We start from the raw sequence: 72,089 nt of genomic DNA, 5'->3' as shown, positions 1-72,089 counted from the left end.
CCGAGCCATCAGCCCAGAGCCTGACGCGGGGCTCGAACTACGGACCGCGAGATCGTGACCTGGCTGAAGTCGGACGCTTAACCGACTGCGCCACCCAGGCGCCCCCAAGGATTCCTTTTTCTCCACATCCTCACCAACACTTGCTGCTTCTTGTCTTTTTGATTTTAGTTGTTCACAGGTGTGAGGTGATATCTCCTTGTGGTTTTTGATTTGCATTGTCCTACTGATGAGTGATGTTGAGCATGTTTTCGTGTGTCTGTTGGGCATTTGTGTGTCCTCTTTGGAAAAATGTCTATTTGGGTCTTCTGCCCGTTTTTAATTGGATTATTATTTGTGTGTGTGTGTGTGTGTGTGTGTTGAGTTGTATAAGTTCTTAATATATTTTGGATATTAACCCAATTTGAAAAGATGTATGCACATCTATGTTTACTGCAGCCTTATTTACATTAGCCAAGATATGGAAGCAACCCAAGTGTCCATCAATAGATGAATGGAGAAAAAAGACGTGATATATGTATACACAATGGAATGGTACTCAGTTGTAAAGAGGAATGAGATCTTGGCATTTGCAACTACGTGAATGGACCTAAAGAGTATTATGCTAAGTGAAATAAGTCAGAGAAAGACAAGTACCATACAATTTCACTGATATGTGCAATTAAAGAAACCAAACAAATGAACAAACAAAGAAAAAGACACACAAAATCGTCTCTTTGATACAGAGAACAAATTGTGGTTGCCAGAGGGGAGTTGGGGAGAAGTGGGTGAAATAGATAGAAAAAGGGGGGACTAAGAGGTACAAACTTCCAGTTACAGAATAAATAATTCATGGAGACGAACAGTACAGCATAGGTAATAGAGTCAGTAAGATTGTAATAACGTTGTTTGGTGACGGATGGTGACTTCACTTACCATGGTGAGCACTGGGTAATGTAGAGAATTGTTGAATCATTATATTGTATACCTGAGACTAACATAACACTGTATGTTAGTTATGCTTCAATAAAAAAGTAAAGACATACTCCTCATAAGAAACACAAATATTCCATTTAGAAAATGGGCAAATGAACAGGGATTTCACCAAGGAGGATGGCATCTAAGTACAAGAAAAGATGATCAACATCAGTAGCAATTAGGGAAATGCAAATTAACACCAGCAGGAGATACTACACATTATCCGTTAGAACAGATAGCATTTAAAACCATGGCAATACCAAATGCTGATGAGGAGAGACTGAATCTCTTATACGTTGTTGGCGAGAATGTTAAATGGTGCAGGCACTCTGAAAAATAGTTTGGCAATTTTTTTTTTTTTTAAAGCTAGCACTCACCCCCTAGGCATTTATCCAGAGAAATGAAAACTTTTGTCCACAGAAAAATCTGTACACAAATACTTATATCAGCTTTGTTTGTAATAACCAAAATCTGTAAACAGCCAAATGTTCTATAACTGTAGTACATCCGTACCATGGAATACTACACAGTGACAGAAGAAACAACTATTGATAGATGCAGTGATCTCACAAGGTTGTGTACTGTATGATTCCATGTATATAACATTCTGAAAATGACAAAATTAGAACAATGGAGAATATCTTGTTAGTTGCCGTCGGTTAGGGATGTTGGGGAAGTAGGGAGCTAGGTAGCACAAGGAAGATCTTTGTGGTGATTGAACAGTTCCGCATATTGATTGCTTACACTAAACAATGCCTGTGATAGAATGATGTAGAAATATACATAAACGTTGCACCAATGTCAGTTTCCTTGTTTTGACATTGTGCTGTAGTTATTCAAAACAACATTTGGGGAAACTATGTAAAGGCTACACAAGATTTCTTTACTGTCTTTGCAACTCCCTCTTAATCTATAATAATTTCAAGATAAGATTTACATTAAACTAAAAAACGAAGACAGAGCCAGAAGATGTATGTTTGGTGAGACATTTTCCCCTGGTTGCAAGGAGCAATGGATTTGGAGTCATTTGGGACTTCATGGCTTACTACCTGTGTGGCCTTAAGAAAGTCAATTGACCTTTCTGAGCTTGAGTTCTATTGCAGAGAATGGTCTTTATCAATTTCCTAGCCCAAACTTTAGTCATTTGTGTATCTTCTTACAAACTTAACAACCTGCCATATTATCTACAGGCTGTAGTGTTACGTATTTGTCGTCTCCCACCCCCATCAGAATGCAAGAATTTGCTTTCTTCTTCTCTCAGAACTCTGTCTAGTACAGAGATTCACACCAGCCAGTTCACCAGTCCTCCCTGCAGGACCTGAGAGAAGTGGTCAGGCAGACTCCATATGTAGCATTTGGACACCAGGGACCACCCCTTCTCCCAGACAGTCCGACCAGTTTCAGATGGTTCTAATCATCAGAGGTCTGTCCAATTAGTGAAAACCTGCCCCGCTGCTGTTTCCAGCCAAGACTTCTGGTTCTGCCCTCTAGGCCTGCATAGAACATGTCTTTCAGAAGATAGTGACCCTACCTCTCATCCACCCATCACTGCTTTTCACGTTAATAGATCCCTCCTTCCATCGCTATTCAGGCATAATCCCCCCAGGGTAATAGAAAGAACATGTGCTCTTGAAACAAGTAAGCCAGACCCGAATCCAGACCTCACTCCTAAGCACTGTGTAACCCTGGGCAAATGACATTTGCCTATCGGGATCCTGTGAGGATTCTAGGGGCTCATGTATGGAAAGTGCTTACGATGGCTACTGAAAGACAGTAAGGCTTCAGTGGATGGCTTCACGCTCACTGCTTTTCGTGGAGAAGGGACTACTTGGATATCAAGGGCAAAACAGGTCTCCTGATATCCACCAGGCTGTCCCTGATACCTGCAACTGTAAGAAGAAGAGAGTAGACTGGAAGAGCCCTGGGCCCATCAGAAGGTGTAAAATGACTATACCACAGACTAAGGACTCCAAAAAGAAAACCCAGTGGACTCACAGACACACTTACTGATGGAGCCCAGGCAGTCTCCCCTTTTTGTTGGAGAATCTGGCGAGGGGGGAGGGTAGGTATTTTTGCTGTACTCTTTGATGGCTGAAGTCTAAGAAAGTCGCAGAAGGAGCCAGTATTAAGGATGTGGAGTGGGAAATAAGGAGTAAAGGCATAGTTAAAGAGTTGGATGTTGGGCTGGGTTAGGAGGGTCTTAGTCTGATTTTTTCCTTGCCCGCAGTATGACCCGAGGCAAACATCTTCCACTCTCTGAGGCTGCATTTGAATAGCTGAGAAATGCCAGTTCTAAGATCTATCAGGGTATGAGTGAATACCAACATGCATTCATTAATTCATTGTTTTCAACAAACGTGCATTGGACCCTCTGGATATACAGAAATTATAGCCAGTCCCTACCTTCAGGGGCTCACTGTCAAAAGTTGCCTTTGACAATGTCAGTCTGATAGGGGAGATGAACTAGAAAAATCCTTAGTCCCGACTCAACATGAAAAACATTATGGCAGAAAGAAGGAAGCAGAAAGGCTGTGAGAACATAAGGGAGGAGGCTCCATTGCCCAAGGAGAGGAGCTTGAAAGGCTTCTTGGAAAGTGGGTCCATTCTCTCCACAGTGTCACAGACTCGTGACAGACTTCTAGGTCCTCTGCTAATTAATGCCTTCCGCCTTCCCAGAGGATGTCTCGAGAAGGGCTCTGAACATTGGATCGTCGATTTATGTTGCTAACCCACAAGCTGATGGGTGGTGGGGCGGTCTGCCCTTCTCTGATTTATTGTCCATGACTCAGCCTCACCCAAGACAATAAAATCCGAGTGAAGACCAACCTTTCCTGGCACATCAGTATGCTGCCGGATCGTCCCTCTTCCCTCTCAGGATACATTAAACTCTTGTTCCTGGCCTTACCTGTCCTTGTGCTCCTGGCTTAGGCTTCCCCAGGTAACCGGACCATGGAGAGGAGGGAAAAGGGAGTGAGAATGGGGTTCTACGCATAGAATTATTGAAAAACTGATCATGTGCGGCCGTGAAGACAATCTACAGAGATAACTGAGATGTAGTGAAAAGCCTTGGTATAGTGACTACGTCCCATAATAAGGGTGGTCTGTCACTTCCGACCATTATGGTGTTTTTCATGATGGCAAATATGGGCGGAGCCCAAGGTTTCTCATATGATGTCCCTTCCGTATGCAGAAGCAACTGCAGCATCCCTGGTGTCCTTAATATCCTTGTCCCAAATGTCAACGGGGTCTCATCCCAGGTGTCTCTCACTCCAACCTACTTTCAATTGCTACTGCCTCTGATAATAACAGGTCCCATTACTTTGCTTCTCCATTGTTATGTGGATTTGAACGTTCCTTTAAAGCAATCAGGAGAGGTATCTTGCTCTTGTCTTAGAATACGTGTAGTGAAAAATTTGTAGGTTGACGCCCGATATCTGGAGTTTTGTGAAAACAGGCTCAAGGCGTGGAGCTGGGGTTAAGGCAGGTGATTCTGGATTCCAGACTGAACATGGCCATAGCTCTAACAATACGATAGATTTTATGACTGAGCAGTGAAGAACTTTCTGACGGAAATATTTTCTGCTTAAGCTTCCTGGGGATTCTAAAGTTTATTGTTTTTTCATGTTTGTCCTTGAGAGGGGCACCTAGGTGGCTCAGTCGGTTAAGCATCCGACTTCGGCTAGGTCATGATCTCACGGCGCATGAGTTTGAGCCCCGTGAGGGGCTCTGTGCTGACAGCTTAGAGCCTGGAGCCTGCTTTGGATTCTGTGTATCTCTCTCTCTGCCCCTATCCACCTCCCCCCCCCCCCACCGCCGGCTCTCTCTGTCTCTCAAAAATAAGTAAACGTTAAAAAAAAATTAAAAACCACAAACTTTAATGATTATCCTTGGGCGGGGCGGGGGGGGGGGGTGGCAGAGAGAGGGAGACACAGAATCCGAAGCAGGCTCCAGTCTCTGAGCTGTCAGCATAGAGCTGGATGCGGAGCTCGAGCTCGAACTCACAAACCACAAGATCATGACCTAAGCCAAGTCGGACGCTTAACCGACTGAGCCACCCAGGCACCCCTAAAGGTATTTTTTAATGTTTATTTATTTTTGAGAGACAGAGAGAGAGCACGCAAGCAAGCAAACAAGAGCGAGAGGGGCAGAGAGAGAGGCAGACAGAAGATCTGAAGCGGGTATGCCCTGACAGCAGAGAGCTCTATGCAGGGCTTGAACTCACCAACCGTGAGATCATGACTTGAGCCCAAGTGGGATGCTTAGCTGACTGAGCCACCCAGACATCCCTAAAGTTTATGATTTTTATTTTCATGATTTCCTTTTGGATTATTGCTGCTAGAAGCTGCACCCTCTCTTGGATCAGCTTTTCAAACCGAAAATCTTTGTCAATCACTGAGTTGTTCTAGAAGCAAAAGAAGGTAATTCTGGGCTAATACTGAGTTGGTTTCAGCCTGCTTTAAACTCTAGTGAGGGCTAATTGGTCTTGGGGAGGGAATTAGAGCTGCAAAAGACATTTTGGGGAAAGAATTTGCACACTGATTCATGGAATCAGAGTCATCTTAATTCTGATTTTTCCATTCTGAACATCCAAGTGAGAAAGAGAGACTTGGGAATTATCTTCCAGGAGGGGAGTTTGGGGAAAAACACAAATAGAGGTAATCAAGATACTATGATCTCTCAAAGGAACCCAGGGTGTTGGGGAAGTTGGGTGTGTACTCTGTGTTTTATAGATCCAGATAAGGTCGAGCCACAATGTCACCTAAGTGCAGAGTTTTACACCATCCAGAATATCAGCCTGCAGGTCGGCAATATACACTGATCTTTCAATGTTCAAAGCCCTGTTCTAGGGCGTCATTTGGGTCACGCACCTGGAACAGTGCCTGGGACACGCTCTGGTGTTCAACAAAGCACTGTTGAGTGAATAATGAACAGAGTGGGGCAAAAAACAGGAAATTAAAGGTATAGGTCCATTCCTTGGCAGGCACCTAGATTTGGGGACAAGGAGGAACGAGTGTTGGTGAGACTGAAAAACGACAAGTGAAAACATCACAAGTACAGAAATAAAGTCCAGTTAGAGCTGGTTGAAGGAAGGGAGATAACTACTCTTATCTTGTACATGTCGCGACCAGTATTAAGCATTTCTACGTGGACAGACTTATTTAATTTTCCCAAGAATGCCATTACATTTCAGTAGTTCATTCTAACCATTGTTACTATAATACTAACATCCTTAGTCGAATAGTCTCTACTCTTTTTCATGTATTTTGTTTATTCATCTTTTTGTTTATTTTGATAGCTGGATGGGTCAAAAGGTGCAGTTATAGAATTGGCAGATGCAGGCAATCTTGCAAAGAAAATGAGAAGAAGAAAGAAAAATGTGGGCCAAAAAGAATTTGCTGCATCCCTGATGGAAAGTACATATCCTTAAACCCTTATGAGAAACAACAGATAAGATGTCAGTTTAAGGCAAGAACAACTCAACATGCACCAACTCCTGACGTAAGACTTTTAACAGCCAGAATAATGAGTCAGTAAAGGACCTACATGGTCCCTAGCTCCTTAGACACCTGCTGGGTCTTCACATAATCCATTAAAGAAAATATGCTCATTCCAGCTCTCTTTCCGTCCTGCCTCTCTAGTCCTCTGTAGCCTGATATCTCTAGGTTGTCCCAGGGTTTGACTGATATTACTGGTTCTCACTGTAAGACAGTCTTATAGGATCTAGATTCTGAATTCCTAAGCCTCTGACCAGGCGCTGCTACGTCCCTCAACATGGAAGTTTTCCAGGCTAACACAGCTTCCATCTGAGCCACACATTCTTATCTAACGCCTCATCCTAGACTCTTGAGGTAGGTCAGTGTGTTTGGTCCAGAGGTCTTCTTTTGCCTCTTTAGCTCAAGGTTTAGCCCAAGATTCTGCCTCATGGGCTCACTCTTGGAATTTATCCCTTACCCCAGTTCCCTAATCGCACTTGGCTTTCCAAAGATTGGCGTGCCCTCTGACTGGGAAACAACCATTGCCACCCTACCCAAATGAAAGGGGCAAATAGTAAAACAAAACAAAACACACACACACAAACAACCAGTACCCCCAAAACAAAAAAAACAACCCCCCGAATCCTCAACATTTACTGAGAACTTATGGGTGCAAGGCCTTGTCCTAAGCATGTTACATACATAGTCTCCTTTTGTCCTAACAGCTCCATGAGGTTAACAGCGTAGTTTTATGTCTCTTTGCCAGAAGAGGAAACCAAGTCACAGAGAGTTTAAGCGACTTGCCCCAGGTACCGTTGACCACTGAGCTAATAGTTCAGTAGCAGGATTTTGAACCCATGATGCCCGAGTTTAGACATTATGCTTCTTCCCAGTGGAAAATCATTACTGCAGCACCCAGAACCCAACCTCTTTAATGTGGAAGGTGTGGCGGAAGGCAAGGACTTGTGAGCCTCCTTGTGGTTAAAATGTGTAACAAATCCAGCCCTAACTTGCATATCCAGGCACAAATAGAAATGATCCCGAGTTGCAGTTAAGGAAGGAGTTGTTCCCACTTAGCAGTCTTAGTTCAGAGGCCAATGGATCTGGATCTCCGCTTACTTAGGCACAGAGATGCCAAATAATATTTAAACTTTAACCCAGACCACACCAACGGCTGCAGAAAAGCCTTAGAAGCCACCTGTTCTTGTACACGTTTTTCTGCATTTTTGGCTAGAGCAATTATGCCTACAAACGGACGCAGGTGTCAGAGGGTTGTATAAACATGCCTCCAGACCATAGTCCCAAAGAAGTGAAAAGGGTGCAGCGGAAATTCAGATGCACTAATAGGATGTGACTGTATCTATCCCCTTACTACTCTGAGCCTCCTTTTGCCCACTCCCAAAATGAAAGTGTTGGACTAGGTAATAAACTCCATAAGCCTTTCAACTCCCAAAGCCTTCTTTATTCTTCACATTATGGTAAAAATCCACTCTCTGGATCCATGACTTCAGATTCCACTTTAGAAAGCAAAGGCATGGAGGATGACAAGACGGAGAAACAGGAAATTGGCCTCAACCTAAGTATTCAAACCATAATCCTAAAATATATCTTAGTTATCTTCTCGTTCCTCACTGCCCCCTACACATCACGTCGGCTACAAAGACCTTCCAAGGCTGCCTCCATAGCACCTGTTTTCCATCCCGGCCTCTGCTATTCCCATTCAGCCATCATCTTTTCTTGCCCATTGTTACTGGCTGACTGTGTCCCCTCAAATTCATATGGTCAAGTCTTAATCCCCAGTATCTCAGAACATGACCACATTTGGAGATAGAGTCTAAATTTAAAGAAGCAATTAAATAAAGACGAAATCATTAGGCTGAACCCTAATCCAATATGACTGGCATTCTTATAAGAAGAGGAGGTGAGGACACAGAAGACAAACCACGTGAAGACACAGGGAGAAGATAGCCATCTACAGGTCAAGGAACAAGGCCTCAGAGGAAGTCAACTCTGCCGACACCTTGACCGTGGACTTTTTAGCTTCCAGAATTGTGAGAAAATAAATGTCTGTTGTTTAAGCCACTCAGCCTGTGATACTTTGTTGTATTAATACAACATACATACACATACACATACTTTGAAGTGTTAATACACATACTATAACGCTTATATCCCACTTGTCTTTTGGTCTCCCATCATCCCTTTGACTCCCTCCATTGTTTCCATATAGTTGCCAGTGGATCATTTCTAAAACCCAAATCTGAAATTTTTATTTTTCCTTTCAAACTCTTCAAAAGCTGTATGATGATTACACAGTTCTATACTTCCTTTGTGATAATCCCTGTTCACCTCAAACTCTCCCTTTCCATTCCCACCATGGACCTCACAAGCAACTTGTGTTCTTTGAAATTAATGTTTCTCACCCTTTTTTTTCTCCCTCTCTCTCCTTTTTTTAAATGTTTATTTATTCACGTTGAGAGAGAGAGGGAGAGAGAAAGAGAACTCAAGCAGGCTCCATGCTATCAGGGCAGGGCCCGATGCAGGGCTCAATCCCATGAACCCTTAGGTCATGACCTGAGCTGAAATCAAGACTCAGACACTCAGCCGAATGAGCCACCCAGGCACCCCCTCACCCTTTTTAAAAATAGGCTTCCCCTTTTGCTGAGAAGCTTCTTCTTGCCAGACAAACATGCTTCTCTGTAAGTACACCTAAACAATACTTCTACCTGCCCTAAGCCATGTATATTCTTTCTTTCCTCGCCACCAGAAGGGTCCTTTTATTTATTTACCTTAAATTTTTTTACAAATAAAATTTGCTTGTATTTAAGGCATATAATGTGGTGATTTGATATATGAACACACAATCTAGTTAATTTAACATGCTTATCACCTCAAATAGTTATCTTTTTTTCTAGATAAGAGCACTTAAGATCTGCAATCTTAGCAAATTTCAAGTATAAAATAAAGTATTAATAATAACAGTCACCATGTTGTATGTTACATCACCAGAATTTAATCATCTCATAACTGAAAGTTTGTACCCTTTGACCAACGTCTCTCCATTTCGTGCCTACCTTCTCCTCCTCCAAACCCTGGCAAACGCCTTTCTGCTCTTTTCTGTGAGTTCAGCTAATTTAGATTCACCATATAAATGAGATCGGAGAGGATTTGTTTTCTGTGTCTGGCTTGTTTCACTTAGCGTAACGTCCTCCAGGTTTATCCAAGTTTCCAAACTGGGAGGATTTCCTTCTTTCTAACACTGGATAATATTCCACTGTAAATGCGTGTACTTGTATATGTACATGTGATATTTAGGTACCAAATTTTCTTTATCCATTCATCCACTGGCAAACATTTAGGTAGTTTCCGTATCTTGGCTATTGCGAATAATGCTGCAGTGATCAAGGGACTTCAGATATCTCTTCAAGATAACTGTTTTCATTTCCTTCAGATATATACCCGGAAGTAGAATTGCTGGATCATAAGATAGCCTCATTTTTAACTTTTTGGGGAGTTTCTGTACTGTTCTTCATGATGGTTGTATTGATTCACACTCCACCAGCAGTGTACCAGCAACCCTCTTTCTTTACGTCCTTGTAAACACTTGTTCTCTGTCTTGTCTTTGGTGTAATAGCCATCCTAACAGATTGAATGAATATTTCATTGTGGTTTTGATTTACATTTCCCTGATGATTAGTGATGTTGTATACCTCTTCATATAACTATGGACCATTGCATGTCGTCTTTGGGAAAATGTCAGCTCAGGTCCTTTGCCCATTATTTAAAGGGATTATTTGGATTTTTGCTACCGAGCTGTATGAGTTCTTTACATATTTTGGATATTAACTTCTTATCAGATGTATAGTTTTCAAATATTTTCTCTCCTTCTGGAGGTTGCCTCTTCATTCTGTTGTGCAGAGACATTTTAGTTTGATGTGGTCTACTTACTTTTACTTTTGTTGCCTATGCTTTTGGAGTCAAATCCAAAAAATCAGGGTTGCCTGGGTGGCTCAGTCAGCTAAGTGTCTGACTTCAGCTCAGGTCATGATCTCACCGTTCATGAGGTCGAGCCCTGCATCAGGCTCTGTGCTGACAGCTCAGAATCTGGAGCCTGCTTGGGATTTTCTGTCTTCCTCTCTCAAAAATAAATAAGCATTAAAAAAAATTTTTTTTTTTAATTCACAAAATCATTTCCAATGTCATGAAGATTTTCCCTATGTTTTTTGATCGGAGCTTTATGGTTTTAGGTCTTCTGTTTAAGTCACTAATCAGTTTTGAGTTGATGTTTTTTGGTATGGTATAAGATAAGTGTCCAATTTTATTTTGATGCATGTAGATACCCAGTTTTCCAAGTAACATTATTGAAGAGACTAGCCTTTTCCCACTGTGTTTTCTTTGTGCCCTTTTTAAAGATTAGTTGGCCATACATAAGCGGGTTTATTTCTGGGCTATTCTATAGGTCTAATGTGTCTGTTTTTATGCCAGTGCCATACTGTTTTGATTACTATAGCCTTGTGGTATATTTGAAATCAGGAAATGTGATGCTTCCAGCTTTATTTCTCAGGATGGCTTGGGCTCATTGGAGATTTTTGTGGTTCCATATGAATTTTAGGATTATTTTCTCTATTTCTATGAAAAAAGCCATTGGAATTTTAATAAGGATTACATTTAATCTGTAGATTGCTTTGGGTAGTATGGGCACCTTAACAATATTAATTCTTCCAATCCATGAACACAAGATATTTATTTTCTATTTATTTGTGTCTTCTTCAGTTTCTTTCATCAGTGTTTTTTAAATTTTTTTTTTCTCAACATTTTTTAATTTATTTTTGGGACAGAGAGAGACAGAGCATGAACGGGGGAGGGGCAGAGAGAGAGGGAGACACAGAATCGGAAACAGGCTCCAGGCTCCGAGCCATCAGCCCAGAGCCTGACGCGGGGCTCGAACTCACGGACCGCGAGATCGTGACCTGGCTGAAGTCGGACGCTCAACCGACTGTGCCACCCAGGCGCCCCTCTTTCATCAGTGTTTTATAGTTTTCAGTGTACAGGTCTTTCACTTCTTTGGATAGATTTATTCTTAAGTATTTAATTATTTTTGATGATTTTGTAAATGAGATTTATTGATTAATTGCTTTTTTTTTTTTATAGTTATGCCCTCCAGGGGCGTGTATAGATGTCTCCTGCTGGGTTTCTTGTGTGGGCAGGACTGCTTCTGAACCATGGCTGAGAGGGATTGGAGCAAGGCCCATGGGCCTGTTACCTGAGGCAAAGGCAGGTGTGACTCATCCCAGGTCCTTTGACATGGTGCTGGTAACAAGATCACGGTCAGATGGGGCTGTAGCTGAGTCCACAGGAGGACAGGGTTATTTCTGGCTCTGTAGCCAGTACCATGGTTGGTTAGCCTGCCATCTGGTTGCTGGCCTGCCTTCTCAAAATGGCCTTCCTCAGACTTGGGCTCTGCAAATTCTTAAGATAAGGTGGTCAGGAGAGCTCTTTCCAAATGGGTAACATGTGTGCTGGGGACAGAAGGATCCAGCATGCATATAACTAGAAAAATAGTTATGAGCCAGGTAATCCCACCATGAGTCCTTCCTTGAGGTGGGAATAAGCTAAGGGATGTTTTGTTCTCCCCAGACATGAGAATAACTTGTGTAATAACTAGGCAGTATTCTCTGGATACAGATTGTCGATAGATACAGTAGTTGTTGGCTTAAGAGCAAGCTAAAGTTCAGAAACATCTGGCCATGTTTGATGACCCAGATGTTGATATGTGCATATATTATTTAATTGTTTTAGTGGAAGATGAAGAAAGAAGGGGTTTAATCCTTGGTTAAGGAATGATGAGTACAACAACAATTTTAATATTGATCCTTTTGGGGCGCCTGGGTGGCTCGGTCGGTTAAGCGGCCGGCTTCTGCTCAGGTCATGATCTCGCGGTCCGTGAGTTCGAGCCCCGCGTCGGGCTCTGTGCTGACTGCTCAGAGCCTGGAGCCTGTTTCAGATTCTGTGTCTCCCTCTCTCTCTGCCCCTCCCCTGTTCATGCTCTGTCTCTGTCTCAAAAATAAATAAACGTTAAAAAAAAAAAAATTAAAAAAAAAAAATATTGGTCCTTTTGACCAGCCTATAAGAACCCAAATGATAGCCCTCCACAGATAGAACCTGAGGTAGCAGCCTCATCTCAGGTGAGAAAGTATGACTCAAAGAGTAAGAAAAGAGTTTGTTCCCACATTTGAGTTCCCATCATGCTTTATCCCAAAAAGGTAACCGTGATCCTGACTTCTACCAATTTCTTTTGCTTTTAAAAAGTTTTTGAGAACTGAAATCATTCAGAAAACTCTCCTTTGTATCTGGCTTAAGCTCAGTGGAACACTTGTAGATTCTTCCATGTTGTTACATACCACAATAGTTTATTATTCTCATTGCTGTGCAGCATTCCCTTCTATGAACATTCCAGAAGTCATTTATTCATCCTAATTTTTAAAAAAAAAATTTTTTTTAACGTTTATTTATTTTTGAGACAGAGAGAGACACAACATGAATGGGGGAGGGGCAGAGAGAGAGGGAGACACAGAATTGGAAGCAGGCTCCAGGCTCCGAGCCATCAGCCCAGAGCCCGACGCGGGGCTCGAACTCGCGGACCGCGAGATCGTGACCTGAGCTGAAGTCGGACGCTTAACCGACTGAGCCACCCAGGCGCCCCTATTCATCCTAATTTTGATGGACATTTGGTTGTTTCCACTATTTGACTAGTAAAAATTGCAATACTATAAACATCCTTGGAACATGTCTTACAGTGAAATATGTCCATATTGTTTGTTGTTGAGTATATATCTAGGGATGGTGGACCACAAGGCATGTAATTGATCATCTTTAGTAGATACCGTCAGTTTTCCAATTTGGCTGAACCAATTATACTCCCACCACGACGGGAGTTCTAGTTGGTACACATCCCTGCCAACACTTGCTGTTGTATATCTTTTCAATTTAACCACCTGATAACTGTATTGGGGTATCACATTATGGCTATAATTTGCCTTTTCCTGATGCACAAATGAACTTGAACCCATTTTCATATTTATTTTCATGTTTGTTAACCACTTGGCTACTTTCTTTTGTGAAATACCTGCTCAAGCCTTTTCCTATTTTTCTCCTGGGTTGTCTTTCTTTTCCTATTGGTTTGTAGGGGTTCTTTTTATATTCCAGATATGAGTTCTTTGTCAGGTTGTAGGTATATGTATTATATACATTTGTATATGTATATATACATATGTATATATGTATATATGTATTTGTATATGTATATGTATATACAATTGTATATGTATATATACATATACAATTCGGTGGCTTGCCTTTTCTTTCTGCCAATGGCGTCAATTGGTGATTTTGTTTTTCCGTTTTGGTCAGCACCGAGAAAGAAAAAACACAGCCTACATCTGATAGCTGAACTAGTTGCTACCAGGTGGACCATGGTGTTTCCCTGCTGAACATAAACAAATTCACAGGACGGTAAAGTCAGAAAAGGGCTCTCTGCGACCAGTATGGAATAAAATGTCTTATATCCTTATAGTTAAGTATGGCTCTTATAGGCAGCATATGGTTGGACTTTGTTTCTTATCACGTTTGGAAATAATAGTCTTTTAATTGGAGCATTTAGCTGATTTGCATTTAAGTTAATGAATTTATTTCAGTTTTTTCAGTCATTTTATTTTATTAAAAAATTTTTAATGTTTATTTATATTTGAGAGAGAGAGAGAGAGAGAAAGTGGAAGAGGAGCAGAGAGACACACACAGAATTTGAAACAGGCTCCAGGCTCTGAGCTGTCAACATAGAGCCCAGCATGGGGCTTGAACCCATGAACCGTGAGATCATGACCCAAGCTGAAGTCAGATGCTCAACCGGCTGAACCACCCAGGGGCCCCATCAGTCATTTCAGAAATAGTGTTTTTTTTTTTAATTTCTCCTTCTTGTTTTACATTCTTTTTTTTTTTTACAGCATCATCAGTCTTTAATAACTTATAGGCAAAATCTAAAAAATAGTTAATAATAATACAGAGGACACACACAGCTTATAAAAACAGTTGTGGATCTACAAATGTGGAGGGGTTCTTGGCACTTTCGCACAGACACAAAAATAAAGACTATTGTGACTAGCATCCCTAGAAAAGCAGCCTGCAGAGACACCCCAGTTGGGGGGTGGGCCAGGGGAGGGGTAGCCCTCGTTCATCCCAGATGCATTCTCCAAACAACCTTCTTTGGCCCCAAAACATATCTAAAAATATGGAACGCTTCACGAATTTGCGTGTCATCCTTGCACGGGGGCCATGCTAATCTTCTCTGTACTGTTCCAATTTTAGTATATGTGCTGCCGCAGCAAGCCCTTGTTTTACATTCTTATACCCATCTTTTCTTGTATTCTTTTGGCCTAATAGAAATTTTATTATTTCTTTTTCCTTCTGTTAACTTGTCAGTTACATGGTTTTGTTTTTGGTTTACAGTTCTTTGAGTGGCTACCCTAGAAATTATAGCACGCATCCTTTACTTATTATAGTCTAATGTAAATTATTGCTTTTGCCAACATACTAGGACCTTAGAACACTTTCACGCCAATAACCTCCATTGTACATTTTATATTACTATGGTTACACATTTAACTCTGCAAATATTATAATGCTCCCCAAAACATTATTATAATTAGTGCTCATCCCGAAAGGTGCCCTCCTTATTGCCCATCACCCATTTAACCTACCCCACCCCCACCGCCTAGCAACCCTCAATTTGTTCTCTGTATTTAAGAGTCTCTTATGGTTTGCCTCCCTCTCTGTTTTTGTCCTATTTTTCCTTCCCTTCCCCTATGTTCATCTATTGAGTTTCTCAAATTCCACATGTCAGTGAAATCACAAGATATGTGTATTTCTCTGACTTATTTTGCTCAGCATAATACCCTCTAGTTCCATTCACATTGTTGCAAATGGCAAGATTCCATTCTTTTTCATCGCCGAGTAGTATTCCATGGTATATGTATACCACATCTTCTTTATCCATTCATCAGATGATGGACATTTGGGCTCTTTCCATAATTTGGCCCCTTCAAATCAGCACTTTTGTATCCTTTGGATAAAATCCTAGTAGTGCAATTGCTGGGTCGTAGGGTAGTTCTATTTTTAATTTTTTGAGAAACCTCCGTATTGTGTTCCAGAGCGGCTGCACCGGCTTGCCCTCCCACCAGCAGTGCAAAAGGGTTCCCCTTTCTCCGCATCCTCGCCAACATCTGTTGTTGCCTGAGTTGTTAACTTTGGCCATTCTGACAGGTGTGAGGTGGTATTTCACTGTGGTTTGGATTTGTGTTTCCCTGATGAGGAGTGATGTTGAGCATTTTTCTCAGGTGTCTGTTAGCCATCTGGATGTCTTCTTTGGAAAAGTATGAGTACACTATTTTTATTAATAACTCATTTGGGGCCTCAATTTCCTAGAGATATTGAGATCCTCATGGTTTGTTACCTTTGTGTAGCCTGGCTTAACTGAAAAGGTGCAGGACAAAGCCTCTCTCTCCTGGACAGAATGTGTGACTAATTTGCATACGGGGAAGTTTCAGGAAAAAAAAAACAAAACCACGCCCTTAAAGATTAGGGCCGTTCGAATTGGAAGTCAGCATGGTGTGAATACCCTTGCAGAGAATTCTGGGCATAACCTAAGTCTCTTAGGTCTCTTTTTAAAATAATCATTTTAATTGAATCATAACGTGTCTACAGAAAAGTGCAAAAATCCTAAGTACATAGTCTGATGAATTATCATAAAGTGAACAAGCCCATGTAACCATTACCTCGGTCAAAAAATAAAACTTTACTAGCATTATGGAAGTTCATCTTATTTTCTTTCGTAAAAGTTATCACTATCTTGATTTCTTTAAAAACCTTTTTTTTAATGTTTAATTTTGAGAGAGAGAGAGAGAGAGAGAGAGAGAGTGTGAGCAGGGGAGGGGCCGAGAGAGAGGGAGACACAGAATCAGAAGCAGGCTCCAGGCTCTGAGCTGTCAGCACAGGGCCCGATTTGGGGCTCGAACTCATGAACCGCGAGATCATGGCCTGAGCCAAAGTCAGACGCTTAACCGACTGAGCCACCCAGGTGCCCTCACTATCTTGATATCTAATGCCATATTAATTTTTTCTTATTTTTAAACTCTGTATAAAAGGGAATTATTTCTTCACTCACCATTGTACTTTTGAGTTTAATTAGTGTTATTTTGTGGAGAAATAGTCTATTTTCTTTGCAATATAGCATATTTATTCTCTTGTTGACATGCTTTAGAGTTAAGATAATGCTTCCATGAACATTCTTGTACATGCCTTTTGGTGAAAGTATGTTTCTGTTATGTATGTGCTTCAAGTGGCTATGGTAAAGCATATGGAATTCGTATGTTCAATTTTTCTTTTATCTACCTACCAGCAGTATATGAGAGTCCCAGTCCCTCCCTATTCTCACCAACATATGAAATTGTCATGTGTTCAGCCACTTCGGCATATGCTGAGTAACATTTCACTGAAGTTTTCGTTGGCTTTTCCTTGATAGCTAATGCGTATGGACACCCTGTCTTATGTCTAGTGACCATTTAGATACCCAATTTTGTGAAGTGCCTGCTTATTCTTTTTCACGCTACGTGGTAAGCAAGCAAGGTAAACTATAATCTCAGTTCCTCTGTACCCTCTACATCTACTGAGCACAATCCCAGAATTTTATTTGCTTTCTTGGCTGGAGCCTTTTTATCAAGGTCCACGGCTCCCACCTAACTTCCCTCCTCCGATCATGAATCTTCATAGAATGAAAGACAGACACGGGAGGCTGGAATGCAATTTTATCGTGAAAATATTTGACAGGAAGTTTTCCAGAAGGGGAAATCGTTGAGGGTCTTCAGTAAAAAGGCATACTTGTGGTGATTAATCTTGGCCACTCAATTTCCTTCGCTATAACATTAGTAAGGATGGTTGAATCTGAGTTAATGCAGCACCTTCTGTTGTTACGACAGAAGTGAACTTCCGTTTCATCTTTTCCGCATCGATCTCTGCATACTCCATAGCCTTGGTGACATTTAGAGGTTTCTTCTATCTTCGATCTTTTGAATGCTTTTTTCATGCTTCCTGGGAAAGATACGGCTATGGTCAGTCTCTATGCAGCCATGATGACAGAAGACATAGAATGTGAAGTGCACGGGAGCTGGGATCAAAGCCATCTAGATTCAAACCTGGGCTCTGTTATTTACGAGATCTTGGTCTTTGGACAAGTGACTTCGGCTCTCTGTCCCTTCATTCCCATCTGAACAATGGAAATAATAATAATAAAGACTACTTCTTGAGGTTGCTGTGGTCATTAAATGAGTTAAGGCATGTCAAGTCCCTAGAATAGAGTCTGGCACTTGCTAAGAGTTACCTAAACGTCAGCCTTTGTTATAGTTATTGTTGTTGTTGTTGCTACTATTGCTATTATTATTAAAGGTATTTCCCTGAGAGTTTAAGACTACAGGCTTTGCCTATGTGAGTACTTGTGGGGCAAGTTCCCATTTGCCTGAACAGAAATGTGCTTCTGATGCTTAGTTCCTTGGACATAGCCAGGTTCTACTCTAAGGCAGGACACATGCATATTAGTGCACATGTTTATCAGTGCCTCATTGCTTTGAAATAATAAATATGTATTACAGGTGAAACCCCCTTTGCAGTGCCCACCTTCCCAGAAACAGGTACTGTGTATCCATGTGCACGTTGGCATGGATACATGTATACAACTCAATTTATTCACAGATCCACTATCACATACAAACTGAACACGGACACACCCATAGGCGTGTGTTCACAACCACGCATCAATGCACAGGCCAACAAACTAGTTACTCAGATATATACACATGGGTATACGAGCCTTCCATCTGAAAATACTTTAATGGTACAGTTCCCTTCATATAGCTCGTATTCTGTAAGCATTACTCATTAGAAGCAGTTGGGTTTCTTAAAAAAAAAAAGTCCCTTGGAAAGAAAATAATGACTATCAAACACTTAAAACTACTTGTGCTGAGAATTTTTGTATGTTACTTCAATGAAAACTTACAACAAACTATCATTATTTCCATTGTTCACATAAGAAATCTGAAGCACCAAGAGAGACTGTTCCTGCTAAGGCCCCCAGATTGAAAAACGAGAGAGCCAAGGTTTAATTTCTGGTCTACGTGACTCAGAACTCTGGAGTGACATCAGGAAGACAATAGGCTAGGAAACTCCAGGCCCTCATTTCCCCCACAGAAACACCAACTAAGCATCATGTGGACCAAAGTAGCTTTGTGGGAATTCTAGAAACCAGTTAAAAAGTTGCATCAAGGGGCGCCTGGGTGGCTCAGTCAGTTGAGCGTCCTACTTGGGCTCAGGTCATGAACTCGCAGTCTGTGGGTTCGAGCCCCGCATCGGGCTCTATGCTGACAGCTCAGAGCCTGGAGCCTGCTTTGGATTCTGTGTCTCCCTGTCTCTCTGCCTCTCCCCCGCTCATGCTCTGTCTCTCTCTCTCTCTCTCTCTCTGTCAAAAATAAATAAACATTAAAAAAAAAATTAAAAGGGGCGCCTGGGTGGCTCAGTCGGTTAAGCGTCTGACCTCAGCTCAGGTCACGATCTCGCGGTCTGTGAGTTCGAGCCCCGCGTCGGGCTCTGGGCTGATGGCTCAGAGCCTGGAGCCTGTTTCCGATTCTGTGTCTCCCTCTCTCTCTGCCCCTCCCCCGTTCATGCTCTGTCTCTCTCTGTCCCAAAAATAAATAAACGTTAAAAAATTAAAAAAAAAAAAATTAAAAAAAAAAAGTTGCATCAACTGGGGGGCACCTGAGTGGCTCAGTCAGTTAAGCATCTGACTCTTGGTTTCAGCTCAGGTTATGATCTCATGGTTCATGGGTTCGAGTCTGGCTTCGGGCTCTGCACTGGTAGCTCGGATCCTACTTGGGATTCTCTTTCTCTCTCTCTTTCTCTGCCCCTTCCCTGTTCGCACTCTCTCTCTCAAAATAAAATAAATAAGTAAGCATTAAAAAAAGAAGAAGAAGAAGAGGCTGCATTAACCAAGGGAACACCTGAACAAGAAAAAGCCACATTCAGAATGGTAGGAACACTTGTGGCATTTTGCCCAGTCTTGCTCCACCCACTCCTCGGTGCAAGGTGGCATGGTCAGGAGGAAGCCACCCGATTCCCAGCTCCTCCCTCAGCATGGAAGGAAGGAAAAGAGTGGCATCTTCTTACAATATTCCGGCTTGTGTGTGGGCTGCCTGAGGAACTCATATCTGCCTTGCTTGACTCAGAGCATTGATGGGAATGGTGGCACAGTTTGGGTATCAGGTTGGCGAGGGCTGAAAGCAACGGAGAACACCTTGACTTGTGAGAGTTTCGGGGGACTATAGTCCCATAGGAGCCTCATGACAAGAGATTATGGAAAGAGGAATGTAAGGCCTTGACAATAAACAGGTGTAAGTTTCTAAGAGAAATTAAGGCATTTAAAGCAACGTGTATATGGAAGAATCAGGGTTGGGGGAAGCACACCATAGGCCCAGGGAGGACATATGCCTGGAAGATGCCAGAGAGGACCTTAAGCTTTCACGAGATTAGTGACGTCTACCCCTGAATGGAGCCAGTGTGTAAAGACTGGGAGTGGGAGCCGTTTTTCCAAATGACCGGTTTTCAAAAAGAGATCACAAGGCATACAAAGAACAGGGAAACAAGACTAACTCAAAGAAACAAAATAAATCTCCAGAAACTTACCTCAAAGAAGCACAGGCCTGAGACTTGCCGATAGACTTTAAAACAGCTGTCTCAAATATACTGACGGAGCTAAAGGAGCGCACGGACAACCAAACAAGAGCAGGAAAATGATACATGAACAAAAGTAAAATATCAACCAGAGAAATTGTAAAAATGGAATTAAACAGAAAATCTGGAGCTGAAAAATACAACAACTGAAACGAAAGTTACTGTAGGGATTTAACAGCAGACACAGGAATTTCTACCACTCCCCCGCTTCAAGAAAAAAAAGAAAGACACACATCAGTTTGAACAACTACTTGTGCACGAAAATACCTTCCCAAGAGCCAGTGGATTTCAGGTGAATGATTACAGAACCTCGGTGAAGCCCAGAAATAAGAAAAGGTACACTGAGTCACGCTGTCACCCCTCCCCCACGCTCAGGCAGCCCAGTTCGGAAAGAGACACTTTCCCTGTAGGAGAGGGAGTGTAACATGAGTGGCCAGTTAGCACAGGTTAAGGAAATAACAGACATCAGACTGGAATAAATGGAATAGAGACCACGAAGGACAGAAAAGATCAACAAAACCAAGCTGGCTTTTTGAAAAGATAAGCAAAAGGGACAACCCTTAGCTAGATTAACTAAGAAAAAAAAAAAAGAGAGAAGAATCGAATAAATAAAATGTTAAAGAGAGAAATTATAACTCACACAACTGAAATACAAAGAATCGTAAGAGACCACTATCAACAATTATATGCCAACAAATTAGATAACCTACAAAAAGTTGTATACATACCTATAAACATCCAACTTACTAAGACTGAATCACGAAGAAATAAAAAATTTGAACACACTAATAATAAGTAAGGAGACTGAATCTGTAATCAAAAACCTCCCAACAAAGGAAAGCTCAGGATGATTTCACTGGCTAATTCTACCAGACATTTAAAGAAAATTTAACACCAATACTTCTCAAACTCTTCCAAAAAATCAAAGAGGAGAGAGAATGCTCCCAAATCCATTTTATGAGGCCAACATTGTTCTGATACCAAAGATAGTTAAGGACATTGCAAACAAAGAAAACTACAGATCAATATCCCTGATGAATACAGATGCAAACATTCTGAACAAAATACTTACAAACCAAATTTAACAGCACAGTGAAAGGATCATACACCACGATCAAATGGGATCTATCCTTGGAATGCAAGGAAGCTTCAACATATGCAAATCAATAAATGAAATCCATCACATTAATAAAATGTAGGATAAAAATCATATGGTTATCTAAATAGATGCAGAATGAGTATTTGACAAAATTCAAAATACTTTCCTGATAAAATCTCTTGGGACATTGGGTATAGAAAGAATATAATATACGTCACCATAATAAAGTCCGTATATGACAACCCCACAGCTAACATCATACTCAATAGTGAAAATTTGAAAGCTTTCCTGCTAAGGTTTGAACAAGAAAATGCTCTCCACTACTCCTATTTATTATAGTACTAGATGTCCTAACCACAGTGGTTAGACAAGAAAAAGAAATAAAAGTCATCCAAATCAGAAAGGAAGAAGTAAAATCATCATAATTTTGCTTCCCTTCCCTTACGTTCATGATATGATCTTACATATAGAAAACCTTAAAGATTCCACCCCAAAACTGTTACAACCGATAAAGGAATTCAGTAAAGTTGCAGAATACAAAATCAACATACAAAAATCAGTTGTATTTCTGTACACTGTTAACACACCATCTGAGAAAGATATAAAGGGAACACTTCCAATCACAGTAGCATCAAAAACAATAAAATACTTGGGAATAAATTTAACCAGTGAAGTGAAAGGTCTGAACACTGAAAATTATAAGACATTGGTTAAAGAAATTGAAGAAAACACAAATAAATGGAAAGATATCCCATGTGCAAAATGAAAGAATTATTATTGTTAAAACGTCCATACCATCCAAAGCCATCAATGCGATCATTCCAATGACATTTTTCACAGAAATAGAAAAAGCAACCCTAAGATTTGCCTCGAATCGCAAAAGACCTGAATAATCAGAGCAGTCATGAGAAAGAAGAACCAAATGGGAGGCATCACAATTCCTGATTTCAAATTTTATTATAAAAGTACAGTAATCAAACAGGATGGGGCTGTCATCAAAATAGACACATCGACCAGCGGGATAGAACCCAGATCCCAGAGATAAGCCATGCATATAGGGTCAACTAATATTTGACAAGGGGGCCAAGAAGATTAAACGGAGAAAGGAGAGTCTCTTCAGTAAACGGTGCAGGCAAAACCGGATAAGTGCATGTGCACTGGGTCCCTGTATTATACCCATCACACGAATTAACCTGAAATGGATTAAAGACCTGAATATAAGACCTGAAACGGCAAAACTCCTTGAAGAAAACATAGGGAAAAAGTGCCCTGACACTGGTTTTGGCAACAATTTTTTGGATGTGGCAACAACGGCGCAGGCCACAAAAGCAAAAATAAACGGGAGGGACTATATCAAACTAAAAACCTCTCGCACTTAAAAAGAAACGATCAGCAAGATAAAAAGGCAACCTACAGAATAGGAGGAAACATTTGCAAACTATTGACCTGATCACACATTAATATCTAAATATATAAAGAACTCATAATATAGAGAACAAACTGAGGGCTGCTGGAGGGGCTGTGGGTGAATGCGGATGAATGTAAAACAAGGGCTGAAATCATTATTGCCCTATATGCTAACTAACTTGGATGTAAATTAAAAAATAAATTTTAAAAAATCATAATAAAAAAATAAAGATTAATAAAAATTAATTAATTAACTAACTAAATAAATAAAAGAACTCATACAAGTCACTAGCAAAACAACAAACAATCCAATTAGAAAATGGCAGGGGACCTGAACAGATATGTTTCCGGATAATACATATAAATGACCAACGGGTACATGAAAAGATGCTCAACGTCATTAATCATCCAGGGAAATTCAAATCAAAATCACCTCACCCCTGATAGAATGGTTATCACCAGAAGACAAGAGATAGAAATTGTTGGCAATGTGCGGAGAGAAGGGAACACTTGGGCGCTGTTGGTGGGAATGTAAACTTGTATAGCCACTGTAGAAAATGGAATCATTTCCTCAAAAAATTTAAAACGGAATTACCATGTTATCTGGCCATCCCACTTCCAAGTACATACTCAAAGGAAACGAAATCACTGTCTTGAAAACATATCGGCACCCATATATTTATTGCAGCATTATTCACAATAGCCAAAACATGGAAACAACCTAACTGTCCCATCAGTGAAGTAATGGATAAAGAGAATGGGACAAATGTATGTATAGACACAGACACAGACACACAAACACACACAATGGAATGCTATTCAGCCATAAAAAAGAAGGAGATCTTACCTTTTATGACAATATGGATAGACATAGAGGGCATTATGCTAAGGGAAATAATTCAGACAGAGAAAGACGAATACTGCCTATTCTCACTTATAAGTGGAATCTAAAAAAGCTGAACTGAAAGAAACAAAGGGTAGAATGGTGTCTTTCAGAGGCTGGGGGTGGAAGAAATGGGCAGTTGTTGGTGAAAGTACACAAACTTCTAGTTGTACGATGGCATTCTGGGGACCTAGTGTCTAGCATGATGACTATAATTAACAATAATGTGGTGTATAATTAAAAGTTGTTAGTAGAATAGATCTTAAATGTTATCATCCCATAAGAGGGAATTATGTGAGGAGATAGAGGTGCTAACTAACCTTTTTGTGGCGATCATTTTGCAGTATACGCATGTATCAAATCATCACATTGTACACTTACCCCTACACATGTCATACCTCAATAAAGCCGGGGGAAGAAAAGAATGAATGGGAAATTCCTTTTAAAAAAATGGATGAGTGTCTCAGTCAGTTAAGCGACTGACTCTTGATTTCCACTCAGGTCATGATCTCACAGTTCGTGGGATTGAGCCCCGCGTTGGGCTTTGTGTTGACAGCACGGAGCCTGCTTGGGATTCTCTCTCTCCCTCTCTTTCTCTCTCTGCCCCTCCCCCACTTGCTCTTGTACTCTCTCTCTCTCTCTCTCAAAATAAATAAATAAACATTAAAAAAAAAGAAGGGATGAGATTGTGATACAGAAAAGGAAATAAAGATAAGACGTGAATAGCATTGGGATGCTGGGTATATACAAACTAGCACAGAAATCTAGCGAAGGCACTCAGTTGCTACATTAGCCAACCTGTTGATCAAACAGAGGAAGGAGGTGAAAAATTGCACCCTTCATCCATACTCCAGCATCAGGATACCCACCATGTGTTCTCCACCATAATCCTCACTCCCCTCATATGACAAGCTCTCTCTCCTGCCACCATCCCACTTACAGGAGGAGATCTGCAAGGGGCTTCCTGAGAGTGACACTTACATTTTCCTGGCTAACAACTCACCCGTAGTGTTTCCCTTCCCAACCACCTTATATGGAAGTTGCAACAGCCTATCCTCCCTTATCTGCAGTCACCAGAAAAATGGGTGGGAACATATATGCCATAAATGAGTATCAGGAAGGATACGTTTTCCTCATTCTCCAATGCAGAGTGACTGAAGGCAGCCCAGGAGAATTCTGCCGACAGTGGCACCTCAAGAAATCTCCAAAAGTTTTGTTAAAGGGCCTTTGCTCCTCTTTGCTCCAAACCAGCTTCTCTCACTTCATATTGCCCTGAATGATCATGCATTTTTGATACACAAATAAAATTAATGTCACCTCTGAGTACTTTTTAAATTTTTTTATTTATTTTGAGAGAGAGAAAGATAGTGTGCTTGAGTGGGGGAGGAGCAGAGTCAGAGGAAGAGAGAGAGAATCCCAAGCAGGCTCCGTGCTGCCAGTGCAGAGCCCAACTGGTGGCTCAATCTCACAAACTGTGAGATCATCACTTGAGCTGAAATCAAGAGTTGGACACTTAACCGACTGAGCCACCCAGGCGCCCCTTAATATCACCTTTGAATGCCTTTCCTCTTCTGATCAGGAGATAGAAATCTGCTTTCAAATCCCAGCATGGCTTCTAACAATGGTTTAATGCCTAAACTCTCTAAAACTAGTCCTGTCTCAGAAATTGGGTTAGAAGTGTTTGTTTGCATCAGATATCAAGTGTGTATAAGAAAAGGAAGTTATAGGGGCATGAATACAGTATAATTGTCTTGGGGAAATTATTAAAATCCTCACTCTTAATCACCTCCTCCAGACATTCATTCAGTAAGGGCAGGGACCAGAGGAAGGATGCCTTGCAAGAGTGGCCCCCCAATTGTGATAAACCTCTACTTGATGTTAATTGTTCAACTTTTCCTAGTCTTGACCTTTTTACACTCACATTTAGATGTTGCCCAGACCATTTACTCTCTATATACAATCTGTGTTTTAAGATCAGTTTAACAAGTCATAAATCAAGTAGCAACTACATCAACAACCAAAAACCTGCAATGTGCCCTTTCTAACAAGAGCTCCATCCAGAGCATACATATGCATATATGCACTTTGATTTTCTTATGGGAAGAGATTGTTCGAAAATAGTTCCTGGCAACCGTTGTGCACTATTGGTGGGATGCAAATTGGTGCAGCCACTGTGAAAAACAGTATGGAGCCTCCTTGGAAAGTTAAAAATAGAAATACCATATGATCCAGTAATTCCACTACTGGATATTTACCCAAAGAAAATGAAAATACTAAGTCAAAAAGATATGTGCACCCCTATGTTTATTGCAGCATTATTTACAATGGCCAAGATATGGAAGCAATGAAAGTGTCCATCAATAGATGAATGGATAAAGCAGATGTGATATATATGTATATACAGCCATAATGTATATATGTATATACAGCCATATATATATATATATATGGCTGTACATATATATATATATATGGCTGTATATATATATATTATGGCTGTATATATATGGCTGTACATATATATATGGCTGTATATATATATATATATGGCTGTATATAAATGGCTGTATATATGGCTGTATATATATATATATATATATATATATATGTATATATTCTATATATATATATATATATATGTCTATATATATATATATATATATATATATATATATATATATATATATATGGCTGTATATACTTGCCATTTGCAACAAATGGATGGACCTAGAGGGTATAATGCTAAGTGCAATAAGTCAGTCAGAGAAAGACAAATACCATACGATTTCACTCATACGGGGAATTTAAGAAATAATCAAATGAACAAACAAGGGAAAAAAGGAGACTCTCAAGCAAAGAAAACCAGACTCTTAAATACTGAAAACAAACCGGTGGTTGCCAGAGGGGAGGTGGGGGTGGGTAAAATAGATAAAGGGGATTAAGAGTACACTTAATGTACTTGATGAGCACTAAGAAATGTGTAGGATTGTCGAATCATATTGTACACCTGAAACTGATATAACACTGTATGTTAATTATACTTAAATTTTAAAAAAAGATACTTCCTGGGAACGCATTCTTCAAGATGGATGTGTTCAATAACCATTAAGTTCATTAAGGAAGCAGAACTATTTATAATTCTTGAAGCATAAAATTTTACCTTCATTTTATTTGTAAACCCACTTGCAGTGACCATAACTACTCCAATGTTTTACTGAGCATGGGAACAAGTATCCCTCAAGGAAAAAGGTAAAATAGGTCAAGGAAGAGGGGGATAGGAAGAGGAAAGTAAGAAGAAAGGGGTGGTAAAAAGGAAAGAGTGATAGAACAGGAAAGGTAGAAGAGGGAGGAAAAGGGGAAAAGGCTAAAAACATGGTAATGGAGCTCAAACCCAAGAAAGAAGCAACAACTTTTTTTGTCTAAAGGGATAGTTAAAGATTCTGTTTTTGTTGTCTTTTGTTGTATTCTGGTGTATGTGTTTACTGTAAATGCCAAGATTTGAAGAGATCTGGAAACATTTGAGCCTTCTGATTTCATTTACCTTTGCTACCTTCTCTTACATTAGGGTTATTATGGTCAATGAGAATCACATTCAAGGAAGTCTTTGAAAAATTGGAAAAGGACATTGGATATTTAATCCAGAACCAACTGATTGCCATTTTAATAACAGCTTTGCTGTTATCAAATCAGATGTCTGATTCAAGTCCAGCCAGCCTCTACTCCAGCCCAGTACAAACTCTATCCATTTCAACCTCATTCAGTCTCCTTGAAACAAACACCTGACAAAATCTAGTTCCAAATCCCAGGCCTACCTCCATCTTATGCCAACCCAATCCCCAGTCTCAAGACAAACACAACACTGATCAAGTCACCCAACACCAATACCTAGTTCCAAATCCCAGGCCTACCTCCATCTTATGCCAACCCAATCCCCAGTCTCAAGACAAACACAACACTAATCAAGTCACCGAAGACCAATACCTAGCTTCAAACCAACAACCAGCCCACATGGAGACTCCATCTACTTCAATTCTCAACTTCACTCAACTTAACTGCAAGATCCATTTAACTACAAATATTCCCAGCCCAGCCTATCCTAAACCATCAGCCCAGCCTAATTTCATAAATACAAACACTCACTTCCAGCTAATTACTATTTATTTTTCTACCATTATCCCCAAACAAAAGGTCCCATCCTCTCTGTACAATTCACTTCCCGGTCTCCAAAGTAACCCCTTGATTGATCCTACATATCCTCAACTTGTACTCAATTTATCACACATAAGCCATGTCCCAAGCTGTCATCCCAGTGACATTGCTACCCTAACACTGCTGTATATCCAATACTCTCCCCCACTGCTCTACCCGGGAGCACCAGACCTTCAAATGAATTGTTGCAGTACAAAGCCAGTAAGATCCTGGCATGATAAAAACTTGAGGTTAACATCTCTGAGCTGCCTTATGCCAAGTCACCAAAATTGCAAAGCCATATGCAGAACCCCAGAGCCTTTGAAAATAGCTTGAGTTACCTGAAGTCTTAAGAGCCAGGATCAGAAGGATGACAATGATCGTTAAATAGGTCTTCATAACTGACAGATTCAGAGAGAATGAAGAGCCCACACAGGGGACAGAATAAATATCTTTCCAGCAGGGCAATGTCCCGCTTTATTAGTTTCAGAAGTAGGTCAGGGTTGTGGGCAGTGAACTAAGAAGGATGGGATATGCCTGAGGTCAGCCAGGCAGAAAAATAACATGTATTATATATCTCATCTGGGCACACTATGTGAGTGTAGGAGCTTGCCAGCTCCCACAGAAAGGTGGGCCTTCCTTCCCAGTAAGAAACAAACAGTTTGTATTTTGCATAAAACAAATTAGAATGAGTCCATCAGCTAAACAATGAAAAAATCTAGTAATTATAAGGAAAAAAAGAAACTTAAAAAATACATTTCTTTATACTCTTATCAGGAGCATTTCACATTTATCAGTAGTATTTAATGCGTATCCAGCACTATACTAGCCATCAAAATAGAAGAAGGGGAAAAAAGATGGGAGTGGGAAATTGGTGGTAAGAAAAGTAGGAAAAGATGGAAGTAAAAAACAAAAGTTAGGGAGCAATGTCAGTAAGATGGCAAACTAGGAGATCCTAGTGCTCATCCCTCAACAACAACAACAACATATAATAACTTTCCATTGATGCAGATAGCTCAGAGGGAGTGTCAGAGTACAATTAAGAAGCTACCAGTGGAGCACAAAACCCAAGGATACCTGCATAGAAGTGTAGGAAGCATTTTACCTGCATCACCCCATCCCCCAGCCTAGCAAATCTCAGCATCAAAAGGAGTCTCCTCAGCAATGGCCTCCATATGCAGGGGAAAAGGAGAGAAGACCTCAGAACTCTTTGCCACCAAGGAATTAAGCAGCCCTCACTGCTACTGGAAACACCTGAAGCCACCGAAGCTTTTGCCACTGAAGATTTTGCCCTTTAGTTTTCACCAGTGCTAACCCTAGCCAATAGAACTGCCCAGATCCCACATTGATATAAGAATACTATACCCAGCAAAACTATCCTCTAAAAGAGGTAGTCTTTCCCAGACAAAGAAGAACTGAGGAAGTTTGTCACCACTAGACCTACCTTATAAGAAATGTGTAAGGGAGTTCTTCAATTTGAAATAAAAACACACTAAGCAGCATAAATATGAAAAGCATAAAATTTACTGGTAAAGTTAAATATATAGACAGATAAAAAATAATGTAGAACTTTAGAGGTGCATAAATTAATATAAACTGTAATATAAAAGTAAGAAGACAAACATCTGTTAATGGATACACAATATAAAAAGAAGCAAACTCTACAAGAACACCAAGTGTGCATGGAGGGGGATAAAATTACAGAGTTTTTATGAGACTAAAGTTGTTACTAACTTAAATGATCATGACTATAAGATATTTTATGCAGGTCTCAAACTAACCTAAAAAAAAAACCCTATAATAGATATAGAAAAGATAAAAAGAAAAGAATCAAAGCAAATAACTCTCAAAAAAAAAAATCAGCAAATAACAAAGGAAGACAGCATGAGAGGGAGAGAAAGACAAACTGCAAAACAAAAAACAACACAATGGCATAGTAATTCCTCACCTATCAAGAATTACTTTAGGGGCGCCTGGGTGGCTCAGTCGGTTGAGTGTCCGACTTCAGCTCAGGTCACGATCTCACGGTTCGTGAGTTCGAGCCCCGCGTCAGGCTCTGGGCTGATGGCTCAGAGCCTGGAGCCTGCTTCCGATTCTGTGTCTCCCTCTCTCTCTGCCCCTCCTCCATTCATGCTCTGTCTCTCTCTGTCTCAAAAATAAATAAACATTAAAAAAAAAAGAATTACTTTAAACATAAATGGATTAACTTCTCAGCTCAAAGGCAAAGAGGCTAAATAGATAAAAATAAATAAATAAAAACAAAATTCAAGAGACATTAAATTTAAAGACACACCTACATGAAAGTGAGGGCAAAAGGGTGAGGGAGGGGCTTATGCTGCAAGAGCAGCCATCAGGGAAGTAACTTTCTTCCTAGGACAGCCAGGCAAGTGGGTGCTAGAGTCTAAGAGTCTCAGTCTCTCTCCTGCTATAAGCCTCTCAACTGGTTCTCTTAACCTACTGTGTTCATGGACACAGATACAGACCCTACTATGCTTCAGACCCTGTATGCACCTTGGAAGGTACCTAAAGGATTCCCTTTCATGTTGGTGCATCTGCTCCATGGTCCTGAGATGTCACAGTCTCCTTTTTTTTTTTTTTTTTTGCATCTTGCATTGCCAAACAATTCGATTAGAGTGACATGCCCCAGGACCCTTATTTGTGTCAAGAAAAACTTTTCTTGCTTTTCCCTTTGATTCCACGTCTCTCCTAGCCAGGGAGCACAGTGGGCAGTCAGCACTTGGCATCATGTTTGTGAGTGTTCTTCTTCTTCCTTTCTCCTCATTATTATGGCTTTGCTTTCTCCAGACCCCTTATTGTCATGCAAAGGGAATTTTTGAAATTAAATTAAAAGTGTACAATTTGCAAAAAGAGAGAAGAGTGGAGGGAGAGAAAGAGGAAAGAAGTAAAGCCACAGGGAAAAAGAGAATCTGTGCAATTGTTAAGCAAGAGAGAAAAGTGGCTACATCTAACAAAAAGATGTTAAGTCAAAAACTGTCACAAGAGACAAAGAAATCATTATATAATGATAAAGAAGTTGATTCATCAAGAGGACATAACAATTGTAAATGTATTTGCACCCAATATTAGAGCACCTAAATATATAAGGCAAATACTAACAGATCTGAAGGAAGAAATCGATGGCAATAAAATAATAGTTGGGGCTCCAAAACCCCATTTACGATAATGGATACAACATCCAGACAGAAAATCAATGGAGATATGGCTGAGTTGAACACTAACAGACATACAGAGGTCTTTCTACCCAACAGTGGAAGAACAGACATCCCTAAGTGAACACCAAACAGTCACCAGGCAGATCACATATGTCACACGTGTCTTAATTTAAGAAAATCAGAATAATTCCGAGCACCTTTTCCAAACATAATCGATAAAATAAAAAATCAATAGTAACATCAAGAAAAAAGAAAAATTCACTAGTAAGTGGAAACTAAGCAATACACTCTCAAACAAATGTTGGATCAAAGCGAAAATCAAAAGGGAATTTTAAAAGCATCTTGATATAAACAGGGGCCCCTGGGTGGCTCTGCTGGTTAAGTGTCCAACTCTTGATTTTGGCTCAGGTCATGATCTCAGGGTCATGGGATCAAGCTCAGTGTCAGACTTGGCACTGAGTGTGGAACCTGCTTATGATTCTCTCTCTGTCCCTCTCTCTCTCTCTGCCCTTCTCCCTTGCTTGTGTTCTGTCCCTCTCTAAAAAAAATAATAATAAAAATAAAATAAAATAAATCTTGATATAAACAAAACAAAATACAGCATATCAAAATTATAGGATTCAGCTAAGCAGTACTAAATGAGAAGTTTATAGTGATAAATGACTACGTTAAAAAGGAAGAACAATCTCAATAAACTATTTAACAATACAACTCCAATAACCAGGAAAAAAAAAAAAAACTAAGCCCAAAGTTAGCAGAAGGGAAGAAATAATAAAGATTGGAGTAGGAATAATTCAAATAAGAATGGAAAAAAATACAATCACAAATAATCAGCAAAACTAAGATTTGTTGAAAAAATAAACAAATCAAACCCTTAGCCAGACTAACTAAAAAAGAGAAAACTCAAATAAAACCAGAAATGAAGGAAAACATTGCAGCAGATGACTCAAAATAAAAAGGATCATAACGGACTATTATCAATAATTATTACCTAGAAACTTACTAGAAATACAATTCTTGGGCTCTATCCCAGACCTACTAAAACAGAAACTATGGAGGTGGGCTCTGCAACCTGGGTTTTAACAAGTTTGAAAAACACTGCCTTAGAAAGCAGAATTTGAGGCAAAGCTTGTATACTAACACTTCAGTTGGGATGATAATCCCAGAACAGAGATGGACCCCAGAGATGCCTTACCAAGCTGTCGATGGCTTCTCCATGGCTTCGAGAAAAAACATCATCAGTTGCTTGGCCAATCAGAACAGTGTTTCAGGGGAATAAGACAAAGGAACAAACCTGCTGGCCTCTTCCTGTCTTAAGGCCCTTATTGATCAAAATTTGCCTCATGAGCATTATTTCCTGCCTCTTCTAAGCTGCATCAAACAGCCCTTCTGAGCAGTCATTGCATAACCAAACTCCATTCCCCAAGATGTGGTACTTCTCCAGAAATGGTGAAAGCATCCAGATGCTCCATGGCTTTGCTTTGGTTGGGTTCCCCGCATGATGTAGGCATCATGCAGGAGCACAATCCTTGTTCCATCTGGCAGGTATCGGGCTTGTGGTGATGTCAGTGGTGGTCAGGGCTCTCCTGTGAGCAAATAGCCAAAGATCTGTGAAGCAGATGGGGTCAAGGAAATCTGGAGAGGCATGTAAAAATGGGTCCTTTTAAATTGGTTCAGCTAAATGCTGAAAATAATGCAACCGAATCTAATATAGTAAGGAGTATGACTTAACACCTTGATTTTTACTCAGTTATCCGCTGGCTGAACTATGACACATCCTATTTTCTGTGTGCCTGCAACAATTTTATCTTTTGGAACAATCTCATTCTTGGATATCCTTTTATCATTTACAAAGTATATAAGATATCAATAAAATATTCATGAAAGTTTAGCCCCTGGCAATTATGCATAGGATCGTATTCCCAAACTACTGTTTAGAATCTCTGTGAATGACCTTGACCTCTTTAATAATTCTTAAAGTGACAATACAATTTCAAGGCATATTAAGACACCATAGCGTTTAATGGTTTTTCTCAATGTGATTAAGCATGTAGCTTACAACTTATTCCGATGTTGTGTTGATTAACAAGGTGCTCTTAACATCGATGGTACAATGCATCCAAAGTTCACAAGTGTTGGAATATGCAAGAAAATGTATCTGAGGTTCAAGGAAGTAGGTATATATGAGGCCTGAGCTAGATGTGTTACACACGTAATCATGTTTATTGACCACAGTTGTTAAGTTTGCGGGTCCTTCTTCACATATGTTATTACATTTATTATTATGAATGGTTCATTGATACCTTTGAGTCATTGTGGTTTTCCTTCTGCTTTGCAGGCAGTAGAGGCCAAAAACTAATTGGAATACTTATGAAGAAGACTACAGAAAATACTGAAAATTTGGCTAAGTAAACATGTGACAAAGGGAAAATTTCTAGCCAGAAGAGCCATAGGCTGCCCCAAACAACTCCATTATCTCCCAGGAAAATCGACCAGCCAGTCCCTGTGCATCCTCCCATCCAACAGGTAACTCCTTCATGAAATTGCAAATTAAGGTGATCTAACACATTCAGCAAAACACACTTACAAAGAGAAATGGGATGTCAGAAATCTGGAGTGAACCAGATAATGGGGGAAGATTTCTTTATCCTTGACTGGGATACCTAGAATCCCTTTCTTGGGTCATTGAAAATACATGGTTTGGGATGATTATTAATACCAGTTGCTACAACAGACAACCCCGAAAAACTCGTTGGTTGAAGAAAATAAACGTTAGTTTTTTGCTCACATCGTCCTCCATTCCTGGTCACCTGACTCTCCTGGACGACTCAGGATGGTGATTCCAAGTGGTGACTCCAGCATCTTGATTTTTCCCATTTTGTGGCTGTGCCAGCTTTAAGTACTTGGTTTCCAGTTGCACAATATGGAGGATGAGGAAAGCTGACTCACCAGAGATTTTAGGAGCAAGGCCTTAAAGTGGCATATTATACTTTTGTCCATATTCCATTAGCAGAGCCAGTTACGTGGCCCCCAGCTAACTAACTGTAAAGGAGGCTGGAATGTGTAGGAAAAAGAAATAGAATTTAAGATTACCTAGCCGCTCTTTGCCAGTCTACCAAATTCGTATTTCTGTCTTCCTCCCGTGTACAGAACATTCTCCTCCCCTGAGAGGACAAGCCAGCGCCTTCTCCAGTCACTGTCTCCAGCTCAAAACTCCAGGATCTCCAGGTAATCAATTTTCACGATTACTTCCTCCTAATCATGACCTATAAACCCAGAACAAGTTTTCTGCTCCTTCCCCTGATACACACACTAGATATAAAATAAAATAATGAAGCAGAGACAAGACACCTGCAACAAAGACTCCAATTCAAAAAAGAGAAGAAGACACACGGCAGTCACTGGTCCATGGCAATGCCATCAATGTAAAAATAGGGACATTTTATTTGTGAGGCATAAGTTTTCTGGGAAAAAAAAATCTTTGTTGTCATTGTTCTCTATGGATTCTGGTTTCACTTTAGAAGGTTTCACCTTGTCCATTGTTCTTCCTGGCCAAATCTGAAGTCAGGGGGCCTACCCCCCTTTGAGGGGATGCAGCCTTTAAAATCTGCCTTCTGCTCAAAGATGGGAACCATAAGTTATTCTAATTCTGGGAAAGTCAAAGAATTTTCAGTAAAGTCTTATGGTTTTCTTGGCAATGCAGTTCTAAACAGGAGTATGAAGAGAGAAATTATGTAAGTTACTTCCAGGATGTGACCATTAAAGCCCTACATGTTCTTGTCTTAATTTACCTCTCAGCAAACCTACAAGCCGTGTCTTCAGATATGATTCCACTAGAAATCATTAAAAGATCCTAAGTAGGGGCGCCTGGGTGGCTCAGTCAGTTGAGTGTCTGACTTCAGCTCAGGTCATGATCTCGCAGTTTGTGAGTTCAAGCCCCGCGTGGGACTCACTGCTGTCGGTGCAGAGTCCACTTTGGATCTTCTGTCTCTCTCTCTCTCTGCCCCTCCCTCACCCACACTCTCTCCTCAAAAACAAATAAACATTAAAAAAAAGTCCTAAGTGAGTGGAAAAATGATCCATGATCGTGAATATTAAGACATAGTTTTGTAAAGATGTAACTTCTTCCCAAATTGGTTTGTTAATTTGATGCAAGGTCAGTCAAAATCCCAACAGATTCAGTGCAAGGCCAACCAAAATCCCAACATAGTTTTATGAAATTGAAAAAAAAAATTAATAGAAAACTATGTAGAGGTAAAAGGTCAAGATTGCCAAGAAACTTCTGAAGGAAAATAAATAGGATGGTGACTTAATCTACCATATATTAGAACTATTTATATGACTATAGTTGTTAACATAGAGAAATATCGATGCAGGCATAAACATAATGACCAATGGTACACAATAGGGAGCCCAGAAACAGACCATGCATACAGGGAATTTTGATATATGATGGACATAAGTGGAAAATCAGGGGGAAAATAGGACTAGCCAGTTAGTGCAGCTTTAAATTTGGTTGTACCTCTCAGGAAAGTGTAATTACACTCCTCCCTCTCACAAACATAAGAGAAATGTACTCCATATTAAAAATTGAATATCAAAAGTAAATTTTTAAAGACTTCATAGGCAGTGAAAGCAAGGCTCAAAATTGTTCATTTCTTTCACTTACCCACGTATATGTACTGAATGCCAACTGTATTCCAGACCCTCTGGGAATGGCTGGAGCTTCAAAGATAAACAAGGCAAGCTAAAATATTCAGGAGATATAGGTTAATATCTTTCTGGCCTTGTTTTAAGAAAGAATTTCTTTTAGAAAAACACAGGAAATGCTACTGTTAAATAAAAGACTGACAAAGTGACACAGAGTGGTCCTACCCATTGAGGGGACCCTGATTGGATGCCCAACTACTTTGTCAGTTACTGATCTATAGCTTGGTTGTATCAGGCCAAAACTAAAATTGTCCATCTGATTTTATAACTCTACTAGAAAAAAAATGTATCATTAGTATAAAAACCATTTAATTTATGTAATTTTGTTTCATACGCAGTCAGTATCACTCTGCTTTTCTTGCAAAAAATTACAAAACCACAAATACAAATTCCACGTTTTGTACATCTATCGTGTATCTTTACTGTGATGAAACAGAGCATAGTATAAAGTTCTAAAGTTAAAAACATGTCACAGGTAGACATAAAATGAAAAGATTTCTGTGATTTCATTTAACTCATAAAGAATAAAGAAATCAGTAAGATGTTAAGACCGGTTCAGAGAAACAGTGATGAATATAATCCATCAAATGAACTCTGAAATAAATTTGCAAATGTACAGAAATTGTAAACCTATTTAATATACTGAAGAGCAATAAACTCTAACATTCAGTGCTGTTTCCCACCAGAAAGAAGTCAGGGGCATCCAACTGCATCTGTCCCTTTGCATTGCTATGGATGGGAATAGTTTGTAATGACTCTCAAAAGAATTTTGGCAATGATACAGTTCTCTGTTAATTAACCACTACCCATACAAAGTTTCTAAATAGCTTAGTCAGTGGAAAATTAATTTAATCATGGACACCCCTAATAGAATTATAATCCCAGGGGATCTACTAGATCATGTCCAGCATTCCACTGAAAGAACACCCAGTAATCTCTTTTACTTATTTCCAAATTTTGGATCATTTTCCTTCACAATTTTTTGATAGAATGGTGCCTTTCTAAACATGATTTTATTTCAAAATAGTTTACAATGCATATGTAATACTCCAAAATGCTTTTGCTTGGGGGGTGGTGTTTTCAGTGTGTGTGTGTGTGCGTGTGTGTGTGTGTTTGAAAGAAATAAAGCCTTGGTTCCGTTGTGTTATGGTTAACACTCTGGACTCTGAAAGAAATAAAGCCTTTGATCTATAAAATAGGGATTACCTTACATGTTAAAACAGAGTTGTTTGTTACATGTATTCAATATTAGCATGTATTCAATGCCTCCTTCTACACTCACTTTTGTTGTTTAAAATATAATAATTCCTCAACCCCTTTGCCCTTCGTAATCCTAAACATACTCTGAGGAGAAGTTCTCGTTTTTGATCTCGTTTTTGATTATGTTCTGGACAGCAGGAGAGTTAATTTCCATAACACAGAGTGAATCTGCTCAAAAGTCTTTGGAGTATTTAATCTAAATGGAATAACATCTATTTACCATCATTTCTAGGTGGTATTCATTTAAACATTAAAAAATTACATGGCAAGAATGTTTTGAAGGCTTAATCTTATATTGAGGCAGTTTCACAGAGTATCTGGAGTTGTTGTGTAGAAAATCTGAGGCATATAGAGGCTGGCAATAGGATGGTTTTGAGTACAAATTATTATTATTATTTATTATTATTATTATTTTGTCAAAGGCATTTGTTCTATGTGTATCTGAAAAAGCTTACAGGCTTTTTTCCCTTTGAAGTTCATCAGTGATGTTTTCAAACTCTTGCAGATATATCTGTAAAGGAGAGAATTTAGAATTTTTATTTCCTTTTGTAAACTTCTTCTCACCATAAATATCACGACTACTTTCTGGCCAAAATGGGAGATTTCCAGATTTTTCTCTTAGATATTTTGGAACATCCTAGCATAAGAATGAAGCAGGAAAACAATACTAGTTTGGAGATAATCTCCGGTCAACAATTCCACATTATACTAAGTTATGCTATAGTCATGCTATATTTAAAGTTATGCTTATTTAAAATAAGCTAAACAGAGATTAGAGATGAGGCTTTCTTTTTAACCATTTGACTGAGAACCCCACTGAATAGAGTCTCACCTAAAAAACAGTAGACCCGAGTTTTCTCAGTTATTGGTGGTAAGGGTTAACAGACCAGCAAAACTACGTGGTTGAACTCAGATTATAGTCCCTACCTGAAATACAAAGCATTTCTGAACTCAGGCATGGAGCCATGGAATCTCCAGGCCACAGAGGGGAGATACAGAGGAGGATCTGAGAGTTAAGACTGTGTGTAAATTCATTCCTCATCCTACACTCCACCTCCACCCTTCCTCAGATCTTACAAACGACACCAACTTGTTGGGCAAGAATGACCAGACTCAAAAGTTTAAAATAAATGTCTGCCATTTATTAGATTTGTTTTTTTAGGAAGGAAGAAGAATACCCATCAGGCAGAGGCTGGGAATCACTCTCTACCCTCTTTAACCCATCAAAATCACAGGCTTTCTTTTATAACTTAATATACCTAAAAAATCCTTGTAAGACTTGTGTCGATGAGCAGTGGAGAAAGTGAAACCGGAGAAGGAACAAGGAGAGAAGCTGATGGTGGACCTTATGAAATAGCAAACATCAAAGACACTGTTTGATAAGGATGCTAATAACGATCAAAATACAGACAAATACACATTTGAACAAAGGAAATTACTTGTTGAGAAAAGCAAAGGTGGATGGCATTGAAGATCCCTAAAAGAATAAAAAAAAAAAAGTACATTCAAGGGACTAAAACATGAAGGATTTCTTGATAAGATTTTTCACTTTAAGGAAATAGTGAACCCTCTCCTTTTGGTTATGCAAAAGCTGACTTCATCATTAAATGGAGATCAGTTTGAGTTGGAACCAAAAGCACATGTTAATGGTTTGGACATGGTGACTTGAGATGAATTGGTGGATCTAGAATGATTCCCAAGTTTCTGAGTTGAGCAATGGGATGACTGGTAGGTGTCGATTACTCAAAGGGGAAGACCAGAGAAAAGCCAGGCAAACAGGGTGGAAATTCAGTTTAGGACACTGGAATCTGAGAGAGCTGAGAAATCCATGATAACCTAGCAAATACATAATTCAATATGGGGGTCTGTGCCTCAGAGATGTCGTCTGGGTTGAACACGTAAATATAGAACTTGCCCAAGATCACACAGCTTCTGAGCAGTGATGGGCAACAGAGAACAAACCCTTCTGACTCCATATTCATGTTTCTTTCTTGAAGACATGGAGAAACCAAGGAAATGGGAATCTGCTTTAAGCCTAGAATTCCACAACCATTTTCCCTTTACAAAAACTTCTGAAGTAGAAAGTCTGAAATATTACTCCTGTGCTGAACCTGGGACCAATATATTCTTTTAAATATTAAAAGTTGTGTCCAATCATGCTACTTATTCCAGAAAATTTCTGCCTCCCTTCTTGAAACCTGGCTTCTGTCAAACCCCTATCCCCTGTCTGACAAACATGTCTGAATGTCAGTGGATCTCAAAGACATAAACATCATTAAGATTTCCCACCAGACTTCTAAGTTCCATGAAAATTAAAATCCGGCTGTATGAATTGGTCATTTAGTGAGTGCATGGCCTTTGGTCCATCTGGGCTGAAATTGTCATTTGTCTAATAATGGGAAACATTATGAAGATTATTAAATTATTATTAAAATAATCCAGACTCAAACTTCTAGAAGTTTTGATCCAAAGAGGGGGAGAGATGAAGCATTAGCCATGGAAAAGGAGTCTACATAACACAATGATAATTCCATAGTATGTCCAACTATTAGTTGTGACTAAGTTTGGAGTGGAAAGTTAATATCCCTACATTCTCAGGAATGAAAAGAATCTTAAAGGTTATCAAGTACAGTATCCAGCTTCTGTTTCAATTCCCTTTCTCTCACCATGACCACAGCCACCTCTGTCTCACACCCAGAAATTGTCCTCCAGACTCGAAACCAGAAGAATGCTCAGGATCAACCCTGCTTGGTCCACTTTCCAACGCCTCTACCTCTCAGGAAATGTTGCCCGAATTTGTCCAACAGATTCCTATACTCAGTCCTCGTCATCCATCTGTCTGGTTCTGGCTCTTCCTGAGGACACCACATCATACCAAACAGGCCAGGATGGTTGTCTGGATATCAAAGACAACCATCTTGCCCTCGTCGTAATCTTACAACGTTTTACTCAGAGGACTCAGTGATCTCCCCTACATATTCACTGGATAATCCAGACTCAGTACAGTCGTCACCTTCCCCCTGCTGCCTAAGAATGAATCACAGCCCTCTTGGTGGTACCAAAGCAGAGCCGAAATGTGATTTCCTCCCATCCTTGGCAGCCTCAACATTTACCGAGCTACTCCAGGATCCTATTTGCTTTCTTGGCCAGTGTCCTTTCCAGTACTCTTGCTCCCCAGCTTCTGCCTAACCTTCCCCTGTCCAATGATGACGGCTCACAGATGAAAGACACACACGTGAGAAGGAATGCGTTTTTATGGAGAGGGTGTTCCAGAATGAGGGAAGAATTTCTCCGGGGGGTGGTGGTATGGTTGGTGATGTTCAAATTTTAGAGTAGCTTGAAATGTTTGTAACTGACAGGTTGGAGTCGGAGTCATAATCCTTCACATTGTTAGGACGGGCTACCTTCACAGACAGTTTCAGGCAGCACTTTTGATCACTTGGGCAGGTTAAGTATTGAATTTCATTTTTTTCTGCAGGTGTTTCTGCACATGCCGTGGTACAGCTGGCATGGAATCCAAGGCTCTTGGCTGTTGCCATAGTAGGATCTGAACAGGTCACCTGGGGAAAACATAGTCATGTTTAGTGTCCTTGCAGCAGTGATAACAGGAGTGGGGAAGCATGATTTCGAGAGAACAAGCCCTGAGAGTATTAACAGGATCTGGAGTCAAAACCACCTTGGTTCAAATGCGGGTTCCGACATTATAACTCGTCATCCTTTAGCCAGATACTTTGGTTGGCTAGCCCACCGTCACATTGTTTTCACAATGGGTGTAACAACATTTGTGATGTTAGATTAGCATATGTAGCGTGCTCAGAAAAGTAGCTGGCACCTAGTAAGAAGTAATTAAATATTAGACACTGTTGCTGATATGAAAGGCTTTTCCTGAGGGTCCAGGGTTTCAGGGGCACCCACTGGACGTGTTCTCAAGTGTCCGTACAGAGGTACGCTTCTCACACAGAGCTCCGTCAGGGGCAGCCGGGCTCCACGCTGAGGCAGGGCACGCACATTCCAGCCCCTGCGTGCCTTTGTCCTTTGAAGCATTTGAGCAAACACGTACCACACACGTTTCTCTTTGTACCTTGGCCCCACAGAAACAGATGCTGCGTGTACCTGGGGAGCACACGCTGGAGCACACGCACAGGCACAAGTGCACACGTCGGCATTCACACATATATTGAGCATATACACATGTGCTCACTGTACAAACCTCTGCCACGCGCTTTCCACAAATGGCTAAAGCCCCTCACTGACCACTGATAGCTATATATCAGTCATCCAAATACGTGCACGTGTACATGGGCTCCTTGGCTGGAAATACCCCAGTGACAAAGTTCCTGACACTCAGCTTTCTATAAATGCTAGTCATCAATAGATTTAGTTACTTATTGCAACTTTCAAAGGCAAAGGAGCCATTAGAAAGAAAACAGGGGCACCTGGGTGGCTCAGTCGGTTGAGCGGCCGATTTCGACTCAGGTCCTGATCTCACGGTCCGTGAGTTCAAGCCTCACATCGGGCTCTGTGCTGTCAGCTCGGAGCCTGGAGCCTGCTCCGGATTCTGTGTCTCCCTCTCTCTCTGACCCTCCCCCGTTCATGCTCTGTCTCTCTCTGTCTCAAAAATAAATAAACATTAGAAAGAAAACAGTACTAACAGTCATATCATACGTCCAGCTTCAACCATGTGTCAGGCATTTGACAAATGATATCTCATTGAACCTTCATAAAAGCTTATTGTTACTGCTATTCTTTAGATGAAGACACTGAAGCTCAAAGAGAAATCTTGTTCTGTCCACATTTCTACAGCGTTGCACTTGACCCGGCCTGGGATTCAATTCTTCTCTATTTGATACTAAGCCCATGCTCTTTCCTCTCTGTGTGACATTGCCTCCCTATATGAGAGGATTTCTAGGGCAGGGTGGCGTCTTCCTGCGTGATGTCTTTAGGCATAAGGACTTCTTCAGCTATCAATAGATAGTCCAGACTCCATAGCTTCACATTCAAGAACCTTTTCAACCACCCACCCATCCCCTCATTTCACATCCATTTATCAGCACTCACTCTGTGCCAGGCCACGTACTCCGTGCTAAGCACACAGAGGTCTCCAGTGCCCACCCACATTAATAAAAATTGGACAAGCAAATTTGACATTGTTTTCTGTCTGGCAAAAAGAACATTCTGTTAATTTTGTATCAACAGAAAGCAAGATGTCCCAAGTCTAGGTGAAGTCAGATAATGTGAGAGGAAAGAAAGTATAAAGTACTCTGTCTTAATGGCAGACATCCCATAGCATCTGGGCACTGATATACATATGGACTTCCCCAGAAATTGGCACTCCAGCCCATGGAAGGCACGCAATTGCTGCGGCATCAGCCAGCCTGCTGGTTAACCAGAACAAGGAGGTAAAAAATGGCGCCCCGTCATCCATGTTCCAACATCAGGGTACCGCTGCATTTCCTACTTTAATCCTTGCCCTCATCACGGAACCCCTCCCTCTCTTGGCATCATCCTACTTACAAAAGGAGGAGGTCTGCAGGGCCCCGCTAGAGTGATACTCACACTCTTCTGGCTAATATTTGAACTGGTGGACTTTTATTTTCTCCCAAATCCAGTGGATGGGAGCCAGGGCACCCAAGGTCACCTCCATCACCAGAAGATGGATAGGAACACAGATAGCAGGAATGAGGATCAGGCAAGCTGCCTTTCCCTCACTCTCCACATGGGAAGCAGGTCAAGGCAGACCCAGGAGGATTCTGCTTACAGTGGCTAAACAAAGAAACAAAGGTTTTGTTATAGATATTTCTAGTTTCTCAATCCTGCAGCTATGCTAACCCTATATAGTTCCCTGCCATTTCAAATTGTAATATCCACGTTCATTGAATGTCACCTTTGATCATCCTTCCATCTCCAAATTGAAGTTAAAGATCTGCTTTTAAATATCAGCTTTGCCTCTGACCCTCTGTACTCTGTACCCAGTCTCCCCATGTCAGAAATAGGAATGAGAGAGTTTGCACCAGATCAGGAAATCTCAACTGTGTTTCTGAAGGAGGAGGTTAATAAGATGGGTCATACTTTATAATAACTTGGGGAGTTGTTAAGTATACTCACATCAAGTCTCTAGAGATTCTGACTTGACAGGTCTGAGAAGAGGCCAGAGGAGGGGTGCTGTGCATGAGTTTCCCAGAAAATACGGGCTCCTGCCTGAAGTGAGAGCCACAACCCTGCCTGACCTTCTCACATCCACCCATAGACATGGCCCGGCTCATTCACCGACTTTGGACATATGCCCAGCTTGAATCAAAAAACAAAACATATGCTCTAGACTCTAACAGTTCCATACACAGCCAAAAGCAATGTTATACATGATTTCTTTGCCACCTGTGCACCCCAAACATGATCCTTCCCCACCCAACTTGTAAGGTTCTTTATATATATATATAATATATATATATATATAATATATATATAATATATAAATGTATATAAAATATATAAATATTTTATATATTATATAAAATATATAAAGAAATATTTAAATATATATAAATATATAAATTTTTAATATATAAAATTTTAATTTTATAGATTAATTTTAATTATAAAATTTATTTAATTATAAAATTTAATTATAAAATTATATATTAAATTTAATTATAAAATTTTAATCTATAAAAATTTATATATATTTATAAATTTATATATTTTATATATTTAATAAATATATAATATATAAAATATAGAATATATATTTATTTATATATTAGGCATAAGTCATTTATATGTATTCATTAATTCATTCAATAAACCTACTCTGTGCAAAGCACTCACCTCAATACTAGGAATACATAAGTTGCAAAGACAGAGTCTCGGCTTTCAAACACATTAATTTCCTAAGTATATGTTTTGGGGTGACGAAAGGAAAAAAATGACTTTGGTTACCCCAGAAAAGTTTGTCCGGAACAGTTCCTGCCCATGAACTGCCAAGTGAGAGTATCAAATAGTTATTAGGGAGGCAACACTATGTACAACTTGTGAAGCATGGAGTACTTGTCTTCCTTTGTTGTTATCTGCAAACTTACCTGTGGTTTTTACCACTGTTCTAACATGGGAACTGAACTTTACGGAACATGAGGACAAGTGTCTCTCAGGTGAAGAGGATGAAACAGAGTGAGAAATAAGGGGTAGGAGAAAGTGAAGTAGGGAGAGGGTGGGAAGGGGAAAGAGAAATAAGAGAGGGAGGAGAAAACAGTAATTCTGAATTCAGTCCCAAGAAAAGAGACAACCTTGGCTCTCTGTGGGACTGGGATGAGATTATTGCCGTGTCTTTCTGTACATGTCAAAGTTTAAGGAGAGCCACTTAAGGACATTCCAGCCTCCCAGTTTCATTTTTCCTCACTACCTACAGTTATATTTATTGCTTTGCAGTGCTCCCCCCACCCCCAATCACACCCAAGAAACTTTTTTAAGAATTTGAAAATAGTTACCAGATATTTTTCACGCAGCATTCACTCTCCCCATTTCAACAGCCATGGCTCTGCTCTGATGAATGCAACTGTCTTACTCAAGCTTAATCACCCCCCCAAACTCAGGCTAAGCCAACCCCTGCCCGGACACACCCCACATATGCCCAGCTTGAATAACACACCTACTTGAACAAACAGCTAACTCCAAGGCTAACAGCTAACACCTAAGGCTCAGTTGTAAAATTCAACACAAACAGGATACTAACCAAGCCACCCAACCCAATGCACAGCATTAATCCAAAACACAACCCCACCACCAGCTTCACCCTAACTTTCAGTCCTACCCAACTCCGCCCTCAGCTCCATTCGGCAAAAATAGCCTTCCCTCTCCAGACTACACCAGAGCATCAATCCAGACCAATCCTATAAACAGAATTGCTTACCCCTTCCTCATGCCCACTCATTTTTCTAATATTACTCTCTCTCTAAGGTCATATACCATCCCCACCACAACTCATTCTCCCAAACTACCATTGATTCATCTGATAGCTCCCCAACTTGGATCCAATCTCGCACACCAAACACATGAATCAATCTATCCTCCCAGTAACAGCACTACCTAAAATGCCTCATGCTTCGATACTCCACTAGCCCAGGAGAGAAGAAGCAACAACCTCTTAAATTTGTCTTGGCAGAGCGGAACCCGGGGAGATCTTGACATGAGATGGACCTTGGGAGTAACGTTCCCAACGTGTCTGAGACCAGAAAGGCTTTAGGTAGTGCCTGTGATATGTGAGTGGGAGTCATCTCAGAGGTCATCAAGATAACAATACCACACGCAAGACCCCAGAACCTTTGAGAGAGGCCTGAGTTACCTGGAGTCTTAGGAACCAGGATCAGGAGGATGGAAATGGTCATTAAATAGGGCTTCATGACTGACATGTCCTGAGAGAATGGAGGGCTCAGGTGCAGAGGACGGAACAGAGATCACTGCAGCAGAGCGATGCCCTGCCTTTATTAGTTTTGGAAATGGGCCAGGGTTGTGTGCAGTGAACTAAGAGGGATGAGACATACCTGGGGTCAGCCAGGCAGAAGGATCACATGCATCACATGTCTCAGCTGGGCACTCTGTGAAAGTGTGGGAGATGTGCCAGCGGCACCCATGTTGAGGTGGGCCTTCCTTCCCAGAAAGAAACAAAGCCAAATTAGAGGCAGTTGGCATTTTGTGTGAGACAAATTTGAATGAATGAATGAATGAATGAATGGCTCAAACAAGCAAGCAAGCAGTGAGAAAGTAATACATAATTATAAGAAATAAGGAATCCTTCCTTAAACATTTGTCTTTATCCTCCTGAGAGTAGAGTGTCTCCCTCTCTCCGAAATACTTACTGTATGTCCAATCCTGTCCTCGGCATCATGGACTAAAAAAAGAGAAGGAGAAGGGGAAGGGGGCTGGGGGGAAGGCACCGATGAAAGAAAAGATGGGGAAGAAAAACTGAAGGGGAAAGTATAACTGGGGGAAGGGAGGAAAAGACATCAGGCAAAAATAATGGCAATTCATATTTACCATGAACCTACCATGTGTCAGTTTCTGTACTGAATACCGTGGTCTAGATATGAACACTTATGACAACACTGTGAGGTTAGGTAATATTTTCTACATCACGGATGAGGACAAGAAAGTTTGAAGAGGTGATGTAACATGCCTAAGCCACCCATCTTATGAGACATAGAGCCTAGATTAGAAATGATAGCTGTCTGAAAGTATGTGCCTTTGGGGTGTTTCATTCTTCCAGTGAGTGGAAAGACAGAAATGAGAGATAAGGCAAAAACATAATCAACTGCTAAAAATCAGAGAGTAATTCACTATTCAAGACAATAAGTTTAGTCTGAGGAATTCAGTGCTCATCTCCTGAGAAATGAGAATGAAAGAATATTTTAGAAGAAGCCACACTGACTCCAGTGAATCATGTGGAAGATGGATGGGTGGGATCCAGTCTTTTGAATGGAAATCTGGAAATGAGTGAAAAGGCTCTTTTCAAAAGTCTAGAATAGTATTGCCACATCTTGCCACAACAAGGCAAATGGAACAGGACTAGTCCTCCCAAAGGTAAATGGAGTTATACTAGCCCTCCCACTAAAGCAACTGTAATACTTGAAAAAACAGGGAAAGAGTAACTATTTCAGTTACTGAATTCAAGACAGAGCAGAAATGAAAAGGCAACCTACCATGGGAGAAAATGTTGCAAGCCACATATCTGATAAAAGGTTAATATCCAAAATATAAAAGGAACTCATACAAGTCAATAAAAAAATAATAATAATAATCCAGTTAAAAAGTGGGTAAATAACCTGAGTAGACATTTTTCCAAAGAAGATGTTCAAATGGCCAGCCGTCACATGAACAGGTGCTCAACATCACTAATCATCAGGGAAATGCAAATCAAAGCCATGAGATATCACCTCACACCTGCTAGAATCACTATTATCCAAAAGACAAGAGGTAACAAGTGCTAGTGACGACGTGGGGAAAAGAGAACCTTTGTGCACCGTTGGTGGGAATGTAAATCGGTACAGCCATTACGGAAAACAAACGATTCAGCAATTCCACCTCTAGATATACACCTGAAAGAAATGAAATCACTACGTCAAAGAGCTAACTGCACTTCCTTCCATGTTCATTGCAGCATTATTTACAGTATCCATGAAACAACCTAAGTGTTCATCAACAGATAAGTGAAAAAAGGAACACTCAAAGAAAAGCCTATGCCTGGCCAAAGGATTGGGGAAAGGGTAGCCCAACAACAGAAACCGTCTTGGCAATACTCCGCCTACTCCAGCCTAACACCAATGGGAAAATCTCACTCTTCCTTTCCCCATGGTTTCACAAGGCTTTCACCCCCTACCCATGGTGTTCACCCCCTCTCTATAGAAGCAAGTGCTCAGACTTCCTCACCAGGTGATGTTGGTGGGGACGTATGGGGAGGTAATCTTTCATCTCCTGAATGGCAGAAGCAGGAGTGGCTGTGATTCCCTTGTGGAGTAGCGTCCGCTAAGCTCAGGGGGCAGCTGAGCTTCTATCTCCATCCACCATCAACAGAGACTGAGTAACGTAGTGTAAGTCAGGACTAGTGTAAGTACTTTCACATTTGCCCCACCCTGCTTTGCCAGGATAGTAGCAGCAGGATCCAAAGGGGAGTGTAAATATATACGAGTGCCCAGCCTTCAAGCTAGATCTCAGCAGAGGATTTCCTGCTAAGAAGAAGAAAGAGGAGAAGGCGGAGGAGGAAGAGGAGGAGGAGGAGGAGGAGGAGGAGGAGGAGAATAACTCCGAGTCTCAGAATATTATATCCAAAACTTTCAGAACATAGTTTTTTAAAACTCATTCTTGCCAAGAAACAGGAAGATAACAACATGAATGGCAGAATAAAACAGTGAGTAGACACCAATACCAAGATGAATCAGATGTTGGGATTTTCTGATAAGAATTTTAAAGCATCCATCATACAATATTTCAAGAAACAATTAATAATCGTTTTGAAACAAATAAAAAGTAGGAAATTTGGCACACACACAAAAATAGAAACTATAAGAAAACATCTGGATAGGGCGCCTGGTGGCTCAGTCCATGAAGCGTCCGACTTCGGCTCAGGTCATGATCTTGTAGTTCGTGAGTTCGAGCCCCGAGTTGAGCTCTGTGCTGACAGCTCAGAGCCTGGAGCCTGCTTGGGATTCTGTGTCTCCCTCTCTCCCTGCCCCTCCCCTGCTCATGCTCTCTCTCTCTCTCTCTCTCTCTCTCTCAAAAATAAATTTTAAAACATTAAAAAAGAAAAGAAAAACCTGGGTATTAGACAAGAAAAATATAATTACTGAAGTTTTAAGAATTTACTGGAGGCATTCAATGGTAGAGTGGAGATGACAAATGACATAATTGGTGAACTTAGGGAAAGGTCAATAGAATTTACCCAATCTGAGCAACAGAGGGAAATAGATTGAAAAAAAAAAAAATGAACAAAGTCTCGAGCACCTGTGGGACAATAACTAAAATCCATATCATCTAGGGAAATACAAATCAAAACCACACTCAGATATCACCTCATGCCAGTCAGAGTGGCCAAAATGAACAAATCAGGAGACTATAGATGCTGGTGAGGATGTGGAGAAACAGGAACCCTCTTGCACTGTTGGTGGGAATGCAAATTGGTACAGCCACTCTGGAAAACAGTGTAGAGGTTCCTCAAAAAATTAAAAATAGACCTACCCTATGACCCAGCAATAGCACTGCTAGGAATTTACCCAAGGAATACAGGAGTACTGATGCATAGGGGCACTTGTTCCCCAATGTTTATAGCAGCACTCTCAACAATAGCCAAATTATGGAAAGAGCCGAAATGTCCATCAACTGATGAATTGATAAAGAAATTGTGGTTTATATACATAATGGAGTACTATGTGGCAATGAGAAAGAATGAAATCTGACCCTTTGTAGCAACGTGGATGGAACTGGAGAGTGTTATGCTAAGTGAAATAAGCCATACAGAGAAAGACAGGTAACCATATGGCTTCACTCTTATGTGGATCCTGAGAAACTTAACAGAAACCCATGGGGGAGGGGAAGGAAAAAAAAAAGAGGTTAGAGTGGAAGAGAGCCAAAGCATAAGAGACTCTTAAAAACTGAGAACAAACTGAGGGTTGATGGGGGGTGGGAGGGAGGGGAGGGTGGGTGATGGGTATTGAGGAGGGCACCTTTTAGGATGAGCACTGGGTGTTGTATGGAAACCAATTTGACAATAAACTTCATATATTGAAAAAAAATAAAAATAAAAAATATATGAAAAAATAAAAATAAAAACATTCTGGCCATCATAAAAATAAATAAATAAATAAAAATTAAAAAATCCATATCATCTAAGTCCCAGATGAGAGGAGAGAGAGAATGAGACTGAGAAATGTATGTGAAGAAATAATGGCTGAAATACTCCCAAATTTGGGAAAAAGCATAAACCTACAGATTTAAGAAGCCAAGAAAATCCCCAATAGGATAAACCTAACGGAATCAATGCCTAGTCACATTACAATCAAACTTCTGAAAACTGAATACTAAAAAAAAATTTTTTTAAACAGCTAAAGATTAACTTCCTTTGGTAGACCATAGATTTGAATGATAAATGATTTTTCATCTGAAACTGTGGAGGCCAGAAGCAGGTGATATAACATTTCTCATGTACTGAAAGAAACGCAATGTCAACCATGTATTCTGTATCAGACAAAAATATTCTTCAGGAGTGGAGAGGAAATAAAGGCATTCTCAGACACAGGGAAACTAAGAGAACTTGTAGACAGCAAGCCAACCCTGAAAGAGTAGCTAAACAGAAGGGAAATGATAAGAGAAGAAGGCTTGAAAGTTTAGAAAGGAAAAAAAGAACACTAAAATGGGTAAACATAGAGGTAAATATAATAGACCACTCTAATTCTCATTAGTTTCTTATCATATTTGATGGTTGTAACAAAAATTATGATGTCATTTGACATAGTGCTCAATGCATATAGAGAAAATAATTAAGACAATTATATTTTTTTAAGGTAAGAAGACTAAAGAAACTTAAATGGAAGTAAGATTACTGCACTTCACTTGAAATGGTAAGATGTTTATGCCAGCAGTTTGTGATAAGTTATATATGTATATATACATATGAAATATGAAATACATTCATGAAATTCATATATACATATGAAATATGAAATACATTCATGAAATTCATATACATATGAACATGAAATATACATATGAAATATGTATATTTCAATCACTGTGAAAACTGTATGAAGCAATATGCTAAAAAAAAGAAAAAACACTAGGGGCGCCTGGGTGGCTCAGTTGGTTGAGCGTCCAACTTCGGCTCGGGTCATATCTCGCGGTCTGTGAGTTCGAGCCCCGCATCGGGCTCTGTGCTGACAGCCTGGAGCCTGCTTTGGATTCTGTGTCTCCCTCTCTCTCTGCCCCTCATGCTTATGCTCTGTCTCTCTCTCTCTCTCTCTGTCAAAAATAAATAAACATTAAAAAAAATTTTTTTAAAGAAAAAACACTATAAGCAAAACTAGATCAATCCTAAACATCGTTGAAATAACACACAGGTAGTTTAGAAAAGAGAAAGCGTGGAAAGAAACAAAACAAATAACAAAAACTGGAACACTTAAGCCCCAATATATCAATAATTACCATAAATGTAAAAGGTCTAGACTGACACTAGTAAAAAGGGTGGAGTCAAGAATGCTGAAATTTCACCTCTCCATAAAAGCAATGAGAACACAGGCAAAATGTCAGAATCAACTTTGTTAGAACTCTGAAAATTAACCGAAGGCTTGTTAACTGCCTCAGAGCACTTATTTAAGAAAAAAGGCGGACACAGTGAGACAGTGAGTTTTCTAGCATTTTCCTTTACCCCCGTATCATCTCCCACTCCCAAACTCAGAGTCTTGAAAGTGATAGCCTGCATTCTTAGTTCTGGAAAGAACAGAACCGACCTTATTCACAAAGAACTGTCATTATTTGATCTGTCTGGTGGCTCCCTGGAAAACTGGTTTGAAAGACTTGACTTTATTTCACTTGACTCAGAACTGACTGCTAAAGACCCTACTAGGGGCCATTTGTCAAAAAAAAAAATTACAGGCATATATTTTAGTCAGAGCTGCCTGAGGAGATAAATAACAGTTGAGGGAAAAAATAGATTAATCAAACAGCTTCGGAGGAAAGGCTGGAGAGTGAGATGTCCATATGGGCTTTGAAAAACTCTGACGCATTCACGCATGCAAAGTAACAAGGAAGTATGACTCATACATGGGAAAAAACAATCAATAACAAGTGTTCTAGGGGAAGCCCATACATTGAATCTTGTAGACAAAGGCTTTAAATAAGCTATTTTATTTAAATAAGTCCAAACAAGGAAAGACACCATGTCTAAAGAACTAAAGAAGACAAAAATAAATAAAGAAGACAGAAGACACCCATGTCTATGTACTACCCAAAGTGATCTACAGATACAATGCAATCTTTACCCAAGTTCCAGCAATTAAAAAAAAAAAAAAAGAAATATGCATTCTAAATTTCATATGGAATCTTAAGAAACCCTGAACCACCAAAAATAATCTCAAAAAAGAGCAAAGTTGGAAGCCTCATACTTTCTGATTTTAGAACTTGCTACAGAGCTACAGAGCTACAAAGCAGTGCATTACTAACATCACGGACTTATAGACCAATTGAACAGAATAGAAAGCCCAGAAAGGTATCCTCATGCGTATGCTTGGGTAATTTTTGACAAGGGTGTCAAGACTGTTCAATGGCGGAAAGAATCGTTTTCTCAATAAATGGTGTGGGGAAAACTGGATATCGATATGCAAAACAGATAAATTAAGTTAGCCCTACCTTTTACATATGCAAAAATTCAAAACTGATGAAATACCTAAGTATAGGAACTAGAACTATGAAATTCTTGGAAGAAAACAGGGAGAAAGCTTCGTGACATTGGAATGTGCGATGATTGTTTTTGGATATGACAGCAAAAGCACAGATAACAATAGAAAAGTAGGTATGTTGGACTTGATCAAAATGCAAAACTTTTGTGCATCGAATTATTATTAAAAATTGAAAAGCTAACCCATGAGGTGAGAGAAAATATTTGCAAATCATGTTATCTGGTAAGGATATTAAAAAGGCATAGAGTAGTGATATCCGGATTATCTATAGAACTCCTACAACTCAACTGATGCCTGTTTAAAAATGGGCAAAGAGTGGGGCACCTGGCTGGCTTAGTTGGTTGAGCGTCCGACTTCGGCTCAGGTCATGATCTCTCGGTTTGTGAGTTCGAGCCCTCTGTCGGACTCTGTGCTGACAGCTCAGAGCCTGGAGCCTGCTTCAGATTCTGTGTCTCCCCATCTCTCGGCCCCTCCCATGCTCATGCTCTGTCTCTCTTTGTCTCTCAATAATAAATAATTGTTAAAAAAATGTTTTTAAATAAAAAAATAAAAATAAAAATGCGCAGAGAACTTGAATGGACATTTTTCCAAAGAAGATATACAAATGACCAAGAGCACATGAAAAGAGGCTCAAAATCACAAATCAGTAGGGAGATACAAATCAAACCCACAATAAGCTATCACTTCATACTCATTAGGGTGGTTTTATTTTTATTACTTTTTTTTTTCAACTTTTGAAACAAAAGCGTTTACTCTCAAATGGTGGCCCTGTCTGTGTAGAGACACACCTGTCCACATAACAGAAGTTGGATGGTGTGTGACTACATTCACTCTGAAAGCTCTGTGATGACACGTGGCGATGGTGATGACCTCATTGTGATGAAACGATGAAATGATGCCTTTTTTTCCCAGCGGCCCGTCTCTGAGCTGAGTAGTTCAAATCTGATAGCGAGCGAGTTCTCAGATCTGTACTTAGTGTCTTCAAAGATGGGCAATCTGAATTGTTGCCCTAGTGATATGTTCATGAAGATCTTCTTAATGCTGTCTGCTGTGAACTGGATAGTTAACTCTCCCTCAAACAATTTTTTCTCATCGTTTAAGATTTCCTCTCTTCAACTGGCCATACAGAGTTAGAAATATGTTTTCTAGTTTTGTTTCATTCCTCAATTTCTATTTTTGGTTGTTCTACCAAGCTAGCTGCCTTGATTTTTTTTTCCCTCTCCATTTAGAAAAATGGACTACATCCTATTGTATCTTGCAGCCCTTACTTGCCACCACTAGGTATTCCTAGGGGAAAACATACAACCATGTCTATTTTTTTAAACGTAATTTATCGTCACGTTGGCTAACATACAGCATATACAGTGTGCTCTTGGTTTTGGGGGTAGATTCCGTGATTCATTGCTTATATACAACACCCAGTGCTCATCGCAACAAGTGCCCTCCTCAATGCCCATCACCCATTTTCCCCTCTCCCCCACCCCCTCAGGATTTCATTTTTAAAAAATGAAAATAACAAATATTGGCAACGATAAGATTGGAACTTTATACACTGCTGACGGGAATGTAAAATGGTGCAGTCCTATGGAAAACAATATGGTGACTCCTCAGAAAGTTAAGCATAGCATTGCCATATGATCCAGCAATTCCAATATACTTAAAAAAAAAAAAAAAGCAAGCATGGATCCAAACAGATGTTTGTACACTCATGTTCGTAGCAGTATTATTCACAACAGCCAAAAGGTGGGATAAACAAAATGTTATGTATACATACAATGGCATATTATTCAGTCTTAAAGAAGGATAGAAATTCTGACACATGCTACAACATGAATGAATCTTGAAGATATTATGGTAAGTGAATTAAGCCAGTCCCAAGAGGACAAATATTGTATGTTCCCACTTACATACTAGAGTATGTAGTCAAACTCATAGAGACAAAAAGTAAAGTGATTACTTTTTCTTTCAGGGGGTGGGGGGGTGGGGAGAAGGGGAGAGTGGGGAGGGGAGTTCGTGTTTAATGGGTACAGAGTTTGTCTACTGCTAATGCTATTCGAGTCAGGTGTAACTTTTTGACCTAGCTGTTCAGTGGCCAGATCCAAAATGAGAAGTGAACGTGACTGCCTTGCCGTTAGTAGAAGATACTCATCCTCCGGCTGCCATAGCTAATATTTCTATTCCCAGTGCTGACTTAATACAGTTCACTAATAAACCCGTATGAGAGACACATGGGGAAATATAAAAGCGTATTATGCAATAGTCACTCCTCACGAGATTTTAGAGGCTATGTTGTCACAAACATAAAATCAGCCAACCAGCCGCACTCATAGCTGTAAATGCGAGCTCTACATTAGCCACCGGTCTTAAAGTGAATACCTCTACTGACAGTAAATATGTGCGTGAGGCCTGCATACTGTTTGGATGAAGAAAGTCTTTCTAATATCGGCGGGAACTAAAATATCACATGGAAACGGATTGCTAGTTTATTAGAGTCATTGCAGTTGCCCCAACAATTTATGGAATTCCTTGTAGAACTTACACCAGACGAGACGAGCTCTCTGAAGGACATGAATTTGCACAAAAGTGTCTACTAAGGTTTGGACTGGGGAAATTGAAGTTTTGTTACTTCTGTCCAGGGACTCCTATTCACAGTTTCAGACATGTGCAACTCCCCCAGATTGGAAAACTGGAAATCAAGGAGAGCTAAGAAAAGCACCATAGGAATATGGGGATTACCCCATGAGATTATTCCCATACCCCAATTCTACGCATACATAGCTTTTCATGCCTTCTAACCAGCAATATCATTCAAACAAAATGAATACACTGAAAGCCTTGGAATTATACCACCCCTGTATAAGGACCAAATCAGTAAGTAATACAAACATGTGCCGTTTGTCAGAACATTACATGCAACAGCTAAGTTACATCAAGGAAGCCCACTGAGGCCCACATTACCTAGGACCTGGTGATAGCTGAATATTGTAGAAGTTCTGCCATCAGAAGGTAATAAATACTGTTCAGTAATGGTATATATGGTTTCTAGAACGCCAGGAGTGTTGCTATTGGTTAAAGCAGATGCTCAAATAATGAGCAAAACCTTACTGAATTTATCATCCCAATCTTTGGAATTCCTAAACATCTAGAATCCAGAAGATGAAGTCACTCTACTTCTATGGTAAATCAGAGGATCTGTAAGAACTTACAAACACCAATAACTTATCACGCTCCTTCTCAGCCCCAGTTTTCCAGAGAAGTAGAATACATGAACCTTACCCTAAAGAATTCTTTGGCAAAATTATATCAAACCGCTAGTTTATGGTGATCAACAGCCTTACCTGTTTCTGTGAAAATTAAGGCTAACTCCCATTTGCAAGTATGGTATTTCTCCCTTTGAGTTAAGGTTTGGAAGGTCGATGAATTTAGAGGTTAAGGATAACCCCTCACCTGATAAAATGGAAAGAAAACACTTCAGATAGAAAGGATTTGCTTGTTTCCCTAGGCTCATTCTGCCATCGTGTGGCCAGATGTATACACAGTCCCTTAAAAATGAGTTTATCCTGTTTATAACCTAGCAATCTTTAGTCTCCATATTTAAGGCCTCTAGGAGAACCAAATGAACTGTATTTCTTAGTATTACTGCTGCTTATATGAATCAACTTTACTTGAACATAGTGGCCTTTACCATTCTGGAAAATATTTACAGAGGGGCCAGAAGGACCAGGATCGAACTCAAAGAGCCATGAAGTACTAGTTTAGAAAGAATCAGAACCAGGACTGGAATGACAAACTCTTATCCTATAGAGATACTCATCAACAACTTAATACGTTGGGGCAATTGTGGAAACATATCATTCAAAGGTAAACAGGATGGAATCATAGTCGACCACAGGAGTAGCAGTAGGAACAAAACTAGAATGAAATTGAGGCAGAATTTGGAATTGGACAGCTTGAAATGAAGTTCTGTGGCAACAAAATATGGCTAAAGAACCGCCCCAAGCCCTCAGCTGTAAACCCAAACAACTAGCTGTTCAACAATCACAGGATACACTTGTTGGTGCTGAACTACGGGATTGTACCTGCTTATGGAAACAACTGGTATTGGGCATGGAGCCGTCTATGGAAAGATTACAGGATAATGTAAAAAGGTTGGTCATACCATAGATACGAGAGCGGAAAGTTGGGATTTGCAGACCGAAACTACTGAAAGCCGAACCAATGTAACTAATTAGACTAAAGGAGGGAAGTTTTCTCCTACACTGATGTGGAAGAAGTGTGTTCGATGGATGCCTGTCGTTCAAGGACGTGGGGACACAGAAGACAGGAGCTATAATCCAAATGTTACTGTTGATACTGAAAATGTTAGAAATGGCAGATTGGACATATTTGTCCCCAGGATTTAGAACTAACAGCGCATTTTCTTACACTAATATTTTTATAGGTACCCTCCAATGAGCACCTCATAATCAAATTTTAATGATCAGTAATATAAAATATTGTGTCATTTTGGAAGGATCACTTGGGAAGATGAGACTATTTTCTCTGGGCAGTGATTTAACTTGTAAGAATAATTGATGGATATTGACCGGAAATATATTGGCCCATGCAAGAAAGATGTCTACAGAAAGCTTTAGACAACTGAGCCCCACATGTTGATGGTACATTAGGTATCAGTTGGGTTAAGCTAAAAGGAGAGCTGAAGAATAACTCTCACACTGTAGAGCATTTAGAAAACCAAGCTACTAAAACTAATCAACAGTTTGATAAAGCAGAATTCTTTGTTTTTTTAATTTTTAATGTTTATTTATTTTTGCGAGAGAGAGCAGGGGAGGGGAATTGAGACAGGGAGACACAGAATCCAAAGCAGACTCCAGGCTCTGAGCTGTCAGGCATCCCCGATAAAGGAGAATTCTTATGCATAGATAATCAAGAATCTGCTTTAAGGGGGCGCCTGGGCGGCTCAGTCGGTTGAGCGGTCCACTCTTGATTTCATCTCAGGTCATGATCTCAGAGTTCGTGAGTTTGAACCCTGCATCGGGCACTGTGCTCACGGCGCAGAGCCTGCTTCAGATCCTGTCTCCCTCACTCTGCCCCTCCCCTGCTTGCTCTCATTCTCTTTCTCAAAAATAAATAAATGCTAAAAAATAAATAAAAATAAAAATTATTTTTAAAAAAATTTTAAAAAGACAGGGCGCCTCGGTGGCTCAGTCGGTTAAGCAGCTGACTTCAGCTCAGGGCATGATCTCACGGTTCGTGACTTGAAGCCCCACATGGGGCTCACTGCCGTCAACAGAGTCTGCCTCGGATCCTCTGTCTCTCTCTCTCTCTCTGCCCCTCCCCCCCCAAAATAAATAGATATTTAAAAAATTTTTTTAAATTAAAAAAAGAATCTACCTTAACTATACATTGTTAAAATGATAATTTCAAAGGCTATTTACCTAAAACCAGTATTCTTTTAATTTTTAAAAGTCATCCTATCATAATATTAATTATGGCTTTAGTATGTATACTTCTTTGGGCTTGTTGGATGTATAGAATATTAATTAACAGTTTAAAGAGAAATCAACACTACAGTGCAAATTGTATGGAGAATCTGCTACTACAAAACAGTATCAAAAGGAGAAAAGAGGGGCACTTGGGTGGCTCAGTCGGTTAAGCGTCCGACTGCAGCTCAGGTCACGATCTCGTGGTCAGTGAGTTCGAGCCCCGCGTCGGGCTCTGGGCTGATGGCTCAGAGCCTGGAGCCTGCTTCCGATTCTGTGTCTCCCTCTCTCTCTGACCCTCCCCTGTTCATGCTCTGTCTCTCTCTGTCTCAAAAATAAATAAACGTTTAAAAAAAATAAAAAAAAAAAAAGAAGAAATGATTGTAGGGAAACTGAGTTTAATAGACCCTTACTGGGGTATGTTGAAACATGGGACTAATCTTATGTGCTACATACACTGTCAGGAGCAAACCCAAGAGGTAATATAAAGAATTATAAAGAATAGAACATCAAAGCAAGACTGGTAAGGAATTATAAAAAACAGGATGTGATGGTAAACTCAGTGTAAATACCAATGCAAATTGGATATCTGCTGTTTACTAAAAGTAAACCATGGTTTAGCTTAGGTATTTTTATTATTCTATTTACCCTTCTATTAGATTGTCCACAAGAAATCATTATTTTCTTAGCTGTGCCACTAAAATTTAAAATATACATGCTTGAGTTATCAAAATATAGTATAAATTAGGAAGTTTACCATTTCTTAGAGAATGTAAGAGCTTTACAACAATTTAACCCATATATCCCTTCCCAAATTATATCTTGTTTTGGTCATGTTTTTACGGTTTAAAACCATGTGGTATAAGTGGGGCCTGGGGGCTCAGTTGGCTAAGTGTCTGACTTCGGCTCAGGTCATGATCTCACAGTTCATGGGTTTGAGCCCCGCGTTGGGCTCTGTGCTGACAGCTTAGAGCCTGGAGCCTGCTTCGGATTCTGTGTCTCCCTCCCTCTCTGCCCCTCTCCTGCTCACACTCTGTGTCTCTGTCTCTCTGAAAAACAAACATTGAAAAAATGTTTTTTTTTTAAAACGTGGTTTTAATATTACTGTTTTATATACCTACCGTTCATTCAGATTTGCTCACAACTTTTTCAATGAACTATCTTACCAGAGTGTGTATACTACATTCAGTGAAATACACAAATAAAAAATGTACAACACAGGAATTACCCCAAGGTGAATACACTGTGTAAACCCCACTTAGGTCAAGAAATATGATATTATTTCCAACTCAGAAGCCCTGATTTTGTTCCTACCCTGTCACTGTCCACACAGCTCTCACCAAAGTTAATCACACTCCTGAATTTAATTCTGTCATAGATTCACTAATTGGACTTGCCTGCTTTTGAACTTTATATAAATGGAATCCTACATAACTAGGCTTTTGTGTCTGGTTCATCATTATGTTTGTGAGAGTCACATGGTGATAGGCCTTGGATATTTTCCAGTTTGGAGTCATTTATGAATAATACTACTATGAATACTATGATTTAAAAAATTTTTTTTAATGTTTATTTATTTCTGAGACAGAGCATGAGCGGGGGGAGGGTCAGAGAGAGAGGGAGACACAGAATCTGAAACAGGCTCCAGGCTCCGAGCTGTCAGCACAGAGCCCGACGCGGGCCTCGAACTCACGGACGGCAAGATCGTGACCCGAGCTGAAGTCGGACGCCGAACCGACTGAGCCGCCCAGGCGCCCCTGAATACTACTGTTCTTGCTCACATCTTTTTATGCACATATATAGGCATTTCTGTTGGAGAAACTGATAGGTCATAGATAAACATGTGATGACCTTTTCTACCTACAGTCAAATAGTTCCCAAAGTGGTTGTACCATTTTAAAACATCCCAACAATATTTGATATTGTCAGTCTTTATTAATTTTAGCCATTCTGGTGTTCATGTGTAATGGTAGCTCATTGTGGTTTTAATTTGCACTTTTTCAATAACCAGTATGATTGAGAGCCTTTTCTTATGATCATTGGTCATTTGGGTATTCTACTTTGTGAAATGTTCAAGACTTTGACCTTCTTTTCTCTTGCAGTATGGTCTGAATTTTTCTTAATGATTTGTAAGAAATTTTTATGGAGCTTGGATACAATATCTTTGTTGGTTATATGTTTTAAAAATAGCTTCCATGACTTTTCTTTTCTCTATCTTATTGACATCTTTTTGTTCAACAAGGGTTCCTAATTTTAATGAGGTCAAATCTGTCTCTTTTCCTTTATGGTTAGTATATTCTATGTCCTGTTTAAAAATCTTTACTTATGCTTAAAAAAAAATCTTTACTTATGCTAAGATCATAAACATATTCTCTTATGTTCCTTCTAGAAAGTTAGTAAGAAGGTTTTATATTCTTATTGAGATCTATAATCCATGTGGAATTGATTTAGGTGGATGGTGTGAGATTTTTTTCAATATGGATATCCAATTGATAACGTGCCATTTATTGAAAACATTATCCTTTCTCCCTTACTCTGCTGTGACATTTTTCTCAGAACTCCACTCGTCATGGATGACTAGGTCTATTTCTGGACTCTATTTTGTTTACTTAGTTCATTTATCTTTGCCTCAATGTCACACTTTCCTAATTACTATAGCTTTATGATAAATCTTAAAATATCAGAATTTAAATCCTATGACTTTGTTCTTCAAGATTATCTTGATTATTCTTTGCCCATTTGTGTCTGCAAATCTTTGAATCAGCTTGTCAATGCACATAAAGAGAAAACGCATGGGATTTTGATTGTGATCACACTGAATCTACAGATCAATTTGGAGAATATTGAATCATATAGGAGGTGAGGTACTCCATCTGTTTTACTCTTCTTGAATTGATCTCAATTTATTTGTTTCCCACATAGAAATCTTGACTTTCTTTGGATTTGTTCCTGGTTACTTGATGTTTTTTTTATTCCATTGTAAATGTGTCTTTTCTTTTACCTTTATCCTCTTTTTTTGGCAGAATTTTATGTGTGGGCGCATTGATTTAAATAACTTTTCTCAGAAAGGGAGAAAATACCTTGAGTAGTCCTAATGACTTTTCCCCCAGCTTTATTGAGATACAATTGATGTACAACATTGTGTAAGTCTGAGGTGCATAAGACGATGATTTGATACTCTTATATATTGCAGAATGGTTACCACTGTAGCATTAGCTAATGCCTCCATCCTGTCACATAGTTACCCTTTTTCTGTGGGGTGACATTTAAGATCTACTCCCCTAGTAACTTTCACCTCACGTATACAATACTGTATCGTTAACTTTAGTCACCATGTTGTACATTAGATGTCCGGAACTTATTCATCTCATGACTGGGAGTTTGTACCTTTGGACCACCGTCTCTCCATTTCCCCTCACCTGCCCTCAGAACCCTGGTAACTACAATTCTACCCTTGGTTTCTACTGTATACTCTTCCTTCACTTGCCAATTGTGGTTGATCTTGTAGCAAGAAAAGTTATTAAGCTTTCCTGTTAATTCTACTAATTTACCTGTAGATACTTCTTCATTTTCTGCAAAGGCATGGAGATAAGAATGGGCGCCTACCTCCCAGGACTGTTGTGAGGATAATAAGGATAATGATGACGATTGCTAACAATAAATGAACACCTACTGTTTTTCAAGAGTTCTCCTCTGTCCAAAAGAACCACTTTCAAAAGTGGAATGAAACGCAGGCTATAGTGTCATATTGTCCTCGGCTTCTCGGATGTAAATGTAGTCAGAAAACCTAGAAGCTCAGGAGGATGAATTGCTGGCCCTGGTGAGTATTTATGACGGAGATGCATTTGCAAAAAAAACCAAAAAACAAGAATCCCTCCAAGGTGGAGACAGCAGGATCTATTTAGACTTTTCACAAAATCTGAAGGCATTTTTGAGCGCTATTTGCTTCTGCAAACACTTAGACAACCTGCTGTAAGAACACCATGACAGCGTGGTCCTGTTTGCCTGGACGGAATTTCTTTCTTTCTTCTTTTCTTTTTTTTTTAATGTTTGTTTATTTTTGAGAGAGAGACAGAGACAGAGACAGAGGGCGAGTGGGGGGAGGGCAGAGAGAGGGAGACACAGAATCCGAGGAAGGCTCTAGGCTCCGAACTGTCCATACAGAGGACACGGGGCTCAAACTCACGAATCATGAGATCATGACCCGAGCGGAAATCCGAGGCTTCACCCACTGAACCCCCCAGGCACCCTGCCCAGATGCAATTTCTTAAGGAAGAGACCCTAGCTGAATATTGTCTCTCCTTTTGACCTCAAGATGGGTTCTCAGAAAAAAGTGCAGAGGATGGCTCAAGCCTCTTTGGAGGACCTGCCAGACCTGATATAAACAAGAGGAAGTTGTGGGTGAGAGCCCCACACAGGATGTGGAATCACAGTTGAGTCTGAGCCAGGAAATCTTGGACTTGGATCAAGCTCAGCAGATAAAATGCTTGTTCCTGTGCAATATCTGTTTGCGTGAGAAGGTGGGTGGTGAATGAGTGAATGCATGTACTTTTGGAAGTGCAGGCATGCGTACTCCAAAGGCTGTCCGAAGGACTACTTTGAAATCCAGATCAGAGATGGCCAAGTTCAATGCCTCAACTGCCCAGGACCCAGGTGCCCTTTGGTGGCCACTCTGGGTCAGGTCAAAGAACTAGTGGAAGCAGAGTTATTTTCCCGTTATGATCGCCCTCCCCTCCAGCCACCGCGGACTCGACGGCAGATGTGATGTCATGTTGCCAGCTACCTGAAATGTGGGAGCCTGGCTGCACAATGGACATCTTCCCTGGCTGCAACTTTGCTTTCTGTACCTTGTTCAGGCTGACGCTTCCATATGGGATCTCTCAACATAAGGTGACTGCAGAAAAATTAAGTTTTATGAAATGAGTACTTGCAAGCAGGCGAGGCCAGTAAAAGACTTTTGGAACAGAGGTGTGGTAAGAAGGCACTGGAAGAGATGGAAAGTAAGAAGTGACGAGAAAAGAATTTAAAAACCTGCCCGTGTTGTGAGACTCCCGTGGAGAAATTAGATGGATATAACAAGACGGCGTGGATGCACTATTTCTGTTGGATTGAGTTCTTTCTCTAGAGCAGGCCCTTATGAACACTTCATTGATCCTGATTCCCCATGTCTTAACTGGTTGTAACAGTTAACACAGGCCGTGGATGTTAATGGAGATATTTGGGAAGATGAGATTGAAGACTAGTTACCTCCTACTGCACAAGATGGGAAAGTGGAATAGTTTAGCTTAGTTTTATTAAATATGCAAAGTAACTTCGTAGAAGTTTTAGGGGGCCATTCATTCACTCTTCCTATGTAAAAGATATGGAAGAACAAGGTTTATATTTTCATATGGTATTACTTAGGCACGTTCATACATTTTTCAATGAGCATAATTGGGAAAATTATAAGCCGTAAGTCTCAGCAAATGAAAACTGGATATCAAACATAAATAGTACAATGTGTCCCAAACTTTGAATAGTTAAAAATTAAATGTTTATTGGGTGAAGGGGAGTGGGAGATACAGGCTTCCAGTGAATTAATAAGTCACGGCAATAAAAGGTACAGCATAAAGAATACAGTCAATGTAATAGTGTTGTATGGGGACAGACGCACTTGTGCTGAGCACGGCATAACGTCTAAACTTGTCAAATCACTATGTTGTGCACCTGAAACTAACGTAACACTGTGTGTCAACTACATTCAAATAAAAATAAATAAATAAAAATTAAATATTTGTTTTCTTCCCCAAGCGTTAGGTAATGAGATGGGGTCATGAGTTAGACATATAGACCTACTGGCCTCTGAGAAGCATCCCTCTAATATATTTTAGGTGAGCCCCTTTGGTACTACTTAAAATGGAGGTGGGTAAGAAGCCTTATTCAAATTGTGCTGAGAACCTCATCTCATTTATTCCATGTTACGTCCCTTCCAACCTAGATTTCTGCTAAATTAGTTCTCTTTGGAGGGAGCCCTTTATTCTATAACTGACTGGATGGCCTAGCTTCATTTTGATCTACTGCTTTTCAGAATAGAAATTTATAGATAATTTTTAAAAATATTTTAATATCCATAAAGACTGTGAGTCACTTCTTTATTTCTTAGTGGTGCATGGTCCCTGGTTTTGAGTCAAGTCTAGAATTTAATGAGAGTGGCTCAGAAGAAGTTCAACCCCATTCATCTTTCCTGGGAAGTAAAGCCTAGATTCAGAACAATTTGTCCCTTTGCTGTCTTTTGTTCTATATTCTCTCCCTTTAACCTCACCCTACCTTCTGTTGGTAAGGACAATTTTAATATTATTTCCAGCAGCATAGAGTTCCATTACCTCTGCTAGAATAGGACAAAACCTATTATATTCTCGAGCTAAACTTTTTTTTATCTGCTTTTTTATCCTGTCTGCATCACTGTAGTTCCAATCTTAACTTTCTGAATTCTTTTTAAAGTTGCTTTTTAATGAACTGTAGGGATTTGGCTTCCTACTTTTTTTTTTACAATAGCAGTGTCTTTTTTTGGGGGGGGGGTAATTTGGGCCCAGTACTTAGATCTCTATTGAGGGTTTTGTTTGCTCTTTGAAAAATTGCCTTTCCTTATGGTTTGATGAGCGCCTTGGTAGCAAAATAAAGATTTTTTTGAGAACGAGGAGAATTCAGCTACATCCATGAACATGTTCTTTTTTCCTATCCCATCCCTGAAAATTGGGGAATCATTTTTTAACCATTTTATGTATGTATATGCAAAGAATCAGCAAGAACTGTGTCTAGATTGTTAGCAAGGATGCTTAATCTTAAAAATAAAAACAATTTCTAAAAATTGTCATTAAAAAAAGACAGAACAGATGTAAGCTTTGCTCTGTGGAAACCACCAAACATCTCCATCTTTTTTCCCTGCTAGCAGAGAGGAGCTGAAGGAGGAGGGTCCTGGAAGCAGAGGGCAGACCTCTGTCTTGTTGAGGCTGGGTAGAGAATGCAGTGAGATTGTGACACCAAAGCAGGGAAGCACCGTCAACTTTCGTGAGTCCTTCCCGGGGTTGACCAGCAGGCCAGCTGCTGAGCAAGCTGCAGTTCAGGGTTATTTGGAGATCTATCAGAACTTAGAAGCACAGAACCCCTAGCACTGAGGTATTCATAATCCATCCTTGGGTAAAGCCAAAGAGAAACATTATTCCTTCCCTTTCCTGTACTTCACTTTTGCTTAAGCAAGCTCACTTTCCCCATTAAAAGAGAATCGCAGAAACTACGATAAAGAGGTGATGTTGCCTATTCACTTTGCATTTACCCAATTTATTAGTTTGGGCACTGAGTATCTCTGTGTCCCTAGCAGCAGATGCAAGGCCAGATCTAGCCCAAGGGCTAGCAAATACAAATTAGTAAGTAGTGAGAAGGTTGGATTGTGGGGGACTTTGAACACCAGATTAATGAATTTGGATTTTAGGCATAGCCTACAAAGTCCCAACATCAAGGGGAAAATGTAGTCCAGTGGAAAGAGCATGGGCTTTGGAGCCATACAGAGTGTGGAATGTGAGCCTTGGTCCTGCTGTTTAACAAGGGCCATAAAACAAAGGGCCCTTTGAGAGCAGTTGGATGTATTTTCTTATTCTTAACCAACTCAAACCAAAGTAACATTTATACAGTAACAGCCAAACAAAATAGAAGACTGCATCAACAATTTATAAAAACTGACAAATGGTTTGGGTATTACTAGAATGGTTAAGTGGGAAGACTGTGCTTCCACGTGGTCATTGGTAACATGGAAAAATGCTTTTGATTTTCATGAGTTGACCTTATATCCAGCAAACCTGTTGAACTCTCTTCTGAATTCTCTTAGTTTGTTCTTTGATTGATTCTGTTGGTTTCTCCGGGTAAGGGGTTGTCTCATCTGCAAGTAATGACGTTTATATCTCCACCTTTTCCATCCTTGCACCTATTTCTTATTTTTCCTAATAGAGTGGGCCATGTTCTCCCTTGTTACAGTAAACATTTGCACTATTTCCTTCCAGTTCTAAATGGAATGTATCCAAAATTCCTTGTTTAAATATAACATTCTCCCCAAGAGTTTGACCTTTAGTCTTAGCACATTTAGTGAGTTCTTTTCTTCTAGTTTTTTTAATTTATAAAATACTTTCTCTGGATCATTTAAGGTAATCCTATAATCCTTTTCTGTTTATTAACAGAATTACATGGTTAGGTTTTCTGATATTATATCATCCTCACAATTTTAGATCTATCCTAATTAATCATAGTATATTTTTAACATACTCTTAAGTTTGATTATCTACACATTTCATTTGGAATTCAAGCACATACATACAAAGGAAATATGGCCTATTGTTTTTCTGTTCTTTATCGTTGTCTGTGTTTGAAATCAAGATAATACCTCCTAAAATCATCTGGGCAGCTCTTACATTTCCTCTATTTTCCGGAACATCTTGTGTAAGACAGGAATTAATTGCTCCCTTAAAGTTTGCAAGATCTGAGATGACCATCTAACTCAACCATAATTAATTAATGTAAAAAGGACACATTTGAGAATAAAGGAAAGCATTATTAATAATTATGCTAGGGCGAAAGAGTGTGAACAAGGATGGTTTTAAGCAAAACAAACTAGAACTCAGTGTTAATACTTTATGAGCATGAGACTTAGTGGGAGGAGAGCCTTCTGAGCACCATGCCAATGTCTTCATGCTTGGTTGATCTATTCAGGTTTATACTTCTTCCATTACTACTCTTGATAGATTGCTTTTCTTTGAAGTATTTTTAAAATTTATTATGCATTTTTGTTCATCCTAGAGCAAAGTGTTCTGGAAAGCTGGCCTGCCCAAACCATCGTATGTGATTTTTATATCCCTTCAACCTCTTTCAATCTAGCACGGTCCCCATTTTGTCACACACTGACTTGTTGAAGGCACTGGGCCCATTGTTCTTACGGTGACCCCTCCTCTGTTTTGTCTGGTATTCTTCAGCCTGTTCACCAATATATCACATCAATATGAGGTTGGTTCTAATGGTTTTATTGAATCAAAGTAATATTTTTTTGCAAAAATGCCTCAGAGGTGAAGCTATGTTCTTGATATTGCAACACATCAGGGATCACTTAATATCTGCCTGTCACTCACTATTCAGATTCACAACTGGATTAAAGTGATGAGTGTCTGATCTTTTTATCGGACAGTGCTGGTTTCCCCCTTTTATATTGCAATTAATCCATATGTGCTACTTTTCCTATACAAATGTGTCATCCCATGTCAATCATACACCTAATGGATTTAACACAAATTGTAGTCCTTGCCTGAGTCAATAAATTCCTTAGGATTTTCAGGATACAACTCAGTAAAATAGGACTTTCCCTCATCAACTAGAGCTATTTGATTACTAGAAATACAGCTCCTACTGGAGAGGCAGGATGACTACGTAATGCACTCAAATTAGTTACTGGTGTTCAAAGTAAGAAGTTTGCTTTGTGGCTGCCCTAAAGGGTGACATATGAGTCTTTCTGGTTATCCATCCTCTGAGTATCATTAGGCAATTATGTCTTTTCATTGATTCAGTGTATTTCAATCCATTATATTTGGCATGACGTTTGACGCCCAGATTATCATCACTTTAGGAAGCAGACATTTCTTCCAGCAGGATCCTGTGTCCTTTTACATGCCTCATACTTTTTAAAATATTGAAATAAAACTATAAATATTTATTAGTGTCTTAAATAAGTTCAAATAACAGGTATGATAACTAGTGCAATTTCAAAATAGTGATGAGCATAAGTGATATCTCAGCATATATACAACATCTTTAATATATGATTATTTTTCTTTTGGTGGTAAACTCAGAGGAATAACTAATACTAATGAATTTATTGTCCATATTCATAAATCAAGGAAATGCTTAAATTTCACTTAGAGCTTTTTTGACAATACAGACATTATTTCTCCATTCATGTATATATAGCCCTCAACTTATGAACATGTACTAGTGGGAAAAGCTTTGGCCTCGCAGTGAAAACAAATGCTTTGGCAATCTAGGGCTGCCTCAGTCTCTATCCCAGCTTCATTGAGATATAACGGACATATAGCATTGTATTCGTTTAAGGAGTAAAACGTAATGATTTGATATATGTATATATTGCAAAAATAATTACCACAATAAGTTTAGTTAACATCCATCACCTCACAGACCCAATGTTTTTTCTTGTGATGAGAACTTTTAAGATTCACTCTCTTAGCAACTTTCAAGTGTACAATACTCTGTTGTAAACTATAGTCACTCTGCTCTACGTTAGGTCCCCAGAACTTATTCATCTTATAACTGAAAGTTTGAACCTTTTGACCACCTTTACCCATTTTCCCCACCTGCACCCTCCACTCCTGGCAACCACCAATCTGTTCCCTGTTTCTGTAAGTCCAGTTTAGATTCTACATATGAATGAGATCATACAGTACTTATCTTTGTCTGACTTAGTTCACTTAGCATGATGCCTTCAAGATCTATCCATGTTGTTGCAAATGGCAGGACTTCCTCCTTTTTATGGCAGAATAATATTCCAAATATATATTGGAATATTATTATATGTAGTATAACATAATATTATATATATGTATAATATATATATATATATATATATATATCACATTTGTTCATCCATTGATGGGCACTTAGATGGTTTCCAAGTCTTAACTATTGTAAATAATGCTATAATGACCTGTTATTTTTTAAAACTTCCATGATTTCAGCACAAGAAAATATCCTTTGCTCACCTTGTATGTTCCCAGCACTAGATAAAGATTCAGCTGTTTCTCTAAAACGCCTAGATTCCTTTTAGTAAAGAGCTGACTTCGAGGCCAACATCTGGGCATTAGGCTCACTGCCAATAGGATGCTATTGTTTCTAGAAATTTCAGTTGATAAAACTAAAAGAGTTAGATTTTTTTTTTAAGGAAGAGAATTTTTTTGAAGTAAACTCTACCCCCAAAGTGGGGGTCTAACTCACCTGCCCCATGATCCCAAGATCAAGAGTCACATGCTCTACCAACTAAGCCAGCCAGGTACCCCTAGAAGAGTTGTATTTTAAATGCCTATGAGGTTTTTGGATATTTTTTGGTAGCCACTTAAATATGGATCTTTAGAGCCCTCCAAAAAGCCATATCATTCAATAAGAAAAGGAAATAAAGTAGCCCCTAATTCATGCCTACAACATAATCAGAAGAGAGACTCAGATGTTATTAATCCATTGAAATGTGTTGAGATTTTCCCAGTATGTCATGATATTTTATAAATGTTCTGTCTATACTTGAAAATAATATTGTTAGGATGTGGTGTTCTACATGTGTATATTAGCTCTATCTTATTAAGTAGTACTTATTAACTTGATTGTTTATAGTATCAATTACTGAGAAAGGGGGTTTTTTAATCTCTCACTTTAATTGTAGATTCATCAATTTCCATATTTCTGATTATTTTTATATACATATATCCCTATGGTGTATTATTAGATACAAGAATATGTTCGAAAACATATTTTGCTATGCAGTGATCCTTTGTACCTCAGCAATGCTTTTTCCCTCGAAATCTATTTTTTCTAACACCAATTGAGCTAAAAAAGCTTTCTTCGGCTTAGTATTCACTTGGAAATCTTTGTGTCTTCTTTTCCTTTCAATCTTTCTTTACCTTTTCATATCAAATACGCATCTCCTAATTTATACACAAATTTAATTCTATCTTGTTTGCTTTCGGTTCCCCCAAAGAGTATTGTTGTGTTTTATAAGTGAATGATCGCTTGTATTTGCCACGTATTTTATAAATATCATACTTTTTGTCCTTCCGGAATCTCAGACCTTCTGCCTGAAGCATGTCCTTTAGAATGCCCTTTCATGAGACCTTATTACAGCAAATTCTTCCCATTTTTGCTTGTCTAAAAATGTCTACAGTACATCTTCATTCTTAAATACCAACTTCACTACATACAGATATCTGTGTGATGGCTATTGTAGTTTCGACATTGCCTGTGACCTACTAAATGCCCTTCAGAAGGTCACTTTCCTCTCTGGGGCCCAGTTTGACTGTGTTTCATCTTCTTCACAAGAAGATGACAGTAATGTTGGTCATTACTGTCATACTGAAGCCTGGCATGAAAAAAAAAAAAATCCAACCAAGTAAATCTGAGGATCTAATTGGTCTTATTAAGCAATTTATGAATCAAGCAATCCCATCTAGCAAACAGAAGGGAGCTCTGAGGAGTTGTACAAAATGGAAGGCTTTTATAGGAAAGAATGTAGGGCAAGGAAGTTATTAGCAAAAGAAAAGAAAGGATTGTTGTAGGCTATCCCTTTCTGTGGGGAGTGGGGGAGAACTAGGGGTCTTATCATGCAGATTACCTCATCTTCCTTTGTGTTGGTGGTGTGTGTGTGTTTACGTGGAGGGGTGGGGGTGGTTTAGGGATGGAGAGGGCCTTGTGACAGATGACCTCACTGGTGCTGACAAAAATATTCCTGACTGACTAGTTAAGACTGCATTTCTGTGGCAGGCTGAAACTGCCATTATGTTAGTATGATAGTAATGGTGGCCATTCAAAAATAACCATTGAGCAATGGCCATTTCCAATAAGCAGAGAGTTGAGGAGGGGCTAGGAAAGAAGAGAAAGGAAGGGAGAGGGTGGGAGAATGGTTATGTTGACTCTGAATAGTGGAAGGCTGTGAGAAACTTCCCCCAAGGTGCTCTTCCTCAAATGCTTCAAGAGGCGCCTCCTCTGAACCTACCAGCCCTGTTTCTTCTTCTACCCAACCTCCAAATTCTTATGCTTGAACCAGTCAGTGACTGTGAAGTTCCCACCCAAGTAATTTAGGAAATTATGGGGAAAAGCCACTAGACACTTTTCATTCTGAGGAGGTAATTGAATTCCATTCCAGTAGACCCAGATTCACCCCAGTTACATGGATCCACTTAGGATAAGGCCAATCAAGACCCAGGTTCAACCCAAGTGCAAACGAATCCTCGGTTCTGATCACTCACACCATCACTCAGACTAAGCCAAAGGTCAGACTCAATCCTAAATCCAACTTCCAACCCCACTCTACCCTGGGTCTACTCAGATTTAGCCTTAAGCTAACCACAACCTAACTGTACCACCAATAGCCCCAACATAGCCCATTACCCTGCCTAATTCCCACACGTAGGTTCATCTGGCCTTAAATTTCATCCTCTATCCAGACCATCCAAATCATTAACTTCCCTACTACAACTCTCCACCTAAGAGTAGTCCTGAACCATCTTCCCAATATCTCCCCCACTGTTCACCCCAATCCATCTGTCCATGTCCAGTGCAGTCCCTCAGAGATCCCTGTCTCTCCCCAACTTGGACTCAGTCTCTTTACCCTAGCCCTTCATCTAAGTGCATGTTGTATCAGTCTTGTATCAGTCAGAGCCCTATCACTTGTTTTTACGGAAGGAATTTAATACTTAAACATACCATGACTGTTAATATTAACTAATTTAATATTAACTTTAATATAAAGAATCACGAACGAGGCATTTAAGAACTGAAAAATTAGGACACAAAGCTATCACAGAGATAGGAACTTCGGGAATCAGCCACTATGGCTGGGGCAACAAGGAAAGAGATGGAAAGTATTAAAACTTAGGAACTTGGAGGAAGGGGCCCACTGAGCTGAAACCCAGACTTCTGAGCAAAGAGCTCTGCTCAGCTAGAGCTGCTTTCTCCGTGAGGCACAATGAAGCTGGCTCTGTAAATACTCGAATATTGCAGATTGGACCCAGCTACGGCTAAGGAAATGCACTGCCGATGCCAGAGTGAAGAAAGAGCAAGGCTGGGCAGTGCTGGTGGCGAGGACGGGAAACCCTTAGGAAGCAAACAGGATGTGGGCGCTTTCCTCCCCGAGCCTGGCAGTGTCCCTCTAGCACCCCCTATTGGCAGAGCCTAACGAAGCGACTGCAAAGAAAGACTGCGTTGTGCAGGGCGCTGGCCTCAGCGTTACAAAAAGGGCCACGGTCGGTTGGATTTGTCGCTGAGACAACAGGTAACAGCATAATAAGTGGCCCACGTATCAGTGCCAGCCTGGACTTAAGACCCCTGCCTGAGCCTCCTACCATTCGAGCACTGCAGCCCCAGTCTCTTAAATCTACCTTGGCAGAAAAGGGCCGGAAAGAGATATTGACAAGAAATGAACATGGGGGCAAATTCACCAAGATGCCTGAAACCAGCGTTAAAGAGAAAACCACAGGCCCCAAAATGGAATCTCTTCTGCTAAGCCACGTCACCAAACCAGGGCTCAACACCTAACCTAATGGCAGTTTCAGCCTCCCCCAGAAATGCAGTCTTAACTAGTCAGTCTGGAATTTTTTTTGTCAGCACCAATGAGGTCATCTGTCACAGGGCCCTCTCCATCCCTAACCCGCCACCCCTACCCCATTCAAAGTTTTATCTGCATGATAAAACCCCTTGTTCTCCCCCACTCACCACAAAAAGGGATATAGCCTACAACAGTCCTCTCTTTTCTTTTGCTAATAACTTCCTTGCCCTACACTCTTTCCTATAAAAACCTGTTTTGTACAACTCCTCAGAGCTCCCTTCCATTTGCTAGATGGGATGTCATACATTGCTTAATAAAACCAATTAGATCCTCAGATTTACTTGGCTGGGTTTTGTTTTTTCA

General features: G+C 39.8%; 2 protein-coding genes, 1 long non-coding RNA gene, 1 other non-coding gene and 1 pseudogene across 4 annotated transcripts; 3 read left to right on the top strand and 2 right to left on the bottom strand.

The window, feature by feature from the left end:
* Positions 1–3,798: 3,798 nt before the first annotated feature.
* Positions 3,799–6,508, top strand: DEFB115 (defensin beta 115). Its single transcript, XM_049650981.1, is given in 2 exon segments — positions 3,799–3,892; positions 6,251–6,508. Coding segments are annotated over 2 exon segments (333 nt in total). The 3' UTR covers positions 6,490–6,508.
* Positions 6,509–14,706: 8,198 nt separating this feature from the next.
* On the bottom strand, positions 14,707–14,813 carry LOC125937224 (U6 spliceosomal RNA). Its single transcript, XR_007462309.1, has one exon. It is a non-coding gene; the product is annotated as a U6 spliceosomal RNA (small nuclear RNA).
* Positions 14,814–33,344: 18,531 nt separating this feature from the next.
* Positions 33,345–50,093, top strand: LOC125936722 (uncharacterized). Its single transcript, XR_007462102.1, has 3 exons — positions 33,345–33,531; positions 34,156–34,233; positions 50,019–50,093. It is a non-coding gene; the product is annotated as an uncharacterized LOC125936722 (long non-coding RNA).
* Positions 40,242–45,377, bottom strand: DEFB116 (defensin beta 116). Its single transcript, XM_049650985.1, is given in 3 exon segments — positions 40,242–40,445; positions 40,447–40,535; positions 45,311–45,377. Coding segments are annotated over 3 exon segments (306 nt in total). The 3' UTR covers positions 40,242–40,295.
* An 11,070-nt stretch (positions 50,094–61,163) lies between the features above and the next one.
* On the top strand, positions 61,164–62,634 carry LOC125936707 (E3 ubiquitin-protein ligase RNF14-like; annotated as a pseudogene).
* The last annotated feature ends 9,455 nt before the right edge of the window (positions 62,635–72,089 follow it).

The sequence above is a fragment of the Panthera uncia genome, assembly GCF_023721935.1.
Source record: "Panthera uncia isolate 11264 chromosome A3 unlocalized genomic scaffold, Puncia_PCG_1.0 HiC_scaffold_11, whole genome shotgun sequence".
NCBI lineage: Eukaryota > Metazoa > Chordata > Mammalia > Carnivora > Felidae > Panthera > Panthera uncia.
The sequence above is the reverse complement of the archived record's forward strand: the minus strand, read 5'-3'. Positions and strand labels throughout refer to the sequence as shown.